Here is a 72,089-nt window from a genome sequence, read left to right on the forward strand (position 1 = left end):
AAAGAATAACACGGTAGCATTGTATGCATTAGTGAACAATGTTTATTCTGTTCTTCTGTGCGAATAAACGATTCCAGATTCTCGCCCAATTATTGATTTTGTCTGACCTGTTTCAAATTGCCTTTACCATTATTGTCGCACATAGCATATTCAACGAGGTAATTTCAATTTTTACTTTGGCCTGATTAATGCATCGTCTCTTATCTTTCCCTTGCGCACTACAGACTTAATCCTTCTTTAATACTGTTAGATGTATCCATGTGTATATATATATATATATATATATATATATATATAGTATATATAAGTAAGAAATTATTTCTAAAGATTCAATGAGATCTAAATAGATTTAATGAGGTGCACATATCAATAACTAATGCTTACTATAAAAAAATTAATTTAACCATAATATATACACGCAATTTACAGTTCATAAGAGTAAGCTACCTGAAGTGAATGTAAAAATTTTATATATTTGCACGTTTGTATTTTAAAAAATCAATTAAATTGTAAAATTTAAAGTTTACATAAAATGTAAATGTGTTCTACAATACAAAACTTCATTAATTCATCATATTTTAAAACGTACCTTTTATCCACGTATAACTTTTACTCACAATAGCCATTCAGAAATTGCTTGTACTCTTCCAATAGAAAGTCTATCATTAATTCTAACTTGGAGAAAATGCATGGACGAGGTGCATCTAGTCTCATGAATATCGAATAATCTCAAATTACCCAGTAAGTACTTAATATCGGTCACGAAGGCAATATCGGACGCACGCGCACGCTATATCGAGATTCCCGAGAAACGAGATCTTGGGCGAAATGGCTGTTGCTGTTCATACGGACTTAGCACACGCGCATATGCGATCAGCCTTCAATTTCCAATTGTTCGAAATAAGTCGTCCATATATGAACGGCAGAAACGGTTCCGCGCTGCAGTCGTGCGCAATTTGCAATAGAGAGCATTAAATTATTATTCCTGAACACATATCGAGCAGACACACATATACATGTATCAGGGAATGGAAAGTTACTTTTTAAAAATAACTAGTTACAGTTACTCGTTACCGAGTAAAAAATGTAACTAGTTACAGTTACAGTTATCGCTTTTTAAAAGTAACTCGTTACAGTTACCGTTACTTGAAAAATAACTTTTCGTTACTTTTCCGTTATTACCGTTACAGTTATCAAAAAAAGAAAGTAACGCAGTTACCAGTAAAGTTACCAAAAAAGTAACTTGTAACTGTAACTTCGTTACAAGTAACGAGTTACTTCCATTCCCTGACATGTATACATGATGGGATGGAAATTACGATATTCACGTAGAATGCTAGAAGCAAAACGAAAGTGGGGACTGGACTCTGGAGAATCTTTTAAAGTCGTAATGCATATCTCCGCGCACAAACGAAGAAACGATTAAGGATAAAAATCTTTTCTACGTTATACCGACCAACCTCGAATACTAAACTTATGACGAATTGTGATCTGGTCACAGGAGAAATGCGAAACGGAAGAGGGTGCTGCAGAAACCTCGACAAAGGAGGAAATAATACGTTCCACCTTCCGGCGAAGTCGATAAGCATCATTCGTGCCGGTGGATGGGAGTAATTGGATTGTCTCCCTTCATACATTTCACTTTTATTGCCGTTGAGTACAGCCAATGGTGCGGCCCGGTTCAGCCTGACACTCGCGATTAGAGCTACGAGGAACTCCAACGAGAGATCCTTTATACGCTCTCAGAGGGATAACGGGAGGTGCATTAACTGCTGCGTATTTGAGGATCGCCGCGATATTCCAAATGATCCGTCTAACTTCATATTCTCTTGCGTTTTCTTATAATTGCATTCTGAACAAAAAGTCATTTATCTAAATTATGTGAAACAATCTTATTGTATTAAATAACTAATAGTAGTTTTTATGACTGGGGTAAATAATCTGTACGTATCAAAAATGTGTTATAATTCGATATCGGATTTTTTATGCATACAAAATTTGAAAATATACACAAAATATGCAAACATGCATAAATATGCAAATATACACAGTATGCACAAATAAATATGCATTTTCAGAATGTTTTTTCAATAAGAAATTTCTATTTTTTGGTCTTACTTCCAAATTTGCTTTCTAAAAAAAAATATGTAATTATACGTAAAAATCCGATATCTATTTGCAACAAATAAACATAGTAACTTCTTACATACTGGTTATTCCGATAAATCGCCAAATGCTTCGAATTAGAAAAGATACCACATCCCGGGTAGTCTGAAGGTTTAATATTCGAGAATTCTGGCTGAGATAAAATATTTTTCGCAATATATTCTTTCCAGTTTAAAATGCTAGTAACATCACCATCAGATCGATGATCGATCTAATTATGATATTATTTCGGTTCTATTTCACCTATAATAAACGATGCGCTTTACTGAAAAGTGTAGTTAGAAATTATACGCATAAATATTATACAGATATCAAGAGCTTTAACCCTTTCGTCACTCTTTCTCTTATTTAAAAATAATAAATATTACATATATATAAATTGATCGTCACCAAAAAACGAATAAATCAAGTTTTTCTATTCGTCGGCATGGGCGAATACAACTATAGTTACTAGGCGAATAGCATAAGGAGTGTGTGGTAATTTTCTTTCAGAGATCATTATGCGAAAATGGTAAAACGATACCAAGTACACGGAAGCACACCAAATTCAGTAAATGAGTCTCATCATTTAAGTGAAACGACGCATAAACTCCAAGCTTCTTTGTTGAACCATCTCGAAAGGTGCGAGTTCCCACAACAGAATTCGAGCACGATAAAAAGCCCGATGAAGTTTGCGCGAACAATCGTCTTTTCATGCTACTTCAAACCGCAAATTGTAAGACGTGCTACGACGAAGTCACGTGCTACATGCTTGTATTCGCGAAGATATGTTCGCAACCCGCGCCGAGCCGCTTTTCTTGTCTCGCGGCCGAAATGGGGAGTCGCGCGAGAGTTCGCAACTGTGTTCGGTTTGGGAACCGCGGCAATAGTTGTCGGGTCTCGCTGGAAATTCGGTATTCTCTCGCTTCTTGCCGCATCTCTCGCGCACGATGGAATTTCGAGCCCCATGTTGGTGCAACTTTAGCCGACGCGAGCGGAAACGGGACTCCGAGGATGCTCCATTTTGCGGGGCTTCCGCCTATCGCGAGGCGTCGCACCGCGATGCTTTATAGAGGGAACCGAGAATGGTGTTATGGGATCACAAGCATGTCGCGATGCTGAAAAGAAAATATTCTACGAGCAAAACATTGTACGTACACGTATATCTTGTGAAAATTTGATTTACTAAATTGAGTATAGTAGATACTGTCTTGTCAATATTGTTTTTGTGTATTGAAAATCACTAAAATATTATTAAAAATACATACCTAAAATATATATGTACAATAATGTTTTCTTATGTTTCTTTTATGTGTATTTATAATATATACGTATATTAATTTACTTTCAATATTTACAAAAAATTTTCAGAATCTACTTGAACTCAATATAATGAAACTCTGTCTCTTATTCTTTTATAATTTGTATGTTTAAAATTTAAAATGATGTCAAAAAATAAATGTCAAAGATATAGTTTAAAATTACAGAAAGAATACCATGTTACGTTATCTTCAGAAATGCAAAAGTCAGGGAAATTATCACGTTAAACTTACCGAGAAACTCTTTGCCGACTACAAAAAGTCGGCTCCGTATTTTTCTACTCATTTGTGTTTTCTACGAAAAAGGTACGTTAAATCAGAAGAAAATAAGTGGAGTTACATGTAAAGGTTTCGCACCCAACTCCTCATTTCGCGTACTTAACTTCGCATTTCATATAAGTTACACAGCGAGTGCATTAATCTTAGCGATGAAGCAAAGAGAAAGAGTAACCATGTTCTTCTCACATTTTTTTTCTACGTTACGCGGAAACTTTTCCGCGTCAAGAAAAGGAGTTTTCATCCTTCTCGCTAAGCAAGTCGCCTGAGATAATCGGCGATCAAGTACATGTGACCAATCTACTTCCACGACGTTGCTTTCGACGGGAACAAACGACATCGTTCAAAATGATAGATGCGGTCGAGCGTCACATGAATTGCGTCTATATATTTCACGTAAAACATTTATGAACATCATTGCACACGTGTACTTCCGTTTGATGTTTTAGCAATCACGTCACGAGAAAAGATTTTCAAATAGTCCTTTTTTAATTGTAGTTCAAAAAGTTCCTTTTACACAGTTTTTCTCACATTAAAAGAATAATAGTACAACCACACATTGCTATCAAATTATTATCACATTATCAAACAAATATATAAATAATTTATTAATTTATTAAATAATTTATATTAAAATTTTTAATAAAAATTTGTATTATTAAATTTAAAATTTATATTATAAATTATCTATTCATTTAACGTATATTAAAAATTTAAAACATTAAATTAATTTATATAAAAATAATGTTTAATAAATTATTAAGTATTTAATAAATTATGAATAGTTTATTCATAAATTATTATTTTTATTAAATGAATAATCGAATTTTAGGAAAAGATTGTTTAGCAACATTATATCATTTTTTTTTAAATTGTAATATTTTAATTGCATCTTTTTTTTATACTATAACATTATATGAAAACTGTCAGAAACAGTCATGCATAGCATATATGTCAATGTAATAATTTATTGTGATCTCATATAACAATACAAATGAATGTATAAAATAAAATATAGCAACTATTACGAATAAATTTAAGTCGTGTGCAACAAATTTTTCTCATTTAGCGAGTCAATATCTTTTTAAAGACGACTCGTAAGCCAACGCACTTACGAACATATAAAAAGCAATCAACCAACTCCTGACGAGTCCGTGATTGCACATGACGAGTACAGACGAAAACGCGTGCTGTGTGTAATTCAATTTGCGTCGGATAAATCTCAGTTTCAAGTCATATCAAGTGAATTAATCCACGAACGCAGCTTCGGTTTCGAAGCTAGTCCATGCTGATGGCTTTGGCCGAGCTGCTAATTAATCGCCTTCGTACTCGCCAGTGGGCAAAAAAATCCGCGATAAATCGAGCCGAGAGCAGTCAGACTTTATTCTTTTTTCTCTTCTTATACGCGCCATACGTCACCATAAGCGTCGAGCATATTTCCAAGCTCACTCGGACCAGAGGTGAGGAAATCCATTTCGTCGGCCAGCAGTCGAATCCGCGATAAGTCAGTCGAGAGAAATTATGCAACGTGTTCCTGCACCTGAACGGGGGGGGGTTTCATTAAAAGTGCAACGTACATACATTACGCTACATTACGCGATTAAAATATTGGAATAACGAGCTCTAGAAATTTCATAAAGATCAGGATAGAATTTGAGAGAGAAAGAAATAATATATGTATATATATAAGTATTTCAAAGAAAAACAGACAAAAATAAAATAAGATATTTATAATTATTAAAATAAAAATTTAATTATCAATTCTATACATATTGTAATTCTTACAGTTATAATCATTTGAATCTAATTATTGCTACATTTATATATTATTTCGCATTTCCCACATGAAAGTTTAGTAATATCTCGCAATTGTATCAAAAGCTGTATCTTTTTTTGTGTAAATAATATAACATTCGAAGTGATTTAAACAGAGGCTTTTGTTTGTATCCATAATAAGTGGATACCAAATTAAATAAGTTGATGGAGTGTCAGACAGAAATTACAACCGCGCAACATATCGCTCGACACCTCCCGCAGCATAATAATTTTGTATACGATGTAAAAACTACAAATTTTCAACTTACTCAAATTAATTATTATATTTAATTAATATTAAAATCATGTTTTTCTTAAAAAAAAAAACAGATTTTTCCAAATTTTATTTTCACCCATTTCTATATTTGTGGGTTTAGTACAGCAATGATTCGCTAAAATATTCGGCATCATATCCAGCTGTAATTTTTGTAAAGAACTGTCACGATGCATGCCGGTATCCAACTCTTCTCGTAGTAGTGAAAGAACATCGCATACTTTATGCGTACAACTCAAGCGTGCAGTCACCGTCGCGATAATGCCATGCGATAAGATCTCTTCTTCACAGTGACATTTTTATACCAGCCGCATATCGCACTCGTAAACTGAAGTGACATTTAATGTCAGTAAATGCTCCTACGAAACATAGGTCTCGATGAGACAAAACAGAAAAAAAGATAAAATCTGAGACAATTACAGTCCTGTTTTATGCTAATGGAAACTTAATTAAAACTTACTCTTCTATTTGTTTACATTATACTCCTGTTTAACATCCGCGCGGACATAAAAAGAAATAATTAACGCTAACAATCGCATTGATAGTTACGGATAATTATTTATGATCTTTACATACATTACAAACTAAAATATAATAAGCAAAAATGAGGTAAAATAACATCATGATTTAGAAACCAGCGTATCGCTGACCTACAATTAGCGAACTGTCGATGCAATTCATCCTATTACTACTACTAACCTACTTGACCGACGAAATGTATTCGCGATTGTCCGGCGCACGTTATATCGCAATTTGGAAAATGGGCCGATTTTAATGATACTCGCGCTGACCACAATTAACCTAATGGATCTTCCTAGGAATTCTGTAGGAGATTGACGCTTTCTACAATACAAGGCATTAGCATCCCAAATTTAGCTCTAAATGCGTCCATATGATGCTTTTGGAGCAAAAACGATTACACTTAACATTAATAGTTAATGTAGACAATGAATAACAAAATTGTAGCCTGCTGCTAAAATTATTTGTTGAATATTAATACCTTAAAATACTTTAAACTTTTTTTTCAGCTTAAAATTTCTGTTTCCTTAACAAATATGTACTAACGTAATATATACTTAGAAATTTTCCTAAATGTTGAATTTTTCCATCACAGGAGAAAAAGAAAAAATGTATCTACTTCGTTGACTAATATTTATAAAAGGAACCTCTCCTTACTATAAAAGAAATATTTATATATTTCAAGAAGGCATTTATTTTAATTTAAAAAATTTCTGTATTTCAGTAATACGTTTTAAAATTATTCATTATTTAAATTATATTTCCATATTTAACAACTCTTAATTTATAAATAAGTATGTTTTTTATAAAATTATGAAATCTCTTTTAAAAGATACAAAAATAAATTGTTGCTTACATGTAAAAAAATCATTTTTTTAATATATAGCGATCTTTTTTATTTCAACCTCATTATGTGCAAAAGCAGTTTTGCTCCATAAAAACTCCGTAAAAACATAATGCGATTGATCAATCGATAAATTAAAAAACTCATCGAATCTTGTTAGACTATATCTCGTCTTCGCTTGCCGATATCTTTGTATTGATCAACCGAGAAATCATTGACAGCATACTTCACTTACTTACAAAGTTCGCTCCTCGAAATGTGAAAGAGCTCCTTAAAGAAGATACTTTAATAATTCTGCCTCGGGTAAAACGAGCGAGAAAGGAGCAATACCTGAAGTTTTGTTATGTCTTTGATGAGGTTTAAAACGCAGTAGAAGGATCGTCATTATCGGTATATAATTCTATATGGAACATCTATAAAAGAGCTCTTCAAAAGACACAAGAATAATTTACTTAATCTTCGTAATCCAAAAGTTCCGTACAAATGCTAATATTTTCTTGATATTGTGGATCTATTTTTTTTAATTGTTAAGAATATTAGCATTATATTAGTCTTAATATTTATTTTGACTAAAGTAATTTTTTTCGTGCACAAAGAAAAGATTTATCGCTACATAAAGTTCAACGATAGTTTTGTAACTTGATTTATAGACTGCAATCCTAAATTCTTTTCGTTCAAGTTTCTCGTCGACATCAAGCCGATGACAGATAAGGGAAATCGCGAGGAAGTAAGGCGCTGCCATTCGTTCGCGATAAATCTGAACAAGTTCACCAAGTGATCAGACCGAGTATTTCTCGTACCCCGAAGTAATCGGCTATTTCGACTTCGCTCGCACAATCCAATTCCTCGTGTGCATGTGAAGGCCTTTCAAAAATTTCATTGGTCAGCGCGAACGCGGGATATCGTGCCTGCTCTAACCCAGTCGCGTTTTCCATCTATTTCGCAGTCAGCAATATCGATAATTGGTCTTTCCGGATCTCTGGCTTCCTTCCGCAGCATTACAAAGCATGTACAAGCTGCATAACTATTATCAATTTATCAAGTGATTTTAATATTGTGGTAATATATAGTGTATCTCAAAACTGACGATAAATATTTTTAAGACAGATCCTTTGTAATATTTATTCAAGACGTAAAACAATACAAAAATGCCAAGACTATAATACGCTTTCAAACGAGAACAATTTAAAAGTTATTGAATGATAGAGCTAGAATGGTATACACTGAATGATAGAGTTAGAATTTTACGTGCTCAGGAATGGTAAGATGATTAATGTGAAGTTGCTGTATTTTGTTACTATCAACAACATAAAGTTCAAGGAAGCACCTTTACACAGATCATCTTGTCATCCTTGAACGCGCAAAATTCTAGCCCTGTCATGCAAAATTTGTAAACTCTTCCCATTTAAAAACTATCTTAGCTCCCACACACATTTTTGTATTAGATTTTTCTTAAAAAATAGTATTTTTTTAATGTTACAAAAAATCTGTCTTTGAAATATTTATCATCAGTTTTGTGATACCCTATATATAAAATTAATTTAAAAAAGATGATTAATTTAAAAAAGATGAATTATACTCGCGCCAAGTAATTTGCCATATTCATTGTATTGTATAACTTCAGACAATGTATATAGAATAAATATTATGTAATGAAAGATTATCATTATTACAAAAGATTATTTCTAAAAAAAACTGTAGAATGAGATATTAAAGTTTATTCATTAAATAATGTATTTAATATGCATTAAAAAGTTAATCGAACGATTTGTGCAAAAAATAAAGCTACTGCGAAAAATATTTTATTCTTTTACGACACAAAAGCCATTCTACGAAAGCACACATCACACATCAAAAGTTGACAGAACAGAAAGGATATTTACGTTGCATATATGCGCGCAAATGCAGTTGAGGCGCGCTTGTTCTATATCTACACTCGCACTCCATATTTTTACCTCTGCGAGAGATAGCAAATATTTAAGACAAGCTTGTTTGTCTTTTCCGATCTGTAGCCTACATTTGTACGTCTCCGCTCGAACTCGTTGAAAGACGCGTACGCATACATTTTCTGTACAATCAAAACTTACTTATTTACTTTCGAGAATTAGTTTATTTTACAATATTTTGTGTGAATATTATATACTAATAATATTAACTGTAGATATTGTTTAGAATTAAATCTTAGATTTCAAAACTGAGAGAGATTTAATTTTTCAATATTTTAAAATAACTTTTTTCTTCGGATTAATTTAAACATGTTAAGTCTGAAAAACGTAATTTGCAGTTTGAACTTGGTAAAGAACATTACATCACCTTTATTATTAAATATTAAGTTGAAGAAATTTAAAATTCATAATTGTCATACAAAAATTAAATTTTGCGAGAGAAAAATCCAAAATATATATTAATTCAAAACTTTTATTTAAAAGAAGAAATAATTTTATTTGATTTTATTCTCTCTCTTTCCTATATAATTTTGAGGAAAATATCGCGGATTTTAAAATACAATGAATATACATAATAGCCACATTAAAGAATATGAAAATCATTACCATGTAAAATGTAAAGAAACGATGAAATTTCCTTTTGAATATTCTTTAATGTGCATTTTCCATTTATATGGATACTATCGTTTCGCGTTTCACGAGCTTATAACTGACGCAATAAAATTGTGCACTTGAAATTATGTTGCAGCTTCCTCGATCTAAATGATCGACTTTACGAGGATATCTAGAGCTTCCTCCCGACTGAAATAATACTTCCTCGTGATATCGAACGATACCGAAACGCGCGCGCTCTCAGGACGAACGTAAAGTAACTTTCAGCAGCCAAAAGGGAAAGAATTGAATTATCCGAACTTATGCATGTGGCACCACGTTTACACGATATATGAAAGTCGCGTGTGCGAGGCTCATACCCGAGCGAGGCAAGCAATCGCGCTAAATCTCCGTGAAAAATCCAACGGATATATATTCACGAACTTGCGTCTTTTCTCGCGTCTTTCTCCTGCAAAAGGCGTTTAATTTTCATAAAGAACCTTAATTTATGGGATATCCTAAATTCTAGTACATGCTCTCAAACTTACAAACGATGTTTTATCTTTTAATTCCTCACATGAGCAAAAGTTATACCCTGCTTTTACGCCAATGATAAATATATTTTCCGCAAACGACTGTAAGCATAATCGTTTCAATGCAGTTATTGCAAAGATTAACTTTTCACTTATAATTAAAATCGCAAAAACGAATAAAAAATTATCTGCTCAAATTAACAATATGAAAGTGGATATTAAATTATGAATACTACACAGATTTTAAGTAAATATATTAATAAGTTGTAAGTTCCTTGTTTATAAGTAAAGTAATGGTATTACAAGATTAACTGCGATATAATGTCGAAGAATTTCTGCTTTAATCATCGGACGAAATAGGTACTTTTTCCAAATAATCCATCAGCTAATACGTTTAAATCTAATTTTTGTTTTCGTCAAAGTCCGGTATCATGGCCGCCTTAAAGCCAGATATGAATATTGAAATTCTCATTATTCGCATAGCCGCGAGCGACCAGTGTAACTGATCCACACTTTGGCCGACATAATTTAAAGTTTCTAAATTAACGAGTTAAATTATGGATACGTGCTCGGTCACTAGACATCCTGGGCTAGCCAGTTTAACAGATAGATTGCAAAAGTCATGTCCCGTAGGACTCGTAGATATCATCTTTATTCTATCTTTAAACTAGGTCGTATTACAAGACTATGACAATTTATTTTTCAAACACCTATCCTCCGCTCATTTGTTGTATACTTTCTTTGACAGGAATTTTAATAGAATTTTCACGGTCTTACGTCGAAAAATTCATAAAAGAAAACCTTTGTCTTAACTCTTTTCAATAACGAATTTTGACAAACTTGAAATGAATCTCTTCCTGGTATTAATTAGATTTTGAGTTATTATAGATTTTGAATTAGTATAATATGATGCTATTTGCTTTAATAACGTTTTTATTAAGTTATAAGCAAAATTTCCAGCAATTTCGTTACATTGAAAAACCTAACTAAAGCTGAGGTTTTCTGCTATGATATGGAAACACAAACTTCAAAAGTTATTTTGTTAGGAAAATATTGATAGAATATGACAGATAATGATAAATGTGAAATACAAAAGTCATTTCGTATTCTCTACTCGCAGCTGTTGAAATTCTCGAATTTATTATAACTCAGATTGCAATATCAATATTGTAACTTTTCTGTGCATTCAATTGAAAAATAAATTGTTCTTAAATTTCGATTATTTAGAAATTCTAGAGAGTTGTTCGGCTTCTGATAAGGTCGTTAGACGTTGGTAACAAATGAGACTAAATGTAGGTCGGGACACCGGGCTGGGTTCTTCATTTTTCAGTGTTGGGAGGCGCTTAATGTCATGAATCTCCCTGGTGTCGGACAAACAAGGACAGACGCGATTCTCCGCAATTAAACAAGCCGAAATGAATATGAAAAAGGTGCTAACTGGAGCAAAGAAAAGTTTTTACGAAATGACCACGTTGGCATGCCGGCCTCGATTCCAGACATTATCCTACTCTTCATAGACACATGAAATTAACTTCCAGTTGAATAAACTGTCTTAATTTTCTTTCACAATTAACAATTCCATGAAAGAATGGATCGGAAGAATATGATTTTGACATAAACTCGACGTAATTCTTATAATATTAATACTTCGAATAACGCTCAAGAAAAGGCTAAATGAATTTTCTCAGTGCGTATTTTTGAAAAATATTTTGCACAGCTTCGAAAAAAATAAATAGAACGATTTATAATTAGAATTAATTATTGTTTTATATAAAACAATTTATCAAAATTTATTTATTAAATTTATTCTTTATCATTCATATAATATATATTATTTCTTCCTGAATTATTTACAAGATAAAAAGTAACAAATTTAATACAAAAAAACATGCGAATACAACTCTATAATAATTGCAAAACTTTATTCCGTTTATCACTAAACTTATATACCGTTTTTCTTGATCCATCTTCTTTTGAAAATACCGCGCGAAAACTAATTTCGCAATGAATATTTTTCGAAGGAAAATTGATTTTTGGAATATATTTTCCCAACATTCATCGCTGGCAAGCATTACTTTCCTAGCAAACATAAACTTCATCTCGTTGTAGTTAACATATGTGCAATGAAAATCGTGGTAGTTGATCCTCTGGTGTTGCTTTAAAGAAAATAACATTCCCTACTCTGCTACAAGAGAAAATACGCACGCTAAGATACACGCATAAATAAGCGAAAGCATGAAACTAGGTCATGCACTGAGAAAAATTTTTGGTTGGAAATGAACGAACTAGAAGATTCTATAATCATATCAATTAGAATTTCAGTTTTCTCAACTAGAATATAATAGATTCAACCAGAAAATCTTAATTCATTCATTTTCAACAAGAATTCCAATTAATACAATCAAACTCTATTGTCAGCATATCATTTTCTAATAATTTCGATAAATAGTGCAAAAGAAAATCTATATTGGATTAATAGTATTGATAGGTTCTGATATATTCTACTTTTCATTTATCTACTATTTATTTTATACAATCAGTTTAAAACTGATTTACGGTTTTTAAAAATGATACACACATAAATAAGCACAATAACGTGAAATTAGGTTGTACTGTAATTATTAATATTTAAAATAATGTAAACAAAAATCTATTGTATTAATATCAATGTTCTCTAATATGTTTAATGTTAAAATTTAATCTTTATAATATGAATTTAAGAATATCATAATTACGTCTGAATAATGGTTTAAAAAAGCTACGTGATAACGTTTCGCTGTTAATATGAATTCAAACATATACTATATTTTGATTAATATTTATAAAGCAAGCGTTCGTATAACAAAGTATTATTATATATAAAATTTTGTTAAGGATCGTATAATTGCTCATTTCATACGTTTACCATTCAAAAACATTAATTCTCTAAAAAGAATCTTTCGTTTTTCATACAATTATTAAAGCAAATACCCTTTCAATATCGAATACTGTTTCAGAATGATAGTCAATGCCACTCCTCCTCCCTTAACAGAGTGCTGTAATTGGTTTGTCGCAGCTTAACTAACTACCGGATAAAGTCACCAGTAACGCTAGCATTTAAGCGGGGCTTACCGCTACGAGGCAAAGCGAGATGTTTACTGCTAATTGCGTGGCTTCGGACTTTCGATTTACCTGGATTTATGTCATGAACGTGTGGAGAAGGAAGAGGGTTAAAAAAATTTCTTCCCAATTGGTTTGCACACGTTTATTTTTTAGAAAGGGAAATTGCTCAAAAATCGAGAATGACGTTTCTTTCAATCTGATGGAGATCTTTGGTAAATATTCAGTCGTTTTCCCTTTAAAAAAAAAAACTTGATTCCGCATTGTCTTGTGTCTGCTTAATTTTCGACATTGAAAAATTACGAACCTTTATATTAGAATTCTATTAAAATAAAATCAATATTCAATTAACTATATTAACATTTTTTTTATATTTCGACTTATACAAATACATCGCTTTTAAAATAACTCACGAAAGTTTAACGATGCCAGCGAATATCCTTTGCAAATTAACTAAAATTTTTTACTCTGTTACGAGCCTCAATATATACTCTCTCGGTTTAAATAAGGAAAGAAATACTAGCTAACAGTAACAGATGAGGGAACAACGAATAGGATATACGATAATGCTGTAATATAAATAGTTGGCATCGTGCCAGATGAGTTAATTGCTAGATCAGCAGTACTTCCGTTTGTTCACCGCGAGCTCTTGGCTGGCTAGCTAAATTTTTCTTGGCAGAAAACACGCGTTTAAATTCACAAGGTATTTCTGTTTAATGTACCTGGTGCGCGCGCGTTCAGATCTCATTTGCGCGATTAAATCTTGCGCACGGCACGCTATGAGAAACGCGAAAAGTTCTTTTTTAAGAAGGACAACGTACACGAGGTATACGAGAAATCAGCGGCGAAAGAAACGGAAAACAATTCACCGCGACTGCATTCGTCGACACGTCGCACGAATCACGCGAGTTTTTCTTTTCACACGCCAGGGAGATCGAAAATTCCATCAAATGTTGAAAGGTTTCAGAGAATTACGTAAATTTGCATGATAGAAATCAGGTCAACGCGATTCAAGAAATCGGGATTAAAGTTCTCACTGTACAGAATAGTTATACAATAACGACAAATACCTAAAAGCTTGAATAATAACGCGTGATATATAAGTTAGTTTACAGATAACATCTTGTTGCTCGAGTAATATTCATGTTTATTTCATTCGTTCGTGTGACTTACATCTTGGGACTTTTACAGTTATATTTTTATACGTCTGCCAGGCTTGCTTTCACTTTTTATCGACATATATTCGTTTCATGACGTATCGACCGCAGACGTCGCCGTCGTCTCCCTCGACCCATCGTGACTCTCGCGGTCCTGAGAGGACTCATCAGAGGGTCGACGGTGAAGCAATTGAGGGTCCACGACGAGTCTGACATTGACGGTGCTCTTCCACCATCTGTACCACGGCGACACCTGGTCCTAAAGAAGGAGAGACAAATGTGAGCGAGTGGAGAGAATCGCTGGGGTCACGGCTGCTCCTTTTCCCGCTGATTTTAAATTATCCGGGCAGTTTCAGTTGTCAGGGGCAAAGGGCAGTCCACTCAATAAATCAAGCTCGAGTGACGCACCTCGAGTGCCCTCCGATGTGAAAAAGAGGCAGGGCAAAAGAGAGAGTGAGGTACAATCGAAACGGGAGAGACGCGATTCGGAAAGTGGCGCGTATTCACGATTATTCTTAATTAAACACGACGTCCGACGATTTCGATTCAACTGCAGCGATTTACAGCGCGACGCGACCGACGGTTTTATTTAAAACTTCGCCATCCTCTATCCTTCGTACGCAGAGTGCACTCAAAGTACGCTTCAAAGTGGTTACTGGATCTTTTTCAGGGATTAACGAGAGCATTCGATAACGCGCGATTCGTTAGACTGCTTTCGGATAACCGAGCGAAATATCGCGCACCAAACAAATCATTTCGTTCGCCCATCCTCATTTAGTACAGTCTCTGGTTTCAATAATACAGCAGAGACGTTAAGCGGCATGAATAATTCTTCTCTGGATCGAAAGCGCACTTTGTTCCAAGCGGAATAATGTATTATAGATTCTAGTGGCTGATAAATCTTTCGATTTATCGACGACATTGATCTGTACCGTATCAGGAATATATATGTACACTACGTGACTAGATTACCGCATATATTCTTTGCTGCACTGGCGTAAGATATAATACTATATGATAAATATGTTTCCATGAATAAACTATAAATATTAAATTATCTAACAATGCAATAAAATTTTTAATTTAAATCACTTCCTTGTACTATAAATTACTATAGAATATTATAGTAATCTATAGTAAGAAATGATTTAAATTAAAAATTCTATTGTATTATTAGATAATTTATTATTTATAGTTCATTCCCCTTTAGATTACTATAGTATTCTATAGTAATCTATAGCACACAAGAGTGATTTTAATTAAAAATTCTATTGTATTGTTACATAATTGATTGTAGTTCACTCCTCTGTACTATGGATGGGGACTATAGAAAATCATTACTGAATTAAATTTCATTTAAGCTAAAAATATTTTCAGTGAATTGATTAGTATTTAAACTGAAAACGAAATCATTAATATTATATTAATAAATAAGTTGGTAACTATTTCCTAAATAAGTTAGTAACTATTTCTGTTTGTTTTTTTTTCTACAAGAATCATTGATTTAACATTTAATTTAATTTTTCGAGTATAATTATTTAAGTTAATTTTTAATTTTTTATATTCATTAACATTTTCAAATAATATATCAGAATATTGATATGATAATCTCATTCAATTTCCCATATTTGCATACGAAAACTTAACGATTTCCATATTCATGTTTGAGATGATGCCAATAATAATTAATTTAGCAACAGCTTTGGGCTAACATAATCAAACGCAACACTTGCTCTGTGATGATTAACTGCATACGGAAAATTAACGAGCATTAGCAACTATTTTAGGATATATAAACAGTTACCGTAAATACTTGCCGTAACAGTCATAAACGGAACTCTAGTATAATTCACACTGACGCTATAAAGATTATAATCTTCATTAAGAAAGATAATTTAAACGAAATTTCACCATTAAATGAATCATATGATGAAGCAATAAAAAAGAATAAATACTTATAAATATAAAAATGTACAAATTATGTCATAATTTTTTAGGTATCCAAAAAAAATACATTAATAAAAATTTCCATTATAAATTGCGCCTTTAAAGTATCATAAAGTAAATAAGATGAAAACATTCAAGGACCCTTAGTATAACAATAATTGATACAAATCAACAAGGGCGATGTAAGAATCAAAAGATAAAAATTCATTTATTAGTTTTATATTTATATTTTATTACTTTTCACAAATTTTGACATTATAGGTATTATTTTAAATGAATTTTTATCTTTTGACTCTTACATCGCCCTTGTTGATTTGTATCGATTATTATCATAAAGTAAATCACAACATTATCCTTGTAAAGGCATAAAACGCATGATATAATTTTTTGTGAGGGATGCATGGTATTTTTAGATGAAGAGAGAGAGACCTACTCTATTAGCTATGCTTCCGCTCAGCGCACACCTCGTACGTATTCTTTTCATATCAGAGCATCATGTGTCTTTCGCGCCCTTCCGGCACAAAATGCGTTCTGACACGTTTGTTCCGGGTCGCTCCCCCATATTAGACCCGCGCATTCGAGCATCGGGATATCGCTCACCTGTTTCACCCTTACGCCGCGCCTTAATGCGTCCGCCTGGGGCAAACGTCGCTATCTGGCCCGGCGAGATCGCGTTACATAAATGTAAACCGCGGCACGACAAAGTCGTGTTGGATGCGACATAAAGTCGATGACCCAGAGGATGTATATACTGATGCAAGTTATCCCGACGTTGCTAGTCAAAATATCACGATTCTATATTCCCTACGTTACAATACGTATACATCTCAGCCAGATATGTATATTCTTTGAAAGATATTTTGCAGTAAATAACTCACGTCTTATGCGTAAGACATTCCTAGCTTACCGTGCAACCTTTCAGCCGAAGGTAATACGGTATAAACTAAGAAAAATGGCTATTGTTTCGAACTTCAAGCGTCAATAGGTATTAAGTTATGGATATTATGATATATATTGATCTCTCTACGTGTCCAAAGTATCTGAAAACTTACACTCGTGATTTCTGAAAAAAGTGTTTGGTAAAAACGTTATTCTTTGGAGTTAACAAAGACTTTGATAAAATAATGTACCTCGATGTGATGAAAATATTCTACTACTATTATTTTAAAACACTTTAACTTCAAATCATATTTGTTATATTAATGTTGCAAAATTAAAATTTACTAAACAATAAACATGACAAGTATAGTTCAAACAAATATAAATATTGCTTGAGTAAACATAATTTTATTTTTACGTATTTATCGTATTAAAAAAGTTATACAATATAATCGATTATATTAAAAGAATGAATTTATTTCATTTGTTATTCGCATTACACGGTTTATGTTCACTGAAATAAACACAAGCAAAGCTTTAGCGTGCTTATTTTTTACTAAAACTAAATTTCATTTACTGATATTTAACTGTAAAGACACATTTGGTTTCCTGAGGAAAGGCACGATGCGTTAATATGCATTTTATTTTAAATATTTTGTTTCGCGAAAATATACAATATTCTACAATATTGATTCCAATTGCTTTATTCCATCGTTGTGTATTACGTAAACCGATGATTCCATACATTTAGCTTTTGAACTAATCCATGTAAATTTAATAAGATATTCATATGAATATAATTGAAACATTTCCAATGCATTCGGCTAAAAAATATCAATGTGGGACATAATACTATATTCATATCTTTATAATGTTACATAGTTAATTAATTAAATACTTAATGAATTATTTTGATATTATGTAAGTTATTTAATGCATCTTTTAAACCAATTAATGCATTCAATTTGCTCGCATATACTGCGTCCTATTTCTATTGAACATCAAACAATAGAAGAGTTACGTATAAAATGAAAGCATTTGTCCCAATTGTAATTTAATTTTAAAAAATCAATAACTTTTAAGCCCTTTTATCGCGATAATTCTTCTTATTAAATGCGATCTTCCTAGTGTGAATTGATAGCTTAAATATTGAATTAATAGCTTAAAAGAATAAATCAAGAACATAATTACCCTGCAAAGCAGGTAAACTGTGGTGATATAGCCTAATATCACGATGGTCAGGAAGAACCATATTGCCCCTCGTGTCCAGGGCTTGGAAATTCCAATCTTATTTCCCTCAATGACAAAGTATCGCACACCTATAAAGTTACAGCAAAAAACAAATATAATATTCAGTTTAATACAATGACAGTTTTACAAAAGTGCACGCTTATCGGATGGAACTGTTGTGAGACTTCGTCAACATATGATCTGAATTCTTTTTCGCATATCATATTATTCAGTAACAATGTTATTTTCTTTAAAAGAAGCTTGAAATGCAAGAAATATGTATCAAGTATACGAACGCTAATAATAATAATAATACGCTAATATAATATTGTATAATATAATTATATTATACAATTTTTATACAATGTCGAGTAATGGTTAAATATTAAAATATATATAATAAGTAATATTCAAAAACACGGAAATATTTACAGCACTAAAAGCTCAATATTTAAATGTGAATTTTATTTATTGTTAAATAATATAAATATATAAATACAAAATAATTACTATTTAATATTGAACGATATAATACACATATAATATATACATATAATGTTAGATCGAATAATAAAACATTGCAACTTTTTTTAAATGCGTTTTGTAAAAAATGGATTTAGTAAATCATAAAATAATAATTATGTTCTATAAAATTTTCCAAACCTTCACCTTATCAAATTTGTTGCAAAATTCAACGGGCAAGTTCAAAAAATATAAACAAAAGATAACAAATATTTGCGTCAAATTCCTTGATAGAATTTATTTACTTGACCATAAACTGGGAGACCAGTTCTATTATCCAAAAAGCGACACTCACCCAAAAGGCACACCGCGACTAATCCCACCGTAACAATGGTGAGTAATGTTAAGATGAGCAGGTCTGATTCTATATTCCTACGATTCCGCGGATGGCTAATCCATATCCTCAGAGATTCTGGCCTGCAGGTATTCATAAAAATGATAACTACACGTAGCCGAGTACGGCCATTAAGATAAAAGCTCAAAAAATTCATCCTTGGAGGATTATGCACTTTATACACAGAACAAAATGCTTGTCGGTAAACACAATGTGATGTTAGAATTGTATAATGCACTGCTTCAAATTATATAAAAAATACAAATAAAAATAAACATAACAATAAAATATACCCACACGAGTAAAACTAATATTATTTTAAGATAAACCTTCTCTTGTAGACAAAACATTAATTTCTTATTCTATAATTCCAACAACCGATTGTAAATTTAAAGTGATGCATCACACGTTATTTTAACGCATAAATCAGAATATAGACGTCGCAGTTTATCGTCGATTTCTAGAGCAGTTTACTCAATACATCATTTTTGATGTTCGAGTAAACTCCAAACTGCAACCTGATCGACTCACAGTGAGGAAACAAATTGTACAGAAGAAGATAGGAAAAAAAAAACAAGAAATATGACCGAGATCAATTCATCGCGAAAAGGAGAATAATGGGTATGGTAGCGGAAAACGAAATAAGGAAACTTGCCGGTGTGCAAGAGATCGAAGTGCATTTCGGATGCTTGAATTACATCCAGCTTGAAAGTGCACCCTCCCCGTGTTAACCCGATAAATGTAATGCTCACCATCGATAACGAGGCGTCTCCACGGCATTGAAGTAGTACCGGCACAATTCGCAGTACGTTCGGCACGACTGATTCAGCCATCGTTCCAAGCAGGACAAGTGCACGTAAGCCAGCGTGCCTTTACATCTGGAAACGATACGCTGCATATATCTTATTGCAATATTGTAATGTATGGCATTAGCCGACTTAAGAAAATGAAACGTAATTTTATCAAAAAATATTGTAATAACCGACGATTATACGTACTTCTTTGTGGAAAAAGAACTTTACACTTGGAACAAAATTTATTAAATTTTAATATTACATATTTCTTTGAATAGTATTAAGTAAACATTTTTAATTACAGTAAATAAATGTTTAATCAATAAAAAGATAATGGTTAAATCAAATTAATGATTTTTTTTTATCAAATAACTATACGTTTACATTTAATAAATATTTACTTAGAACTGTTCAAACAAAATTTATTAAAATTTAGTATTTTTAAATGTATTTATGTCATTTAAATATACAGTCGCAGAAATGAATTAAATTTAAAGAGCAATCCGAGATGGAATTGTAAAGGATATAGAAACTAAGTGACTTTGTTGATGCTTTTGCTGAGTAGTCTGAATACTCGAATATACTCTCTCAACTGTTTTCAAGCAATCGTAAAAGACAGCTCAAACCGACGCTAGACTCGGCTTTTAAAACCAACATTTAGAAAAAAAATAGTGTCTAGTCTCGTTACAAAAACTACATTTAAATTTCAGTATAACCTTTATATTTATGAAATAGTTTAAATATGTAAAATTAATAATTTTTCAATAAAAGTGCAATTACTGAATTATAGCAATTCATTAATGTTTTATATCTAATATTGCATCCGCATTGTAATGTTCTTTCGTACAAATGTATATTTGTAAAAATAAAATTATAAAAAAGCACATTATTGCATTCTGTAAATATCCAGAAGTATTAAATCTATTCATTCGCGTGTTCGCTCGAGAACGAACACGAATCATCGAAATTTATTCCGCCATCGAGAACGCAAGAAAAATAAGTTAGATCCGATTCTCCTCATTAATCTCTGCCGTTTCGGACCGAACGCCTATGGCTTCGAAGTAACATTTGGATTAGAAAGGATATCCGTAAGTTCGAGAATTATGAAGGTAAATACTCGCGCGCGCGGGAAATTTGCAGCCGGTCGCTCTCATTTCGCACGTTTCTACTGCGTTTTCACGTAGTTCTTCAAGCACGAGTTGTGTGTCCTTAATCGCCGGGACACGTTTCTCGAACTATTCACTCATTTATGCCGTCTACGGTAGCGGGCCATAAATGAGAAAGGGAAAGGGCAAAAGAGGAGCTAAAGAGAAGTTCTTCTCTCGTCCCTTCTTAGCACGATTCCCCATCTCACAGCCAACGCGAGAATTATGCGACTACGTGAGGTCGATTTCGGTGCCAAGCCGGAATATACTTCATTCGACGATAGAGTCACGACGTTTCGCTTTGTCAGCCGTGTTAAACGACCGCTGTTCGCCGAGTAATCTCGTTATTATAAACAGCACCGGCAACTATCATGACATTGCTCTTCGCTTCCTACGCATCCTACGTCTACGATGTATGCACTGTATGCAGCAGCGCGCAAATTAGTCCGAACAAGATACGGAAGTCAGTAAACCTGAACTGTACTACTGTTGCACAATATAGTGATTCCAAAGACAAGTTTATGCGTTAAAGTCTCGTTAAAGTGATATCAGACTCGCATATATGAGATCTTCTTGTTAAATAAAGGAAATGATTATACGCGACTGAATATAGAATCTATGTATTTAACGTATGATAGAGTCTCTAATTATTTCATTTGTTTAATACGGTTGCCACATTCTGAAATTTCATAATATTTTCTTGCTTTCCGGACAAAAGTTCAGGTGATTTTCTCTGATGCTTTCAATATTACTTTAAATTTTTTATATTTTTGTCCTGATTTGAAAATCGTATTATAAAATATTTTTATAATTGAAATTTTTAAACGTTCGATTCTTTATCACTTGTTATTGGTACTCGCAAATTTACATCAACACTTTTTTATAACTGCAAAAATAGTTCTAAAAAGAATTCTATAGTGCTGTCACCTGTCTATAAAAAAATTTAAGAATTACCACTGTACTTCCCATGCATAAAAGTCTTTAATATCCTTCGACACTTCGAGACCATAAAGTAACAAAATTACCCACTGTCAGCACCGAACGAAAGAACGTTCTTTTATTATATGATCAAACACCAACATTAATTTTAATACAATATATTTAACTTATTTTTTAATTACATATTTAGCACAGTAATTACCGATTGTGCTAGCAGCTTTAATTTTCATCCTTTTTTTATTGTCGTCAAATATTTTATAATTAAGAGAGTAATTTAACATAGCAATATAAATTATTATAAATGTAACACTATACTTCAACGTTAGTAGGTATGATGTAGGTATATTAAACTTCTTTAAAGCAAGGAATTTTTACTTTCCAGAAAATTTTCCAAAATTTCCTAATTTTTCTCTTATTTTTTACTGATCATTTTCAGTTTCCCTTACATTTTCCTTATTTCTAATTTTGAGGCAACCCTGATTTTAGTTTTAATTTCAGATAAATAAAAATATTAAATAAATGTCTCTAATAAATCTTATTGATAAATATCATATTATTACAGATATTAAAGATATCTTGTATAAGTTCAAAGTAACAAAAAATTTCTCAATAAACTGAAATATTCGTTGCGGTAACAAAAAGCGATACAGAGCACAACAGTGAATGAAACAATTCTCTTTTACGCGATTTGCCCTGTGGCTCATAGGCGTCATAAACTTTTCCCTTTGACAACATGATGTACATGGACGGTGATTAGTCCGCGTATCCGGCGAAACAGTTATCGTCCGATGAAATTTATGCTGCTCTTCTTTCGCGGCGCGATTCGCCGCAGAATATAGCTGCTGCGTTATGACATCAGTTTTGCGATTGTTCCGGCGAACAATGTACGGTATGCAGCAGAATCCGGAATACTCCGTCAGCGTCGAGTGCGATATAAGGAGCGATATTAAACGAGAAATAATTCGCGAGCGACCGCTAGGAAAGTTGCAAGCAGCGCTCCGAAAAATTTTAACCCAACTTCCGATAATAAAACATTTTAAACACTTCACCGCCTATCTACCGCGAATCTACCGGCGTTTTTGAACATTGTAATTTTGTAACTTGTAACATAGCTTCATCTTTTAGTTTAGTTAATAATTATGAATAGAAAAAGTTTTCATGTAACCGTCCCAGAAAGTCAGAGATTCGTCAATGAGTCGGTAAATTAGTCGCCGCTATCATTTTTTCCAGTATAGGTGTTTGACTTACTATGTGTGTATGTGTATTTAAATCGCTCCGGTGAAGTTAGCTTCCAACTTTTGAAAAAATTAATTTTTTATAGAACTCATTCAAGTGCTCATTGTTTACACATGTATGTATATTTCGAGTTTCGTTTGCACACTTCTAGTAAAATGTTATTTAAAAAATAATTTTAGGGAGTATTAATTTCACAAGCTCTCATTGTCAGTAACGAATAAATTAGATTTGTTTAGTCTCAAATCTCATTTAATAGATTTTTATCTGCAAATTCCAAAACAAGCCAATTGTTCGTTTGCACACATTTATTTAAACAATTATGAACAAATTAATGTTGGGGGCCTAACTTCACCCCGCAAAAAGTACGTTTTCGCCTTGAAATCTAAAGAAATAAAACTGAAATAGTTTTAATCGATAGATTTTCATTTGCACATATTGAAACAAATCGATTTTTTATTTACATACCTTTAGTTAAAAAGTTATTTACAGTTAAAGTTTTGAAGACAGTTTGACTCAGATAGATAGGTTCAAATCACAGTTAATATACTCAATATCATTTAAATCTATCTGTCTGAGTCGAATGTTCCTCGAAACTTTAATTGTTAATAACTTTTTAACTAAATGTGTGCAAACAAAAACTCAATTTGAATCTGAATGTGCAAACGAAAATCTGGATCGGTGTTATTTCAAACTTGTTTTTTTTTTTATTCCAGACGATAACGTACCTTTTGCAGAGTGAAATTAATCCTCCAACATTTATTTGTTAATAACTTTTTAACTGAAGGTGTGCAAACGAAAAATCTGAAATGCAAATAGAAATCTGTCTATTAGTGTTATTTCAAACTTATTTTTTTTTAATTCGAGACAATAACATACGTTATACAGCGTAGAATTGACACTCCCCAACATTTATTTATTAATAACTTTACAACTAAAGATGTGTAAACGAAAAATCAGCTTGTTTCAAAATGAGCAAATTTTCATTTTAAAAATCTATCGATTCGTGCCATTAATAGAACTGCGATTTAAATCTATATATATATCTGAGTCGACCATCCTCAAGACATTAATTGTTATAGTAACTTTTTAATTAAAGATGTGCAAACGAAAAATCGACTTGTTTTGGAATTTGCAAACAAAAATTTATATCTTGAGATTAGTTACCTTAAATCTAATTTGTTCGTGATTGGGAGGCTAGTGTGACATAAGGTCTCCTCAAATAGTTTTTAAAATCACTTTTTTACTAGGAATGTACAAACAATGAGCAATAGAATGAGCTATAAAAAAGTTTTCTTTTAATGTATAAATCAAAGGGTAATGTTTCTTTAATTTTTTTTTAATCTATGGAGAGGGGAGCAACACTTCAGACAGGTATCTAAATTATGTAATAACAGTTATTTTCTTTCTCTACTATGATAGCCAATCATATCGTACGCTTTAACCTTTTAATTAATTGGAGCTCTATAATATATTGCAGCGAACTTTCCCTTTACCTACTAAACTACAAAAAAACTTTACGGAAAAAAAGAAGGCATGCGTATGCTTGTCTTCCTAACCTTTTAAATTCTTTGGAGTGGAATCTCACTCTAAATTATGAAAACAAAGCTAGTGAAAAAGAGAATATTCAAAAATGAGATTTTAATTTAAAAGTTTTAAAAAGTACATTCTGGTAAGAAACAATAAGAAACGGTATTAGCCAATCGTTGACTAAGAAAGCAGTACAATCTTTGTCAGAGTGTCATTGTTTAAAATCGAGATCTCCCTACTCCTTGATAGCTCGTTATGGTACCTATCCTACGGAACTCAGTGCTTCTAAACAATCAATCAAACTATATATTTCTATGATAAATCTCTGGTTTTCTAGGACTAATAACACGGAACATAAACAAAATGCCCACATGGATGATAAGAGAAGATGGATGAGATTAATATCCGCATGACAACAGTTTTACCCTCTATTTTCTTCAAAGATGGACAGGGATAAGAAAACGGATTTACTTACTCGAAGGAGGGAAAAGGTAAAATCGAGCATTTGTATTCTCGAATGCGAGGACACGCCTGCATACTTAGCGGCGAAATTCACGAAACTACAGATGTTTCTGTCATTTCACCATAAATAGTCGGTTGCATCAAAATTCGTGATGATTCATGCGCTCAGTCGACCAGATTTCTCGTTAGCGTCGCCGGGCATTTACCACTGCGCGTCTAATGTTGTCGTGGTAACAGAAAAGAAATGGGTCATGAGATATAAACGAAGTAGTTACGTAATAGTCGAGAATTCTCACGGGGTCCTCGTGAATTAAGTCCCTACAAGCAAAGAACCGCGGCTCAGGTCGTTAAGTTGACAGGCAGAGAGTACGGATATCCCTCCATAAAAACGATAAGGATATTACCAAAATGTTAAAAATAAAATAATTGTGAAGACTCTCTCTCTGATAAAAATAGATATGCACACATTTTAAAATCAAGTGATAATCTAATTGGATCATTCTCCTTTTTTCTTTTTAAGAAGCTATAAAAGTGACCATCTGATTGAGAGAAAATAAAATTATGTGTGTTTAGAGTTTAGATTAGTTATCGAAGAATATTCATATTAAAGCCACTTTTTTTACTTTCAAACTTTGTAAAATTACTTAGATATGTGATACTTATAAATTCGAATGACAGACAGTAACAGAGAGTTTCAAAGTAATGAATCAACTTAAGGTATTCCGAATATCATTGGACTTAGTAAATTATACTAACGGTTAATCCCTCGATATTTCATGGTGACTGAATGACGCGAGATGATCATTGCTTAATCGAGCTTTAACGCTAATTAATTAGCGCCTGTCTCCCGTTTCATGCCTACATGAAATTAGCATTTGTCACTTTACGCGACGTACATTGATGGATAGTAAAGAATAGGCTATTGGGAATCGAAGCAATTGAATGCTTTTCTCAGTTTGCCTTGTAGTAACCTAAATACTTTTGTTTTGCAATTAAATTTATTACTAATCGACTTGGCTAAACTTCCAGGTTGAAATACTTAATAATAACTGGTAACAAAGCCTCTTATACATTAAAGTTCATTTAAAGTAAAAGCCATTGAAATTAGCTCGAAATGAAGACTTACTCGATTTATACTCTTTCAGGACTTTAATTCGTTAAGTAAACTCTAAACTAGTGAAATTACTAAACTCTCGACACTGTTGATATTTCGACACCGAAACTGCCGCTCTAATTCTGTGACAATTATAACTGTTTTAATTATTATAGTACCTTCAAGGGTCATTGTAGAATACTGAATAAAATGGAAATCAACTATGCATCATGAAATTAAAGTTGAACCTTACATTTTAACGTACATTACATTAAATCATGTATACAATTATTATTATTATTATTATTATTATTATTATTATGAAATATAACATTTTATGTATATCTACTCTATATTTATCACATATGTCAATTTTCAACAAATTCTTCTTGCTACGTACATCATTTAAACACATCAACAGAAATATCCGGAGCTGAATCCGCAAAATTTAAATATCGCGATGTTCCGCCATTAATACGTAAGCACTTCCCGTTTCGGTGAGCACCACATTTTTCTCGAATCCTATTAAGTATGAAAGATGGGACGTTCGTAAGATGGCGGAATTCTGTCCTAAATCCCGGACATAGCTACGTGGATGATACATGTCGTTTTGCCATGACGATAAAGTTTTCAAAATCGTAAATGTTCAACTATATCTTTTTCTTACGTGTATATTCACAAACGATTATTTCTTGAATTCGAAAATTTAAAATTATGTACTTAAAAATAAAATTATAGTTGCATTTACGTGCGAACAAACATTTTAATGACAATAGAAGAAAAAATTGCGTATGTAGTTTTATGTATGTAGTTTTTATAACATTATAACTAAAAAATGTATTAATGAGTGATTTTTGACCGTGGCAACCGTTTTTTCCACATAAAAATAGTATTTATATAATACAAAATAACTGTAATGTCCTCCCACCTTTATGGATAATTTTGCTATAGAATTGATAGTATAATAATGGAAACACTCTCAGTAACGTTATTAAGCAATTTAATCAATTTAAGCTTATTCTGAAATCCGTCCAATTACGATTCTTAAATTAGCGTTGTATCTTATCTCGAAATACATGTGTAAGCCTCATCGTAATATATTATATATATATATATGTATATATATATATATACATGGATCATAATAATCACAAATATATACTTTAGGATTATTATACATGTATATTACTGTATTTTATATGCAAATAACAAACTCGTATGACATTTTTGCTAATATTCAGAAAAGAATAATGAGATAAATCTTCCTTTTAATTATTTCAATCAATTACTTAAGTTAAAAATACACTGTGGGAAAGAAACAAAACTCAAAATTATCGGAATACTAACTTTTCGTTTGTAAGTCATCGCATTGTGCATGAACTTAACATTTAACGGTACTATCGCGGACAAAACTTTTTTTATTTATTCATTATTCAATCATTGTATATTTGATTTTAGTCTATCGTTTATTCATTCCATTAAAATTCATTTCATTAAAACATCTTAATAGTCCTTCTAAAAATTGAGATTTTGTCCATTTATGATACTGCAGTACTGCATCTAATCAAGCTGTGATAGAATGTATATGTATTTACCTACAAGGGGAAATAAGCGGTTCCTTCGCCGTGTTTGTGTGACATATTCGGCAGACACTGGACCCGACCGAGATCAGACTGCGGGTAAGCCGATGCTGTTGTCCAACGACCCCCGGAGACACTTGCTGCGTGTCGCGACCATTTAAATTGCAGGCCGAGCCCTCGGGAGCCATGGTCGATGGCGGCATCGGCATGCTGCGCTCGTGATCCAAGTTAACTGTGGAACCAGCCAAAGAGAAGGACACACCACGCGGTGCATATGCATGATCCACCACGTACTCGCGCTTATTTACACCCCATTCACCGCACCGTGCCGCCCGGCTTTAAGCGTCTATTTTCTATACGAACCGATCGGAAATCTGATAATAGTTCGCGCCAGTGGTTGCCAACCCGCAAGGTCTCGTGAAGCTTCTATCCAATTATTGTATCCTACATTTCCGAATTTAGCGGAACGGACTCTAGAGATTTTAACCAAACGTGGATTCTCTCTCTCTCCTTCTCTCTCTCTCTCTCTCTCTCTCTCTCACACACACACACACACACACACACACACACACACACACACACACACACACATTTAAGTTAATAAAAAGGATTTAAAAAGAAAAAATGTTTTCAAATGTCCTTGCAAAGGAAAGCCGATAAAAAATGCCCGATTGTGAAAACATAATTAAAATTTTTTTCACAAACAATAAATCTCATCAAAGAAGCTTATTCGATTTATTGAATCATAACTGCATTAAACAAAGCGATATGCAACTATCGCCTGAAAAAAAAAAAAACTATTTTCAACTCTATATCTGTTTAAATGTTTACAATTTTTTAACTTTTTTTATTATTTCATTTTTTTCTTACTTTTCAAAATCTAAAACAAAATTAATACTATTTTATACACATGGTCGATTTGAAGAGAAAGTTGTACATAACAGTGCATATGCATGAGCGATCACGAGAGTTTCTGCATTCATTTAGCCTCTATCCAAATCTAAATCGAATTTATTTGAAGTTTTAACGCGAAATCTGTTGGCAGCTTATTGAATAGTAAAGTTAGTGCTGGTGAACATGTCGATGCTTTGACTTCAAAAGTTCAAACATTGCATTAATGAGATAATCGGATATTTTATTTAACGGATGCTTTATTTTCTCTATTATGAAACTCAGTGATTTATTAAATGATCGAATGATATACACAGCAGAACTCATTAATTACTGAAATTTCACTAATTTTCATTATATCAGAAGTCGTATACACTTGAAAATTTTGTTTCACGTGTTATATGTATATAATTTCACGTACATCACAAATATTAATTAATTACAACTCTCATCATAATATCATCAAAGTGCGATTTTAGCAGATTAAAATTAAATAACACATCAAAGAATTAATCTCTCATAAGTAAATTATAGTATATCAATAACTTTACCCAGTTCTCGCATTCATGTTTTAAATTATCAACATTCATCATATTATCATTTATATAATTTTATTTCTTATAATTAAATGACTTCCACATGTTCGCCGTTCATCTTAAACTATTCAAAAACTAATTGGACCAAATTTTCAAATTTATATTAATTATAAGATTTGATTGGATTTTCGTTCGCGAGATACATTTAATTTCTCGAGGACTCTCAGAGATGTCGAATGAGTGACAATTTATATCATGCCCTGGTGCTCTCTTCTCTAACGAGACGCAATCTCTCGGTCTCTTTGATACGGGGAAGTAGATACTCTCAAGTTTTTCCGTGACAATGAGACCGAACTTTAAACGAAGTCTCGCCGGCTGCGGCAATATTCCAGATGAAGAATGCAAGCCGTAGCAACATCGTGACAGGCAAAACCTACCTACTTGCGTTTCCGACATCGTGAAAGTTTCCGGCACGATACATAACCAACAATTTCCCGTGAAACGAAGTCGTGCGTGTGGTGCTAAGTCCTTCAAAGTCCTTCCAATCTCGTAATTTCCGTGAAGTTTATTTTTTATGTAACGCGACGTCACCAAATGCAAATGTGGAGCCGACCTGGATGGTCGACAGAGGTAGTTTTTAACCTATCCGAGGGTGCTGACACATGGAGGGTGATGACACATGGTGATGATAATTTAGCTCATTTTCACCGTTATTTTTCTGTTTCCTCAGCGAATCGATCGCTATAAATGAAAATAGTGCTAGATCGAAAGGCTATGACTTTTTTTCGTACGAGATTAAAACATGCAATAACTCTGTGTATTAGAACTGTTGAGGAGACCTGCGAATTAATCTACCGGATCTCATTTTCCATGGATCTCAATAAATTAAAATAATCAGATTAGTCGTTGAAAATTCTTGACCTTATTAAATAAAATATTGAGAGTCAATGAATAAAAAAGAACGCAAAAAGGTGGTGATCCTCATCGTGGTGATACACTGAAGTTATTATCTTAAAAATTGGAGCAAGATTGCAAATGAACATTTCCCTTTATAAAGAACAAGTGATTTCAATGATGTCAGATAACATAATGTCAAGAAGGAAAACAATAATCAAGAACAGATGATAACAGGAAGGGGAATGTTGGAATTTCTAAAAAGAAATAACATTGCCTAGAAAACTTTAATGCACATTATCTTAGAAAAATGATACCATTGCTTTATAAATGGATGCTAAAATTATTTCTTTTAAAATTCTATAACAGTTTTTTCATTTTTTCGTTCTTTCAATTTTGCTAGAAAAACATTTTTATATGTGAAAAAGAATTAATTCATATCATGTTCCTATCATGAAAAAATAGACCTTCTATTGGTCCCAAAATATTTGATTAAAACTGAACATATTACCGGTGAATTCGTACGAGATTAAAACATGTAAGAACTCTGTGTATTAGAACATGATACTGTTGAAGAGACCTGCGAATTAATCTACCGGGTCTCATTTTCCATGGATCTCAAAATTAATCCTTGTAAACCTCTGGAACATGATCGACTATATTGATGCAAAATGCATCTATATGTATACTCGTATATCGTAAAAGCGATCGCATGCCGATGAAAAATGAAAAATAATATTACAATGAAACATTAGCTACGAAATTGAAAGCAAACTTCAGTACGTTTGAAATCAAAGCTGGATTCTTGTTGTCGAACGAGTGAAAATGCATTTCAAACTAAAATAAAAAATTTCCGTACGCTGGTACGCACTTCAATTTCGCCTTTCGTACGTAAACACTCGGTCTGTACGGTCTGCTAGCGACTTTTTATTGGATCTCGAAACGAGATTCCTTTGAAGGAAAAAATACAGTTTTGGAATAGACGTCGGAAGCACTGCAGTTAATCAATTTAAAAGCGTGTGCAGTCATATAACTTAATAAAATTACATTCTTTTATGTACAAATTGCTAATATAAAAATTTGTATTCTAAAAGAGAGAAATGTATTAACTGAATAAAAAACGAGATTTATTAATGGCTGTGACAGATTCAAAAAATAAAAATGCATTCTTATAAGACTGAATGGGCTGCGAAAATCTGAGAATGACAATCTGCTAATATTTCATAAAATATACGACATTTTTTCTCAATATTTAAGTGTCATGATGTATGACCAAAGAAATTAGAATACATAAAGATAAAAAAACAAAATTAATTGCAACAAATAATATATATTTATTATTATTTTACTATTATTATTATTATTATTTAAACCTATTATTAAATTTATTACAAAATAATTTATCAAAAAAGATACGTGTGTATATTTTTTATTTTAGAGCTCTCTATTATATATATCTCTATTAAAATTCTATAAGAACTTCAATATAGAATTCATTGTAATATTATTACATTATTTAACCCCCACATATTAATTTAAATTTGACTTTCTGTTACTTCAATCTTTTTGACTCTATTCTCCAATTATAATTATTCCACAGGACAAAATTGAACTCAGATAGTCTCTTTAAAGGAATTGCATATTTTGCCTATTTCAAATTGAGATCTGGCGAAGAATGTCCCGAGATCGTGGCCCCGTCATAAGATTATGAAGATTAATTAACTGCAGAAACTATGCTGTGCGCCAACGTCACTAAATTGAATCTCGGGCGGGTTCCTGATTTATAGCGCCACTGCATCGAAACTTTTTCCCGCGAAACGCCTGGATTTGCATTGCATTAAGATTCACGGTCTATCATTCACGGAGAAAAAGAATCTGCCGTTTGTACTTAACTTCTTCCAACAGGCGCCCTTCGAGGGCAATCTCGACTTTACTTCTTTTTAATTTTGTCTGGTCGGGAATTCGTCTCTTCCGTTAAAAAGAAAAAGAGTTAAATAAAATGTTTAATATTAAATATTATGATTTATTTATGACAGTAAATTTCAGTTATATGAATCTCATAAAAGTAATACATTTTTTATTGAATATCCAGTTCCTTTTTCATACAAAGGAATAGAAAAAAAATGCACAAAATCTGATGCGCGCTTTATGTTACTATTATACTCGTATCAACGTACAAAAGTTTTAATTAGTGATCACGTGAAAGCTCTATCAGCAATAGAACTGCTGAAGCAACGTTAATTAGGATTACGATGCTACGAATCATTCAATTTCATTACAATTTAATCACCGTAATATGGTAATAATGTGATTATTAATTACTTTTCACGTCCGGTATAAACTAATACGATACTCTAGATCGATTTAACAAATGAAACTTCGACGAAATACAAATAGAATAATTTATGGGAGGAAGTATTATGATGATTAATTCATGTACATACATATTAATAGAGAATATACGTATAAAACAGCTCTATAAATTTTGGAAGTTTCACGAGAGAAAATTGTTTACAAAGCAATTCAGACAGTGAATGCTAGAATCAAGTAACTCATCACGAATATTTCAGTTTATAAATTTTGCCTGTAATCATTTAATCTGTAAACAATTCTTGTAATCATTTTTTATTTCGATATTATATCACATAACAGTGCCCACATAATACCCACGTAATAGAGATGCATCCATTAAGCTGTATAGTGACTGTTTCTTCATCGATCCTAAGAAGATGGATGTGACAGTATTAAAGCAAAGACACTTCCATCAAGTGTGCTCTTTTGTTGATCAAAGGTTAATAATAGATAGGCAAAAAACGTAATCCGCGTAGTACTACTGATTGTCAACATTTCTAATTTGCGATCCATTGTCGTTTATTCTTTACATATCATTAAAAATAGATTATTTAAAAATTTAAGGATTCGTCTATTTCACGATCATTTCACGACTGTGAAATAAATAGAATCAGAATATCAAAACGTTTTAACCGACATAATGCCAATATCTATTTTATAAATTCATTCATCTATATCTGACTAACAGCGCATTGTTTTAATTTTATCCATAGATCACGCAAAACCTGAAGCAAAAAATTATGACGTTATTACACAATCGACCTGATAGTTTATTTTAAGAACTTAGGATACCTATACATATATTAAATAGCATACATCACAACGCAGAATAGAAAGATGTGCAAAAATAAAATGCGTCGATAATTCCAATATTTTCGTTATTTAAATTTAGAAAAAAATATCAATATGGAAAGAATTATTTTTAATTGTTTTATACGTCTATTATATAAGCGAGAAGTATGAAGCATTTTTAATATTATCTACACTGTGTTTATAAGTGTTATATCGTTAATTGTGTACTTAACACATATCAATACGTAGGTCGTAGGAGTTAATAAATCATTTTATACACCATACTTTCTTTTGACTACCCGTAAAACATGATACGAATAACAATGCTATGCCATTTTCATTGTTATTACTTGAGGAATTGTCGGCATTTTTCTCTTCACTAACCACGAATCGAAAGAACGCGAACGCTCGTATATCTCTATAAAGATCGAAGATCCGAAAACGAAGATTCCCGCGTTTGTAGCTATTCCCATTGATTCTGTCGCCTTTCTTCCGCCGACACTCAACGACATGCCGTCGTCGTCCCAACTGCATTTACTCGCCAGATATAACAATTCCATCGAAGATCTCGCCGCGGAGAACTTTAAACCCCCTCGCAATCTAGATTTTGTTTTCGGCGCCGGCCGTACAAGACGACACGCTGGGGAACCGCGAAAGTTTTCAGTCCACGAGACGCCATCCGTGAATTTTCTCTCCTGACGCAAATTTACCCCTTACTAGCGGCGTGTATTGACAGAAAAACAAGTACATTTTTCGTTCGCTCGCCTCTGTAACTTAAAGGAAGCTAAAGTGACCAAACTGACATTACAGTCACATAATAAAAATCTCCGAATTGATGTTATAATTTGAACGTAAATCAATCCGTGTAAACGTAGTCAGTGACGAGTGATCATAGGTAGTACTTAAATTATAATTGTAATTATATAATTGCTAATTATTTTATATTATGTAAAGGTTTTTCATTCTTCGAAATTTTTTTAAAAATGTTGAAGAACTTGACACAAATTGCATGTATAATGCAAGCATAAAAATATAAATTTTTAATTTGTTGTTTATATAAAAATTTAATTTAGGAAGATTACATTTACTGTTCATACAAGGAATAAATATGTTGCGAACTAGGAAAAGTGTAACTGACATTTCTCAACTACAGAAAACTACGAAATGCTCTGTATACGCAAGCTCTCAGCCAAACGATTTCTCTTAATTTCACGAGGCGACGCCCGTAAATAGAAAGCAAACAAACGGATAACAGCCTGGTTGCGGCCCGTCGGGCGAATTTAACGATGGGGCGCCACGCGAGTGGATATGTTAACTAGATTTTTCGCTTTTTTTCTCTTGTTTTTTTGCGTCCGGTGCGAACTGCACACCAGTTTAACTAGATTCGTTGCAATTTGCAAAAATAAAGCGGTGCAAAACGTAATCGTAATAGGAGGTAGAAAAAACCAATGTTTTTATCAAAATATTAAAGAAGAAAAAAAACAAGCAAAAATGTAAATATTATATGTTTACAAAAATTTGATTTTCGAAAGAGTAAGAGAGAAAGGAAGGCAAACGCACAAAGGAGGAAGAAATATAAAGTAAAATATTGAAATTTTTCTCAAATCTAAAAAAAAATATTTTTAACATTTTCGTCATACAGTTTAAATAGACAAAAATAAATTTGATATAACAAATTTGATACAAACAAAAATAGAAAGCTGATATACTTAAAGGAAGCTGGAGCCGCTTGTATTACCGATAAAACTAGTATTTTCGTTTCTGTTCAATTTCTTCGTAATATATACAGTATAAAAATTCCTTTTCTACGATTAAAATATACATGCTAATGTACTGAGCGCTGTAATTTTTTATTTTTTCCAGCTTTGGACACAAAATACACCAACGCTCAATACATTAACATGTATATTTTAATCGTAGAAAAGGAATTTTTATTCTGTGAAACAATATTACGAAAAAATTATTGGATAGGAAAGAAAAGAAGTCAATAAAGCTAGTTTTATCGGTAATACAGACGACTCCAGCATCTCCTTAACCTTTCGCAGGTCACGTGGGAGTTTGCTGGACCCCAAATGTAATTGAAGTGCAAATCTTTTCAAAAAACGCAACGCCAGCGCTGTTCTTCCGTATAGCTAAAGTAAAATAAGCATCTCGCCTGCGCATCCCGATTCAATGCGCTCGCAACCGAGCTCGTAGAAGGATGCTTATAAAGTGCGTTCGTGCTTCGCAAATCTCACATAGCACGGCACTTCGTTATATTGTAAATAGTAAATATTTATTTACATTTTTATTGTTTTTTTACATCATATTTTATTTTTATTTATTTTTATTTATTATTTTTTTAGTTAAAACGTGACTGTAGGATACGTCGTATATTTAGCAAAAATGACATAGCAGAGGCATTATGTAATGAAAGTCAAAACGACCAGAGAAGAAACGATTATTCTATTTTTTTAAATGTTAATGAATAAGATCACACTTAAGTATAAATTCGTGTTCAAACTCCGAACAATATATCTATAGTTCTGAAGAAGAGTTCGCGGAATCTCAAAATATTGATTTTTATATAAAAAGAACACAGACAAACAAAAAATAGGCTAAGACTTCATGTAGGTGATATGTACTGATCTCATTGAGTCCAAAAACGATGAAAATTAATTCATTTATTTTCTATTTTTTTTAATTTGTGGTGAACATTTATGAAGTCTTAAGATTTGTTTAATTTTATATAATTTATAAAATATTATCCTATAAGAACTATAATAAATAGGTCCTAGTAAATATATAATAAGTAAGTAATAAGTAAGAAGTTGATCTTTTATTTGAAAAAATTCCAAATTATGTTTTCTTAATAATATTAAATAAATAAATATAATATTTACATCTCTCTTTATGTTTAGGTTTTAACAATCAGCATTATAAGAAAATGATATAATAAAAAGAGAAAAAATAATATTGCACTTAGCTCAATTTGAGAGCTGTTTATTTCACAGTTTCGATTCCACGTGACTGAACTTTTAAATTTTATCCACGTGTCTTGCGAAAGGATAATTCAAAAGGAAAATACACGTACAAGTATATTTACGTTCAGATTGTTTAATGTTACGATGGAGAGGATCCACTACCTAGATTTATGACACTTATCCTTTTTATTACCATGTATACACGTACATACACGATGTATTTGTAGCATCAATACGTAAGGAATAACATTTATTAAAGACATAGAAAGGATAAATATGCTATACAATAGCAATACATTGTGCTCGAATAGGAATGTATGAGAATACGTTTTTTTTTTTACGTTTGTCTAACACTCTGTGTTATTAAAACTATCACACATTCCATGTGTTCCACGAAGCAATACAATCTTTTATAAATAAAAATAAAATTTAATATAATTACGGAGAATTTTTTTTATGTCATCCGAATATTACCATAATCTAGAAATGATATAAATTATGATTAACTTATAAGTCAAAAAATAAAACGACAGTAAAATCCAATAATATGCAATCAATAATTACCTAGATTCTCTCGTGTAGAAAGGAATTTTTATAAATTAAAAATCTTTCTCTTCTTTGCACAAATTTTATCATTTTCGACGAAAAAGATATGAAAAGGTTTGTATATTTTATTTTCAATGAGCGACCAGATAACGTGTATAATGATAATCCCGAGCTGCGTTGGAAATTTATTGGCATCGCGAATTGCAATTGGGTCCCGGGTCCTGTATTCTCTTTTATTTCGAAAAACGTCAGACGATAAAATGGGGAAAAAATTAACGGTCGACCTATATCAACTTTAAATCAGATATCGAACCGTGCGCTAGAAAGCAAGCATAAGAGGAATTTATATTAGTGCCGTGGGAAAAGTCTGGATGAACCGTGGTGCTCAATTGTGATCTAATGTCTCCGTGGCTTTATATTTTTATTAGGAAACAAAATTCACGTAGAAAGATTTTAATTTAATTACAATATATAAATCATATTCTATATTGAAATACTATATCATGTATACATATATCAGAGGGAACGGCTTTATCCTTTAAATTTCAAACTTTAAAGGTGGGAGCATAGAGTCTTACATAACGCATAAGTAACCTAATGCATAAAAATGAACCAATCAAAGTCCTTTATTTCCTTCCTTTCCATGAAATAAAAGACTCTGATTGATTGATTTTCTTATGTTTTATACGTTATGCGTTATGCAAAGATCTATACTTCAGCCTAAAACTTTGAGTCTCGTATGTATCGCAAGTGTCGTGCGACTTTAAAGATGCTTCTACATAATTTGCAAATTGCAAAACATAGTTCGCAAACGCAAACGCAAAATGAAGATCTGCGTTTTGCATATATATCATATAAATTGGATTGAACTATCACGTTAGCTTCTGCGTTGCGGCGACTGCGTCGACTAATAACAGAACGGTAAAAAAAATAGCAAAAAGCGAATTGTGTTGATTTTAATTTTGCAATAAAATATAACGTAACTCTTTCACTCATAAATAGCAGACACATATATTAAGTTTCTCTAACCTGATTTAAATTAAAATATCAGCTGTCACAGTTTGTGTGCAGTCGCAGTCGCAATTCAATTCATCTTGCGTGCGATGATACGTCATTCTGCGTTTTCAAACTGCGTTTTGTGATTTGCGAATTATGTAAAAGCACTATTGCAATTGACGCATCGGATTGGCTGACGCAACAAGTTTACGATCTGTGATGTCTACGATACGATCAATGTATATTAAGGTTTATGGTATAATAAAACAGGGATAATTAGAGACTAGGGTTACCAAATTGCCAAAAAATTAACAAATAAACGTACTAAATTCTTTACTATATTTCATTTCAATATGCAATAGTGGAAGATCCAAATTTTAGGCAACTTTTGCATTACATCATGCTGCAATAGCTACACCTGTGTATCGTGAACGTAGTATTAAAATAGCCCAAAGTAAGTAACCTGAAACTATTTGTACAAGGCTATGTTATATTAGTTTGTTATGCACGTGAAATTTGAATATATCAAACTATTAATCAAAATCATCATTAGCTAAAATTTTCCTGCTAAAATTGCATTTAAAGTCACCTATAATCAGAGAGATAACAAAATAAAAATAAAGTAATAAAAGAAAATAGTATCACTATAATATATAAATGTCTCTCTTTTTAGCTACTATATTTTACGAAAGATAAATCCTTCAAAAAATATCTAATTTAAAAAAGGTATCTATTACTAATCTAAAAAATCGATAAGATTCTATTTTATAAATTTTTCAGTGTCTGAATCCATTTTTATTTCAAGACCGTTTTAAGTAATGCTTTAAGATATTAATATAGCTCCGTTATTGGTTTATAATGTAGGACTACTTAAGACGAGACGTCTTTTTAGCTTCTTGCATCATTTATTTCTACTCCTTTTTTTCTTTAACGTGAAAAAAATAAGAAAAATAAAAACTGTACAGAAAGTTCAGATGAAAGGTATTGATCCGTATTAAATATAAGAGAAATATGAATACCGTCATATAATAAGCTTTACATGAATTATTGCAATGTACTTATTCGTAATATTATCAATTTGTCCACAAACTTCTATAATCAATTGTAAATAAACAGATAAATGAGTGAGAGCTGCAAACGTGAACAGCGGAATATCATGACTACTTTGTTATCTTACAGGACACGCACTAAAACAGAGATTTATTCGCACTAAACTACTTTTAAATGGTCATTTTGCACATCCATTTGCATAGTGCAACGCAGATAATAAAAATTCGCCGGAGAATGGTCCGGCGTTCTCGCTTGACGCAGTTTAATGCTGTGATAAAAAAAAAAAAGTCGAAAGAAATTGTCATTACGCAATTCGCGTGGTGAATGTGCGTAAAATGCCGGCACGAGCGTAAAGAGCAGTCTCGCGGGAGCGCTGAGAGCTACTGACGCGCACACCGCTAGATCATAATTCATCGCGGCTGTACGTGCACAGGACGTATTGTGAATACCTTAGATAGTTCACTTCATTTCACCCCATCGCTTTATCACTAAATATTACCGGACTTGCGCCACGGGAGCTGCTCGCTCAAGCAATCCACAGCGATTTCATTGTTCACGTTCTGCAGTCTTTACACTCATCAACATTATTATACGGATGTGTATGATTTCGTCTGACATTCGCGCACCAAATAGCAAATCCACGGCAAACGAGAAATATGTAACTGTCAAGTATATATGTAGGTATGTGCAACACAAGGCACCTTGAGTCTACCGAAAAGTAGTCTGCGAACCAAAGTATAATAACAATAAGATAAACAGTAGTTATTTCACTGCTGAGAGATATTAATAGTTGTGAAATTATTTGATCTTGATTTACCATTAATCTCATTCTTTGTTTTGCAACTTGGTTAACATTTAAGTAAACAATCTATAACTTAATCTTTAAAAATTAAAACACTTTGTTAATCCTCATTTTCTTGTTAGAGAGTTTTGATTTTATTAATTAAATTTGAGAGAATATATATATACCCCCCAAATTATCTATTATCTAAATATTCTTAAAAAGCAGCCTAGTACGGATAATTACATTATACGATAGGTTACATCTGTTACATGAGAAGTAAAATATACATCTCAACAACATCCTATCATTGGAGAAAACTGAAATTAATTGTACTTTAGTGGGCAACTTTAACACGAGACTCCTACTTGCCAACCCTTTGTCGACTCTATTTGCCAACCCCAATGTTCAATATTAGACACCTCATTAATGAAGTATCGTTAAATATTTACGAAGACTACACTCATGATGTACCAACTGGATGAGAGGTCTCTATTCATTTACCCTTATAAAACCATTATATGTAATGTGAGAATATTATTAAACACATATTAGAAATGTTATTTAATGTATTATAAATATTAATTTCACTGAAATAACGCTCTTCCACAGTGCTTACAAATTGTGTCAATGTTATATTTTTATGTTATTGTTTTTTAATAATATTTACCGTCATTTCCCATAACACATTCATTTTTTATATTAAGTTCAAACTTAAAACACAAAAATTTAAACCGTTAGAAATACGTGAAATGTGTTAAATTTAACACAAATTTCCCGACTGATATCTCCTGGGAGTAACTCGAAATTCTCGAGTAAAACAAAATTCTCACGGCAATCATGTCAATTCGGTATTGTAGCGACGGGAACGGTTCGCTCGTCTCACTTATGTTGACGTTGAAACGTGCACACGTACGAATAAAGAGCGTCTACATCGCGGAGGTACGTATTACGGGAAGCTCGCGCAATTTCACGAACGGATACCAAGGCGGGTTTTCAGGGTGTCGTGTTTAGTGGCGATAAATTTCGGGGTTTGTACCTTAGGACGACCAACTGCACACACATGCACACGCATGCTTATATGTATGTACGATTGCGCACAATGTACTGGTACGACTGCTACAAAGACGTCGCGAGAACAACGCGATACAAATTTTCCGTCGCGGCAGCTTACGAGGACATATTTAAGATGTCCTCCGCGCGTTCTCATAATCTCCCCAATTTCCATTAGTGCCCGCGTATCCTTATCAAGGAACACGTTTTTCATCCTTTTAATCCAATTCCTACTTAAGCTAATTTATTGCGAATCGTGAACTCTTTTATAATGCAGAATATACGAATCTTCATGTCGTGCTATATTAAATATGTATAATACTCTCTAAATTCTTTAGAATGAAATCTCATGCACTCTAGAATGAAATCTTACCTTTAAAAATTGAAAATTAAGCCGCCCTTTTTCAAGAGCCACTGTATTTTCACTCTTTACACAAAGAAAACGATTTATTTGAGGACTCCTATTTATTTCATTGAAATAATTTAATTTTGAATAAAAATTATTTGATTAAATCCCAAAAATTCAGTTTGAATGCAATCAATTACATTTATTAATTTAAAGAATAAATTTGGTTGGTTTACACACAAGTATTATTGCCTACAGATCGATTACCTACAAGTACTATTCTCTACTTTAAAAACATAAGTTCTGTTTTAAAACACAAATTCTCTGCTTTAAAAGCATAAACTTTATTTGTAGGCAATCAATCTATAAGCAAATGAATTGTAGGCAAATGCTGTAAGCAGTGTAAGCAATTAATTTGTAGACAATAGGAACCCCCTCAAAATTCTAATAATCAGCTTGAATGTTCTATATAATTCATATTTTGATGGTCCAATTATTTTCAGATTTGTATCTAAATATATCACGGGAAAAAATGTTTGGTTGAAAATGAACAAATATTTTTTTCGCTAAAATAGATATTTCAGTAATTCTTTCCATTCTTTCTTTCTTTCTCACATTTTTTTATATTAAAATCACTATTGTTACTATAACCCATATAATCATCTTTACTGGTACGATATAATTCCATGTGTTATCTCATTCTCTCATAATCGTATCTTCAGTACATGAATATACCGTACGTCGCGATTTATTATTGTAATTGCAGACGAGTGTACACTCCTAAGAATCTACAAAGCGAGTCCCTAAAGACATCCGCTCGCGAATACGGGATGTAAAGGCATAAGAACACATTGCTCGATTTCGTACACGACAGCACGCGAGGTAACATTCTCCGATGTGAACTGCGAACGAGCAAGATCCTGTACATAACTGGGGATAATTGCATTACGAGTTTAACCGTTCTAACGAGAATAGCGCTAACGATTTCTCGTCGGAGTTTGCACGGTACTCCTCATTACGGGACGAACGCGTTGTGTCCTTTTAACAGCGCGTTGCAGGTGAGTCCCCCCTCTCTCTTCTTTCTCTTTCCTATTCGTAAGATCCGCGTGAAAGCATGCAAAGCTTCTGCAGCACAGGACAAAGCGAAATCAAGAAAGATGTCAGAATAGCGTCCTCGCGCTTTAATCCGCAACGTGCCGCGGGCTCGTTTCCTAGCGAATGTACGGATCAACAAAAGCAGCGTTTCAGGTATTTACGGAGGCGGGTAAGAGAAAGAGAACGTGAAGAACGGCTGTATCTCATAGAGGTTTTGCGGCGTTTCGCGAGATAAACGCGCGTTGAGAATAATATTCGTCACTTTTGCCGCAGCGTCGCGTCGCTTGCGATAGCTTCCGCGGTAAATTCGTGTACATTATTTTTCACTCGAATGTTGTCATGAATATAAAAGAAAGATCGGATGAACAGTTTTCATTAGAGATGCACCGGATCCGATAAAATTACCGGATACCGGTTACTGAATATCCGGTGTCACACTCTTTTTGGATATCCGAAACAATAAGGTTTCCAAAAAAAAATAAGGGAAAAATACCGATAGTACTTAATTTTCCTTATCTTCCCAACGTAAAAAGAAAAGATGAACTGTGCAAGTTCAGCTGAAAAAAATAAAATGCTGCATTAATGACGCAAACTTTCAATGAATGATATCCGGCTATCCGATCGGATAGTAAAAAGTACCGATATATCAGATACTATATATTTATATTTCCCGTATATATCCACTGCATCCCTAGTTTTAATCTTTGAGTTATATACATAAATGGTTTAAAGTTGGTAGGTGAAGTGACATCAGAACATCCCAAAGAAATTTTGTTATAATTTAGTTACATCCTTATACATTAGTTACATTCTTATAAGATAGAGGAATAAAAAATGTAACAAAATAATGAACTTTAAAACTTCCGAGTAACACTTTTTACTTTTTTTTCTGAACAAAGTTTTTAAGAAAAAATTATATGACCTCTATTCTGTAACTTTTAATAATAGTGTTGGTATCGCTATATTGTCGCAACTTTTTAACCATGTATGAAACTTGCAATGATAATGTAACATTGATAGTTAAGAGTTACAGAATTAAGACCAATATGTGCCCGATATGCTGTTACCGCCCTAGATATCCATTTAAGAGTTAATGTGACAAAATATATGGCCTAGTATATATTCATTTTACGTTAAATTAACACAAAAACAACTTTTATTTTTTCGCGATCGTTCATTACTCAATTTCTTAAATCTTTTTTCATAGAAACCGAAAAATATTATAATAATGATGCTACATTTAAGGGAAATTGAAATCAAATAAATGAAATTCTTGTTCGCAATTGTTATAACAGCTTGGAAGAGGGGAAAGGTACAGAAATGACAAATGTTATAATGAAAAATATGATCTAATTAATGTTTTGTGGTACAATATTACTCGCATTTGATCCAATTTAGAATTAATTTCACGAATAAATTATTGAAACATAACTGACAGTAATTTTATAACAATGCGAATAAGGATTTTATTCACTTTATTTCAATGTACTAATTTTTCTTTAAATCTGACGTTATTGTAATTATTATTTTCGGTTTCTATGAAGAAAAATATACGAAAATAAAAAAATGGAAATAAAACGATCCCCGAGCGATCACGACATCCTCGAAAACTTCTATCCTCCTTTTTCATTCCGTTAACATCCATCTGGATAACTTTCTAACAAAATTCTCATGGCAATGTATCTGAATAACATCCTCAAATCATTATGTGCAATTAAAAATATTTACAACTTTTATAAATAATAAAATAAAAATTATATTAGATATGTTAATATAAGTCAAAAGTAAAATTGGAAAATAAAATAATAATGCAGAATGTGTGCAAATGGGATGAAAGCAATGATATTTAATTTTACGTAAAATTCATGAGTAAGAAAGATGTACATGACTTAGTATTCAGTATTGATTTAATTATAATAATACTACAAAAAATTGGCTTAGGAAGAACATGAAAAATTAATTCATACTAAAATGTGTTAACACTAATTTTAAATTGTCTTCTTTCAGAATATATTTTATTATTTTTTAAATATTTTATTAAGGGTATTATATATTCGGATACATGAATTGAAATATCTTATTATAAAATTCTCTTTTTGAAATTCTCTAATTTAAAGATAAAGTAATTTATTATAAATGATTTGCCCTTTTTGAATTAACAATTACTTACTAAAGACATTTTCCTAATAATTCCATGAACAATGTTACTCGCAATTGCATAAATTTCAATTCTGAAATGACTAATTAGAGTTCGTCAATGTAACATACTTATGATAATCCTCTCTCCTAAATTGTCAATGTTTCTGTACAAAGTCATAAAGTCGCCAACACCATTATTCTATTATTTTAAAATAGAAATAATTAATTCTCTCAGTCAGACATTTAAAAGAGATTATATTAATTACTCTCGGGAAAGTGTGTTTGCAAATTCGCGTAAAACGATCGCAAACTTTTCATGAAAATCAAAAAATGATCATGTTATAACTTTTCCTCGTTCATTGGCATATAACGTTCGTTATCAGTACCGACAGACCGAATTTTGGCGTACGTCTAAATTTGCGACAAATTTGCAAAATTTCGACGGTAAATTGAAAGAACGCAGCCGCCTGTGAATAACACGCGAAAAATTGCGCGGAGGGAATCTCTGCGCGAACATGGATTGCATCAGGTAAATTTGGGAACGAGCTCGATCGCACAGGTACAGCATACCAGGGTCATGCGATCCCTCTCAATTTAATATAACTGCTTTATAGGGACATTCGAAACGTATGACTTCATATACCGGGGATACGCGCGAGCAATTACAATCGCAATCGCTGCGCCGGTGCCGCCGCAAATTATTTTCACCGCGGCGCATGAATCACACCGGTAACGTCCCGGCGCGATGTGCGCAATCATGTCAAAATAAAATTTCCCGTTGCTGCCGCGTGATACACTGCGCGGACTAATTAGCGATAACCATAATACACCGATTCGTCGAATTATAACCATGCCTGTTTTTGTTCCGAGTTAACAAAGTTAACGTCGAGGCGTGCAGTCGGACAGGCGCATGAAAAAAAAATACAAACAATAATTATCGACAGTTTGCTGGTTTCAATTTTTCAATAACGATGTTGAATCGCGACGCGAAATGAACGATGAGCAATATGCTTTTAAAAACTGCTGCTGCTATCACGCAAGATTATTAGGACGTAGCCATTAGCAAGCAATTTTTAATTTGAAAAGGGAGAATTATTTATAATAAAGCACTAAAATATAGAAATTGCGAGGGTTTTATGTAATGGAATGTCTCATAATTTATATATGCACCTAACGCTCAGTGAGATTAAAATGTGAAGAAGTTAAAATTTAATTAGAGAGAATGGATCATGTCTCGTGTTTGGATTCGTATTTACGTATTATATATTCTTTATGACATTGTAAATTTGGTTTACATTAATAAATATAATTCCTTTACTGAGATTCATAAATAAACGTGTAATATACTTAAAAAAAACAAAAACTAGATTCTCTCATTAAAAATCCATGTCAAATTATGTTGAATTATACTGAAAAATCCAAATTCGATGGGGAGACTCGCAAGTCGACAGCAAACAAGTCAGCAAACAAAGCACAACAAAAGAACAATAAAATATCGATTTACTTACCAAGACGTTGCGCAATAAATCACACCTGTAAAAAATATACAAATTTTGAAAAAAAATTTCTCCATTACGCGATACAAATTCAAGTAGCTTTAAAATTAATTTAAAATTGCAGCAAGGATTACTTCAAACTGATTTTGTTAATTAACAAAACTAAAAAGATTGTACTTTTTACGTAAATCTGATTCTCGTTATCATTTTCTATTAATTTTATACCGCTCTTTTACTTTAAAAGTGACTAAAAAAATATGATTTTCGAGTTATTAGTTATTACGCTGACTGAATTAAGTATAATATCTCCGTATCGATCTTAGAACTTATTTAACTTTATAAGTTAATTTTATAACTTAACATTATGAAAAGTTGTCAAAATCGTTAAGATTTTAAAAAGTAGTTTTTAAGGTTATTAACGACTTATCAAATTTTTTGGTCTTTATATAGGCTACAAATTTAGACTATAAATTAACTAGATAATAAAAAAAACTAGACCAGAGCCTAATAGCGGTTTTCATTGGCAGAATTTGTGAAAACACTATTTATCGTCTAGGAATTAAGATCTCCTTAATAGTTTCAGTATATTATATAGAGCTAATTTTGAACACCGGATAAAAAAAGGAATATTGTATAATCATCATGGGACTCTGCAACATCACGTAAAATAATAAATATTTTACTAATAAATCGAAGTGATAATTAAAATCGTGCTTTAAAAAAATATTAAAAATAAAGCATAAAATACTCACGAGCCGATGCTATCTTGATACTCCCGATTGACCTGTTCCTTCGCTGCAGACAGGAATCACTCACAACACACACTACCGAAATTGATCCGAAAAACATGACTAATTATCGCGCGCGTTAATTAGTCCTCTCTCGCTACGGCACTCCCAACGCTTTATCCACGGTGCACTTCCAGCGTGTATAAATAATACAAGATACGTGATGCCTTCACGATACCGTCGATTCGCTACTCCAGATTCGACACATTCGTTGTACGTTGCAACGCCAATGTTCATATCGCAGCAGTTATTAAGCAAAATTTATTACTTTGCCACGTTCATCACTTTCAATATCCTCGACACTCTATCACGATGCTTTTTCCATGTCTAATCAATACCGAGAACACGAAACGAATATTCCGAAACGAGCAAAATTTTCATGAATTTCGATCGCGCGAGAAAGCCAATCCGACGACGCAACGCAATAATTATGCAGCGGACATATGCAGATCCGGCAACTATATACCTACTCGCTCAGGAGAAGCAATTCCATGCACGATCTTGAGAAACGTCGAGAAAAGGGCATGAGGAATCACGAGCGCCTTCCGTTTGACGAAACGATGACGTAGATTAATCTTAATGCTGATTTTCAACTTGGATCTTATATGTTGTTAGTTAGGGAATGATTACACGATGGTCAATTAGGAATGTATGAGTAATTGCGAATGTATGAGAAGAATAATAATCAACTATAATTAATCAATTACTTATAATTTAATGATAGTTTAAAGTTCTTTTTTTTCAATCTTAAAAACTTTTGATGCCTCTTATATTCGAGCTTCAGGAATACGTTTTGAAATTGATAAAAATTTTTAATTTTTACATTTGTAAATCATTTGGAATTAAATGTATAATTTGTATGTATAAAATAATTATTCGGATATTTAAATATTATTAAATTTGAAGTAGTATTTAATTTTATGTTTTAGTGAAACACATGCATTTTTTGTAATAAATACATAAGTGTTTAAAAATCAAGACTACAAATCCATGTCACGCTTTTAAAAAAAATATATTGAATAACAATATTTGAATATAAATTAATAACAATAATATAATAATAATAATAATAAAAACGGATGAAAATATTGTTTCGTATTTTTATGTGTGATTATAATATCGAATATACAAATAAAAATGAGATCTACAGTAAAATTTGATGTATGAATAATAAAATGGTTTACGTCATGACACGAAATATTCAATGGTTATTGGATGAGCACATATGGATTTGTTTTACTTTGTTTATTTAAATGTATCGCATTTCTAATTATATTATTTGCATTTATGTTTTATATTTTTATAACGTGGAGATATAAAAAGCATCAATCAAACTACAAGAATTATGAAAAAGAATAATCATGTCAATTCTTTAATTGATAATTTATAAAAGTCTTTTTTCTAATTGATTAGTCAGATTTAAAGCATTGATTGCGTTTAGCAGAGAAAGTAACTTTTCGATTGTTACAAAATTCTTTAATATGAATGGTTTACACATTTAGATCCAGTTCATTTAGATAAGTTAAAGACAAGACTAATCATCTTAAAGAATTTATAACAGTTTCAGATCTGTATTTGATCTATGCTAAACGCAGTCATTTGTAGTGATTTGCATTGCGACGTTAAATTCCTCTCTCAAAATATTTAATAACGGTTTCCAAATTGGAATGAAAACCCAAAAAAATTTTTTAATATTATTGAAAACTTCAATAATCAGTCAGAAAAATTTATAAAGTTTTGTCTGGAAATTAGAAAAAAATTATACGGAATTTTAGGATGAAGAATTTGTGACAATCCTAAAATTGAAATAACAACCTGTTAAGAATGGATTAAAATAGATTAAAATTTTATCTATCTGAATGCATATTTTAAATAACAAAAACTTTTGATTCAATTGGATTCAATTGGATTGAACTAGATTCAATTGGATTGAAACATTTTTTATTCAAAATTTTAAATTAAGAAGTATTCACGAGGAACCGAAAATTGATTATTTTTAGATTGAAGGATATAGAAGTGTACTTTATATCTAATTCGTATAAATGAATAAAAATGCATTCGAGGTGAAAAAAATTTACTTTAACCTTTGCGAATGCGTATTTCTAAAAAAAATTTGACTTTATTTTAATCCAATTAAGTCCATTCTTGTTTATTAGAGGTAAACGTTTTTGTAATGCCCGAACGCTACCTGCAGGATATGAGAAATTAAGCCCGATACGCCCGATCAACAAGACGCAGAATACAAGTTGCAGGTCACAGATTCAAGATTGGTTGACGTAACGACACAGTATAAAGCCGTAATTACATTAATAATTGAGCGATTGTGATTGACGATTGAATATAATTTTTCAACCAATCATAGCAAAGCAGTTTGCACCGATTGCTTTGCTCCGAATGGTTGAAAAGTAATCCTCAATCGTCAACCACAATCGCGCAATCGCTAGTGCGATTACGGCTTAGCGTATAACCAATATAGAGACACTCGCGAAATATGCGAGTTCGCGCAGATATGGCTGCGCAGCTTTTGTTTTAGGCCGGATCCAATAAAATGCAAGACTACCGTTACGTGACTTTCCACACAGAGATCAAAATCAATGGTGCCGACACGAAGTATCCCTACTGGTTATATTATGCAACAAGCTTGCGACTCGCGTCTCGCGTTCTGCAAGCTGTATCACACTACAGGTTGCTGATTACAGTTTCCGGTTGTAATTTCGCCAATCATGTTGCAGCTAACCCGCACTGATCGCTGCATCACGAATGACTAAAATAGAATTGACAACCTATAGAGTGATTACGGCTTTATGTAGTTTGAGCTTTTTCGGCCCGACGGAGTTTGTACTTGGGTTGGAAAATACTTTGGTATTTGTGTATACTTTACACGCTCTACCAATAGGAGAGCACGAAACGTCATTAATTCAACCCAGGTTATTACAAACCCGGTCGGGTTTAAAACGCTATTAGGCAACATCGTTAACTGTCCTATTACGGTCGTGACTCGTGACGTCACCAATTGTATACTTTCTGCTCACAGCCTTGCAGTGCTCCGCGAGAAGGAAAGAATCGGAGTTTTTACGTGATCGCTCCGCTTCTCCGCTTTTATACGTTTCATTGAAGACAGTTTCGAGAATTACAGTAACGAGTGTGATTATTAATTATTCAGAACATTAGTATACACAGTCGCGATTGATAGTATTTCTTATGTCAGGTGAAAATGTAACAACGCTTGAGATCGCTTCACGCCATTATTTTCTTGTAGAAACGATATCCATATTAAGAGTATTGAGACGTATAGTGTCATCCTATAGTATTGCTTGCTGAAAATGCATTGCGATCAAGCGTGGAGAGTGTCGAGTGAATTTACGGGCCGATCAGAGTACGCGATAATATATGCGTATGCGCGTCGGCCATTACATCACGAATCAATGGATAGTATGTACGTAACAGCGTGAAATTGTCGAGTATCGCTCGAAATCTTCCACACGTCCGAGTATCGTATCGCATTCGTTTCACGCATAATTGTAAAAAAATTAACTAACATTGCGCATATAAAAAACAATTTAATAGGATGCCCTGCCGAAAAACAAATCTCTTTGAGTTCGAATAAAACTTTATAAAAAGCTTTATCGAAATCAAAGGGGTTTTCAGAAATTTAATATAATTTAATCCGTTTAATATAATTTAGAGTAAATTACCGATTAGGAAAATTTCTAATAGCAGTTTTATACTGTGGCTTATAAAATTTAGGGCTAATATCCGGTTAATCACAAGTGTTGTCATTTGAATAATTGTACATCCAAAATTGATTTACCTAGGTCTTTTTACATCATAGTTCCATGTTATTACTCGCTGCGAAAATGTCGGAGTCGTGTAAAATAATAGATGATAGTAACATAATCAACTTTCGCCAACATAATTAATGACCATGATTTTTTGATCGACTTACGTCTGCGAGTGTGAATTGAAACTCGAAACAATGAAGTCCTCAATGAGAAATCTATGCTGACGTTCAACGTTTTGATCTGTGAGTATAAATTAATACATCATCACATTCGCGCAATTGATTGTATCTACAATTATATATATATGTATATATATATATATATATGTATACGATCGCATCACGATTGCGAATAAAATGAAATGAATAATTGTGATGTAAATTATAAACGAATATCGAGTTAACCTCAATATTTTATTTTACATCATTTGTGTACAAAGTATACGCTTTAATATTTTATTGTCGCAAAAGAGATTTGTGCATAATGATGGTTATCATTATAGAATATTTCGTACGTATAATATAATCTTTTTAAACGATTTACGAAATAAATTAAATTTTTTAATTTTATTACATGTATGGTATATAGATTTGCATATGTATTTGTAATAAAATTAATAATTTTAATTTATTTCGTATGTTTATTTTACTTGATATTGCGATATCCTATCAGTCGCAATTTGCCGTCGCTAATTAATAACGGAAGAGCTATGTGTTTGCCGTTTGCTGTATCCGCGTAATTGCAACGGCGACTGTTGCTTGTTACAATTTCGACACGATGGTGACGAGCGTTTCTCTCGTTTCCTATCCTTCTATTAAGCAGCCAGACAGGAAGTTCGAATGTGCAAGATACAGTCTGTTTGGAATCTTTTCATTAATTGAATCAAAATCTTTTTGTCGTGTGTGCTTAGAAGTCAATTAGATACAGTCCATCCGCCAGTAAACATTACTGGAAAATAATTATATCTTTGAAATTAATAGCCTTCATCCAACAGTATAAATTACTGACATACGTATTGTTTATTTTTTGGTGTTTTTTTTAATTCTAAAAAAAACCATTTTACGGAAGCGAGAGAGGATACGGTATTCCGATAAATTCTGCTCTCTACTTCTACAGGTTTATTTTCTTCTAACACATGTATTACAATTTTCTGTCCTGTAATTGGAAAAGAATAAAGTGGTATATATAAGTCATGAATAGTCGTGAATAAGTGCCGTGGCTTCAACGTAGCTTTTATAGAAATAAAAACTTGCCTTATAGTTTCACAAAAAAATTACTATTTCTTGATTGGTTAAAAAATATTTATTTAGTTCATTTTTATATATTATTATTTTTTTTTATTAATGACCATTTCTATTAATATATTTTATCTCATTTCAATGTACTCTTCATCTTTTTCTAATTCTAAGGCTCGGTTTCAACGTAAGATGGACTTTAATCTCAGTTTAACTTACTGTTTGTTTTTTATCTAATTTAGTTAAAAATATGAAATTTAGATAAAAATAAAGAGTATTGAATCACACAAAATTAAAATCATTATTATATACTCAAAACACAAGAATTTATTTTCTTTTGAAGAATATTATGAAATTGATCTAAGAAACAACTTTATACAAGCAAATCAAATTTGTTTTAATTTAATAATCTTTATATTTTGAAGTATATTAAACTTCCTAGTTTTCAGAACATATTTTGAATAAATTTAATGCTTGTGATAAGTTTATGATAGATTTGCGGATAGTATAAGAACTTTTGAAATATTTGAAACAAGTAATCGTTACTTGTGTGTAGTTTGTATTCTTGTGTACTTATGTGCTTTTGATAGGTATGTTTTTCGATTTCGGACATCGGACATTGTATAACGCGAATAATAAATTGAATCTCTTGAATTTCTTGAAAATGAGTAGCGATTTTGATTCTCTTTCCGTAACTCGACTCTCTAGGGTAAACGAAAAATTGAAAAATCGCGATCGTGTTAACGAGCAAACGTGTTCCAAAAGGTAAAGATCTCACGTGCCAAATACATTTACCAACCAGTAGCGGTATGAGTTATTTAGTTTCGACGCAGAAGAGAACGCTTCTCGATATTTCATTTCATTAATTAACCAGTTGATTTGATTTCGGACGTAGCGAAGTTTTCGCGAAAAAGTGCACATGTGCGATGGAACTTGACGATCTTTACTTTTTTAACAATTGCTTTCAAATAAAATAGAATTTTCAGGATAGAATGAACCGTCTGTTCAATAGTTGCATTGCATCGTGATATTTGTACAACAAAATTCGTTCCACAAAAATGGTACAATGGAATTTTTGTGGAAGACGAATACAGTAGTATTTCCTGCGATACATATTCCATCTTATGTGTATTGTATTTCTTATTATCATTGAGTACAAAATATAGATTTAATCTACTTTAAAAGAATTTGTTCCTAAATGTGACAGTTGTTCACATATTCGTTGGTCAAATCTAATGTCAGTATTATAATTATTGTACATAATTAAAAGATTAGTTTAATCTTATTAAAATCAATGAGATATTTAATAAAGTAGCTAGAAGAAATTAAAAAAAATAAAAATTTTAATGCATTCATTTATTTTATTTAAATAAATTATGAAGAATTCAAAATTTATTTTATCTTATCTTTGTAAACGTTTTGTAATATGTTATTTTATTTCTTGTATATAATCTAATTTTGGAGGCATACAAAAAAGGAAGAGAAAAAAGATCGTAATAATAAATTGTAAATAGCTTGCAATATAATTTATTAGAAATTGATTGCTTAATAATTAACAAAAACTTACGATTTTTAATTCAGCAGTAATCCTGGATTTTTTACATAAATAATTACCTAAAGTATCTTTATACCGTATAATTAAAATCATTATTATTAACAATAGATTGTACGTTAATAAAGATTTTCGATTTATTAGTATTTGAGAACTTTATGGATTTAAATATTATAACAATTTTTTGAAATTAATAAATAGGAAAAGCAAATATATTAGACGAAATAATCACATTAAATAGCTGTACTTATTATGCCAGTACTTTTAAAAATATAGATTTTAATTAATATAAATTTTTAATTAATTTAATTTTAACTTTATTAATTTAACTACTATATAACATTTAATTAATTTAATATTTATATTATTACAGGTTTTCGATAGAATTGTATATTTTTAAACGTTTATAAAGACTAGTTATTTTAAAATAGAAAAAATATGTTAAATAATATTCGAAAAAGAAAACAGTATTTTATAACAATGCATATTTTTTGCTGCTAGAGTGTAAAAATACTTCAGGTGATTATTCCCAGTTTAATATTCTGTGAAATGGTGTAAATATATTTTCATAGAAAATTCACAAAGAAATTGCGAATGTCATTGCGAATGAATTTACGATCGTGGAGAAAGAGAGGACGTTTGCGAAATAATGCAAGTTTCTTTATTCATGAATTAATATAATCTTGCTTTCGCGTGAAAAAGTAACGTCGGATCCAAATAAATTATCATCGGTATTAAGGTGCACGGAATTTTTTTACGCTAATTGGATTTGTGTTAATTGGAACGTCTTTGCTGTTTCTCACTCTCGCGAAACTCTAGCGTGTACAAGTGAAAATGTGCGTCTCTATGTACGGTGACTGGATAATTACAAAGGTTGGTTGACTACACCGGCTAACGACACGTTTCTTGCTATCTCGCAGAGATGTAGGCGCATCTATTTTCACACTTTAAACGAGAATAATTATCAAGGATAGGATTCGCCTCAGTCTAAAGGCTTAGGACTCTCGCACGGAATGCCAGAGATCCGAGTTCGACTCCCGAAATAATATTTCGCAATATAATTAATAATTTACAGATTTTTAATATGTCATTTATAGATTTTAATATGTGATTCAACATTAATAAGATCCAAGATGCTATGAGCATCAAATTGTTAGATTGTTAGTCAATTTAACTCGTGATAGTACTGCGGTAGTTTATAAGAGTTTGCGTTGTAAGTCTGGAAAAAATTTTGGCGCGCATTTAAGAATCTACATACGTAGATTCTTAAATGCGCGCCAAAATGTAATATAAATTCACACGAAATTATATTAGAAGCATCCAAGATCCTAACTTGACCGTTACGGCATGTTCTCATCGGTATTTAGTTTAAAACTCTCACGGTCCAATAAGATTCGAGATATTGAGAATAATTATGTTTGTACCGGTTTGTATGGCCATATATACATATATTAGTACGTTTCAGGAGATTTTGCTGGTCACGCAACGCGACACTACGTTTTGCGGTATCTCGTGTTTTTAGTCTTGTTGGACAAAATATCAGTTTTTTATGGACAAGTACACTTTCCAGATTGAATCCTGCAGAGGTTCTTGCAAGATGAAATTTTGACGCTGATATGCGAACACAAAAAAAGACCGCATATTGTTTTATTCCGCTTTTCCTAGATAAAGAATTTTATCTTTTTTATTTGTAAAAATATTCGTGTTTTTTTTTTGTAATAAATGAATAACTTTTTGAAATTAATTTTAGAATATTTGAAATATTTAATAAATAGTAATGACAACACACATTACATATTTGGAATAGATTCTGATCAAAATTGTTTCATCATTCCCTAGATTTCTATTGTATTTTCTAGGGAAAACAAAATAATTCCAATTGAAATTTATTTCGAACAGTTCCATATGATACTCAAATAAATAAATGAGGTATGAAAATCATAAGAGTGCGAGTGGGATAAACAGCTGAATCAGACGCGCGTTTTCGATAAGAGGAATATTCGTCGGATTTCACCGTTTCGAATCATAGAAAAAAGAACGCAGGACTGAGAGCAAGTGAAATTTCTCCAGCTTTACAATACCGGACCATTCATAACTGTCAGTACAACGGCGGGATATATCCGGGATATATCACTACGTTCACAAAAGTATTCTCTTTCGATGGGAATTCCGCCGAGATATCGTCTAATGTAAATATGTACGCTTCTTTCTCAATGTAACTCTTTTCTTAAAGTATTATTCTCCGATACTAAATGTTTAAATGAAGACTTTTTTTTACGTCAAAATCAAATATTTTCATCAAAGTATCATTGATTACAAGATCGAACAAAAAACCAGATCGCGTAGAATTAACATTTTATTAAAGTTTAGATTAAATCTTTTCTGACAAATTCATTTCGCATTAATTTAACGGCGAGTCACCACTTTATTCAGCTTATACTTATCCATTATGTATTAGTCTTCCTCCTTTATCCCACACTAAACTATATCTATGTTACAAAATTTAATTATCCTTTGTGCTCAATATCAACTAGATGTATCATAGATTTAAACAAACAGTGTGTATAAAACGAGAAGAACTTTAATATTTTATTTGAGGGAAAAACACATATTTTTTTTCTAAAATTTAAGAGAGAATTTTACTAAATTTGAAATATCGCATCAATTTATACCGCTTCAATCTTCATTTCATTGAAATCCATTTTACTTTCAAGAAATAAACGGCTCATTTAATTCTTTTGTTTAAAAATTATAACTAGACAAAAACTTTTGCAATGCAATTTTATTACTGATGAGTTTGAAATCGTAAAATCGAGATGTATGTTAGGTGATCTTTTTCCACGAGAGGTCCATTGAGATTTACTAATTTGATGTAAATTATGCACCAGCCAATTCGTTTACCGAATATTTCTGTGTCGTAAGGCAATGATATTTACCCATGGGAATAAAACGTAATTAACGTTTAAGATCAAACGAAATATCTATCATGAACAACAAACTTTATGCCATTTAACGACCATTAACTTGTTCATAGTACTAACAATATGTTTATGCCGAGCCTAAGTTGAAAATATTAATTAACAAAATTGCATAATAAATATAAATTATATTATAAATATCTTCGAAATACAGAAAAAAAGAGAAATTTGTAGCCTTTTATGAGTGCTAGTTTTTGCGATTTAATGAATTTTATTTATAATATAATAGACAAACAGATAGAAATAATTAATAAATAAGCTCTTTGTTAATTTGACTTTGTTTGTAAGCAATTTACGAAAGAAATTATTAAATAGTTAATTAATAAAATGTAAATAGCAAAGACGTATTCATTACAACACAATGTTTGTATATTTTTATTTTTTGTAAACTTTTTTTCAACAGTTTATTATAAGGTATAATAAAAATTTTTTCATATTTTTTTGAACTTATATTTAGAAATATTATTATGTTACATCTGGAACAAATAGATTATAAATAGCATTTTTAATATACAAACTTACTACGCAAGGGTAATTTTGAAAATTATATAAGAATACCATATATATATTTTAATGACAAAAAAAAAAAGTTGATAGTATTTGTGTTGGAAAATACATGTAGAGTATAATACGTTTTACGTGAAAACAATTAAAACAACATATTTAATATCATTTTTAAAATTATATTATCTCTGCTTTTTGTTAAATTTTATATTTTTTTAAATTTCAATAGTTTAATATTCAAAATCATTATTCATTATCGTGAATTTTTCTGTTATGCGGTAATACAATTGATCAGGGATTTACGAGTAGCTTTTTCTTGCATGAAACAATGGAGAATTTAATTAGTCGAATACACGAAGTGCGCATAAAACTTGTAACATCCAGTCGAATTTGTTGTTCGTGCAACTTCTAAAGAAATTTGTTAGAATATTTTTTTTTGTATTAATTTTCTTCATTAAACCAAGATGTTACGACGCGAATTAATGCCACTGTCAAATTTATTTATTTATTTACTTATATAAATCACAGAATATTTTGATCTGTTTTAGAGAAAAATGAAAGTATGTTATAACTGTTTTTATATAATTAGGGAAAGCATTGTCATTATTTATCTACAATTACTTTAGCCAATCTTATTAAATATTCTCATATATATTTCATTGTTTGCATTACTTAATATACAATAAAAAAACATCGTATGTTTTAAAAGCATTATATCTATCATTTGCATATAATAATAATTGATGTTAGTTTATTCACTGTCATCAGTTATTACTATGTGTATTATTATTATTATTATAATTATGTATGTAATACTATATTAAATATTACTATGATTTTCACATAGATAATCGCTAACTTATATATACATATAATTACGAATGGTACGTTTACATGCTATAGATATCTATTTTTAAGATAAACACTGTACTTCTATATTACCTGCAACTAGAGGGGGGGAATATGGAAAACAAATGTAATTCACGGTGTTTTAAAATTCCAAACACAGAGAACTATTCCTACTGATACGGCGGTCCTACAAACATCCACCGTTGATGATGCCGTAAAAGTGCATCGCACGTATACGGATGCTTCTATTTGTTTCGCTTCATTTTCCAACCGGCCGAATTAGAGGTTTGCCATTTTGTTCCGCACAAAGGTATACTATCAGCAAAAATTGTTTCCCAATTTTAAGAAAACATGATTTAAGCAGCTAATCGTCAATTGGATTTCTGAATATGGAAGTACTTCCAAATTACATCCAGAATCAAATATTGTAATTTTTTTTACGAAGTAGCATCTCTGTTTTTCTAAATTAAAATGAAAAGAACCTCAATTGTATAATCAGCATTTAAATCTTTAAACTGTTTTGGTAAAGAATATTTTTAAAATAATATAAATCTTGTATGAAAAAAAAATTTTATATTTTATGCATATTTATAAGATATCATAAACAGAAAATAAATTAGTAAAATGAGGAACAAGAAAAAATGGACTATTTTATTGTAGTATATAAGATAGATTTTTTTAATAAAATTAAATTTTAATTAAATTTTCAATTTAATTCTTCGGAATATTTATACGCTTAATTCCGCGCACGCGTCAATACAAGTTCATATACAATATCATATTACACTACCGCATCAATTATGTACCGAGTATAATTTATATTTATGCCTTGTGTCAAATTATTTTACCATGAAATACACATTTTATATTAAATCCTTACGCGTCATTTATTATATATCCGTGATATTGACTATTCTTTGTGTTTATAACTTCAAAATTACGTTGGAACTGAATGTGAAGAGCTAATATACATTTATTTATCACATTATCGTGATTATATTATATTTGTTTATGTTGCCTTTTATTTATTTAAAAATAGTATTGCAAAGGAAAGTGATGTATATATAACAATTCATGAATTGTTTAAAAACTTAAATTGCATTATTTATGACACAAAATTGGAAAAATACATAAAGAATATTCTTTATCTAGTGCAAACACTCACGATCCATGTTTGATCGCAATAGATTTTTGCATGTAATAATTATTGTATATAAAATGTTTTGTAATGGAATTAACAGGTTATATACAATATCTATTATTTTCTTCCTTTAGTCATTCAAAATAAAAGCTTTAATTATAAACTATTGATACAGTAACAATAAAACGCAATTGAATTGTTATCGATGTCTCCTATAAAATTATTCAATTTAAAAATATTATATCGAACTCTCAATACTGCAGAAATCAATATTATTTTCAATGAAGAATTGATATTTTAGTTTTACACATCTTCAAAGAGATTCTTATTTTAAGTACATCAAACTTACGGCTGAGTTAAACTTGATAAAATTGGTTCTTTCACTATTTATAAAAAAAATGAGGTAATTTGGAAAAAAAAACATTTCTCCATAACCGTGTAATGTTTTTTTGTTTGATTGTCTCTATGTTGGACGATAGTGATAAGAGCAAAGGATATCATACAAAACAGAAGTGAGATATGTATTTAGGCCGCGGTTAGCATAGAAACTGCAGACATCCACTGACTGCAAGCTTAATCTATACTAATCTTCCCGTAATTCTACCATAAGCCTTCTATATAACGCGTGTTGTGAAGTTCGTCTATCCGAAATGTTTCATTAAATCGCGTTAACACGAACATTGCCTTACAAATTTATATCACAATATAACTCTGTGTATAATGCTCGAATTTATAATATACTGGTTTTCCCTTTACTTTCGCATCAGCAGCGATTTATTGTAGACTTATCCTGTGTTTAAAGCTTATAGTTTAATTAAAATCAAATAAAGATTATGCATTGTGATTTGGTATAACGTGTAATACATATAATATTATAATTAGATAAATATAAAAGATTGAAAAACATTTTTTATCAATAAATTTTTAAGGAAATTTGTTCAAAAAAATTGTTAATCATAAAAATTGTATTCAAATACGAAAATCTTTTCCTAACATGTTATTGATTACAGTCTCTTCTCGAGATCGAACAAAAAGATGATTGCAACTCATTCTGTATTCTTGGAAAAAATGGTCTTGTGTGTCATCTATTATTTTCTCTTTTGTTTACATATTGTTGAATAAATTTTCATTATTCTTTGATCCTATATTTATGAATAATAAATCTAAGACGATAAACAACAACGATGTCTTTTAACGCTATTCTATCACAGGTCAGAATTTCATTTAACTATATTACTGTATCTCTCATGGGACGAAACATTGTTTCAGCGCAAATTTTTATCGATAGAAAAAAACAATCAGAGAATGTTTCATACCTGCTTTTTATTAACAGTGTTGCGAGACGTACGCGTGAGAAAATTATAGCGCCACCTTCGGAATATATCGATTTGCTTTCGGTTCGTTGGAGCTATTTCAAAATACAATATCATAGGTGTTAAATGATATCGATTGAATTCGCACCGAGCATCTGACTGTTGACATAAAGATTTTATACCGTTTTACGCAAAGTTATAAATCTTCAGGTTTATAAAAGTTTATACATCGCGCGACGTATACACGGATACTGTCGCTATCCATTTATTGTCTGTTATAAAATTATAGAATATTAAACGGATCATTATTAAGTTCTTAGCGGGCTTGTGTTGGATTTTCTCCTGCCACAATTTGACTGACTGAAACATCGAGATATTGCAACAATATTACACCGAATTCTTCGCGCCGAATGTCACTCTTTATAGCTGTGCTAAAAAGACAAATTTGGTTCGTAAAGGGAGATCTTATGGCAACATATTTGTGATCTCGTTCAAAGTGACAGAACATCCGGCTTCCTTTCTCTCTCTCTCTCTCTCTCTCTCTCTCTCTCTCTCTCTCTCTCTCACTCTCTCTTCGTCATCAAAGGGTGTTTTATCAAGATTCCTACGTAATTCTCTCAGAGAAACGAATCTGTAAGAATCCGACGCAATATTTGCATTTTACTCCGTCGTCGTTATCGAAAGAACTGCAAATTCGTTTACAGAGGACGAAGTGCGACAGAGAAAGCGACTCAAGCAATGAGCTGGGACGAGCTTTCTTCGGAGAGAGAAATGAAAATTCAGGCGCAAGTATACGAAGGAAAAGGCTCGTGGCAGATCGTAAAAGCAGGGTAGCGATATTTTCTGCGTAGCTAAATTGGATTGGCAGTTTATTGACGATATTCGTTTGCGAGCGACGTTCCGTTTTCCTGTGTACCATGTGACCGACAAAAATCCACTTCCCACTGCCTCGTCCTACTGCATCGTATCCCTATGTCGCATGTATGTTCCTTTTTATTTCCTGCCATGTCGTCCATCCGCGCGCGCGTGTCTCATTCGAATCGATTACTTCGGACAAGGTACTAGTCACTGTCTCGTTAAAAAAGGTCGACGTATAAAAACACAGTTGAATGAAATATATTAGTACGTTTGGAATACATTGCATAGAAGTAATAAAAATAATAATACAGCAAAATATTTATACTTTTTCTAAAAGTAATTAAATAATCGATGATTATTTTAAACTTTTATATATAGGTCGTACACAAATAAGTTTTGTGAGAAATTAGAAGAAATTTATTTTAAGTTAAACGATTAAGTTAATTTAATTCTTACTATCTCAATTCAATTCCTTTCAATATAAATTATATTTTATGTATTTTTGTAATATGTTTATACGTATGTGTCTCAATTTATTATTATTTTATAGTACATAATTGGAAAATAAATCCGTTTTGCTTTCCATTCATTCTATTACCTCTACTATTCTGACGATTTATCAGGAGACGTCATGAAAGAGTCAATATCGATATTGGGAGAGGGTTCTGGCCTAAGACGTTCTTCTGCTTTCAACAGCAAAACGGACGACAATGAATGTAGGACTTTCCATTTGTAAAATGCTCACGGCAGAATCCTTTATCTTTTAACTTGGAGAATATAACTAATAAATATATATGGAAAATATATAAAATATATATTTCTAGAATTTATTTCTCAATCTATAATTATATGAATAATCTATTAATGGTTATAACTTTAAATACTTTTTGAATAAAATAAATTAATAGAAGGCTCAACAAGTATAAAACAAATAAGTTGAAAATAAGAGAAAAGAGCCAAATAGTTTTCTTAAAAATTATAAATATAATGAAATCAAATCATAATACATTAAAATAAAATTCGCAAAATTCGCAAACATAGTAAAATTAGTAAGTAAAATTCACATACGTTTCGACACCGATCGGGTCATTTTCAATGTTAAATTTAAAATTAAGTGTGTATAATAGAATTAACGAATCAACAATAAATTACATGTGTATAATTATAATAAAATTAACGAGTCAAAAATATAAAATTAAATGTGTAAATTGAATAATTAATTAACGAGTCGTAAATATAAAATTAAATATGTATAATTAAATATGAATCTTCCTTTGTGTTTTGCCTCACAAGAGCTATACAAATCTTAACAAAAATGTAATAAAAAATGTATAATCCAGTATAAAACTCCAGTAGATCCATTATTAAAATTAAATAAATAAATAAAATAGTCTAAATTACAGTTATAAAAATCGACTGTACTGCTTGAAATAAAAATAAGAAAACTTTTTGAATATTTTTTATATAGAGAGCACGTAATTCTGTACTTTTGATGACATTGAATTAACGTATTTTTAAAGTATTAATTGTAGAATTGCTAATTTTGCAAATATTGACATTAATTTAAATTTAATTAATAATTAAATACAATGATATGTCTGTTTTCACCCATACTGACTATTCTAACCCATTTTTTCAGAAGTACGCTTAATTGCATTTAGTGTACAAATTACCTCTTCTCTAAAAAGATATTACTATTCCAAAAAAACAATCAGCTTTGTTCTATCTCTTTCTCTTTATCCTGTAATATACTTCTTCTATTTAAAGCTAAATAGTAGCAGGCGAAAAGAGAAAAAATGAAAGAGGAAGTAAGATTACTTTGTATATCTCGTCTCTTTCTATCTCTCTTGTTGTCTCTAGTTGTTTATCTTGATTTGTATCGACCCTTGCTATATCAACCATGAATTTTATCAATCCATGCAAGTCCAAAAATTCTTTCTTTTCTAATGACCACTAGAAATTTGCTGTCAATGTGTTCTATTACAAATAGCGAGATGAGTCTGTCTGAGCGCGAATAGAATCGTTTATAAAATTCCTGAATTCGGAGAATCCACAAACAATTCCGAAATTAGTATAATAAAAGTAAAGTGAACTAAGAGAAGATATAATTAAGATAAAATACAGTAATTGATAACTAAACTATTTTCGAAAAGTTTTTATCAATTGTATTACAAAGAGAAATGTTGTTTCGTGTGCTGCAATAAAATTTTTCCTTCTGCACATAGGAATCACATATCGATACAGTCTATATACTGCTTTATATCTAAAAAGGCGATAAATTGCCGATACAAACGATCATCTCCCGTTCTTTAGCCAGGCTTTGAATCGAATAAAATTCGTATATACTTGAAACCGAAAGAATTTCATAAAAAGAGAAAACATCGCTTCGGGCGGGTGTATAATTTTTTTTCATTTCGATAGAATGGAAAGGTGTTACACGATCTTAAAAGTGGGATATTTCGAGTAAAATGAACCGACAATAGAATTTCATAGGATAAGGATGTTTTTCTTTTATAGTGCGGTCAACTTGTAATCCTACTAGAACTGTGAATCGTGATGAATAAAATAAAGAGAATTTAGAATTGGTACGTTTTTTTCTTTCTCTTTTTCTACGTAACTGCTCATTGATTCTAGGATTTTATTTGTCGACTAGCGCTGAATATAGATTTTAGAAAATAGACTGATAAAACCATTCAGTCTATTTTCTGTGTGTTTAATTTATTTACGATTGCGTGAAATAAATTTTACTCAAATTTGACATTTTATTATTTATCAATACTCTTTTAAGATAGAAACAAATGACTTTAGTTTGTTACACACATTAAATATTTCATTTTTATTTTAATAAAAAGTGTTAAACTATATAACGTATATTATTTACATTTAAGAATTTTATTCTATACTCTCTTTTTCTCTTTCTTTCTCTCACCGAGAAAAATATTACGTTTTCGGGCTACGTCGATAACACATTTTTAATTATTGTAAAAATAAAAATTAATTTTATTAGCTTTTTTATATATATATATAAAAATAACAGATAAATCTATTTTTCAGTTTCCATTGTTGTACGTATCAAACATATTTGGTTTTTGACGATTCTCGAATGAATCGATAACACATTTATTGAAAAAACGGTAAATAACTCGACGATTATTTAAAAATTGATCTGCCTTGTTTTTTCTGTCCAATTCTTTAATTTTCCGTATGTATTTGCAAAACTTTTTTGGGATATTTTGACTATAAAAAAATATTTTATATTTTTCGCACTTTTTTTTCTGCAAACGGAAATACGAAGGAAACGTGGGAAAGATCATGCAAACTATCTGACGTCCTATGATGAAATATTGCGAAGTGGCAAAAGGATAAGACGTATATATTGTCAATACAAGCGGAAAATTTCTGCACAGGTAGCTTTTATTTCAATAGAAATAAGCAAAAAAGGGAAAAGAGAATTTTCTCACTTTGTTCTGCGACACGATGGTATGTGAATGTTTATGATATCGTTACATCCCTATTACTATTCTCTATGATACGTATATTGGAACAATCAGAAATTATCAATTTGTTGCGAGAGTGAAGTTTCTTCTTACAATATTTTTCGCGCAAGAAAAGCAGTTAATTCACCATCTTCGCTGTTCACACTGATAAAAGCATATCCGGAGTTCAAATAGACACGGAATTTGTATAACTTTCTTCTTTGTTGCAATATTGTTTTTATTTTCTGTGCATAGCTTACGCGCGCGAAACCCCTAGATATTTTATTTTTAAATAATACTACAAAACGAAATTTTTTTCGAGCGACATTTTTGTTTATATATTTTTTTTCAAATTGTGCGTAATGCAACAGGAAAGTTTTTAACGTAAAATAAGAAGGTTCGCTTCTCGAAATTTAATTATTTATTTAATTTTCTGTAAAAGTATTATACCTTTCACCATCTGAAATTGATATTTTGCCGAGTTTTTTTCAATTTTTGGAAAAGTCAGGACGTAGCGTACTGATATCGGTGTCGAGTTCGATCTCCAACGACTACATCCTAGGAAATAGTTCCCCGAGAAATTTCTCTGATCGTGACCATACTTTTATACATTTCGTCGATATGTATTGCGACGGTAGATCCCTGGAACATGTCGCGGCGAAAAATCATCTGTGAACGTAAAATTTCTTTATTCTCTTACGTATCTTCTCGTTTTGCTTCTGTAGTGATGTATAGAAATAAACACGGATGTGATACAAAAGGATCTGTCAACCGAGTTTCAAACAACTTACTATAGATAGCAACGTAAAGTCTCAAAAGGATTTGACTACTATGCTGACACACAATTACAAAAAATGTCGAAAAAGATGGAAAATATATAAACATTAATATCTTTAGTTTGTATCAAAATACATATATTTCACACAACATGAATCTTTTTTTTTTACAAAAGCTAGAATTTAAATCTTGTATAATCAATATACTTATGTTAGAGCTACTTTAATAGTGTATTGAAAATTTCTTAGATGTGCATTAGAGTAATTTGCATAAAAGTATTGAATAAGTAAGAGATATTCTTTGTTACAATATTAAAAAACGCACTGGCCTGTAAAGTCATTTCTTTTGAGAATATGCATTTCTTAAATACTTAACTAACGAAGCAAGAACCTTGCTCTTTTCTCGAACGCTCGCAAAGCCATTCGCAATATGGTTGATGAATCGCATTTCTTATCTATACGGTCTCCGGCAGCGCAAAACTCGTGTCTCAACTAAGGAAAGATTCGCATTGGAGGTACTCTTGGTGCATTTGCAAATTGCGCGCGACGCAGCTGCATCGATGTAAATTTCAGCGGTACATAAAGCGACTTCGTTTCCCCGCGGTTGGGGCATTGCGGTGTCCTAATTCGGAAGCGTCGCATGCCCGAAATGACGCGCATAGATTCTGTTCTCTCTCTCTCTCTCTCTCTCTCTCTCTCTCTCTCTCTCTCTCTCTCTCTCTCTCTCTATCTTCTTCTTCTTCCTCGTCGAGATAAGAAACGAAAGTTTTCGAGCAAACTGCGACCTGCGCTTTGCTACGCTTTGAGAATTGCCGTAAGGCAGGTACGCGCCTCTATTTTTCTATCGGGGCCCCGCAATGTAATTTCCGTTTGTTTATCGCGTTTCGTGCTTCTCTGAGAGGAGGAATGGATTCCGAAACCCGCGCGACGTCCCAGGCACGTCTGCCGCGGAGTGCACGGCGCCGTTACCGCAAATTGGCCCCGTGTGGTCACGTATCGCCACGGCGGCGGCGGCGGCGGCGAGTTGCAAATTATTTTTTGCGCGTTACCTCAAGAAAATACAAGATTTGTCTATTCCTCCCTTGGAGAAAGCATATATTTATTTTTAATTGACGTTTCACTACACTTTAATACGAAAAAAAAATACAAAAATTCGTGTCTTTGAAAAATTGATAATTTAATTTTAAAAGAAGACTGATGTTGAAAACGCGTGGCTGAACTAAAGCTACTGTATTTAAGCAATAATTTTTCAATTTTATTAGATTACATAGAGCTTTGTTAACATTCAATCACGGCAAATGTTATCATCTCATTCATCTCTAATGAAAATAAGTATTGATATGCGAATAATAGCGATATTTAATTAACATATTATATAATACATAAATAATCTTTGCAAGCGCGATTAATTAACGAAATTTACTATGTGGAATATAAAGCTGATTTTCCTGATGCAATTTTTTCTCACGACACTGCGATTGATTGAATGATGTGTCAATTTCGATCACATTCGCACAATCAAATATGTATAACAGATATTGGTTATCGATTAAAATGACGATATATTGTTATATGTTTCGTGGCTTTTAAATTTGTCTCTATAATTGCATAACAAAAAATTGATGAAAGTTTGACATTAATAATGATGATAAATATGATAGCAAAGTACGTCGCGTCTGTACTTCATGCAATTTTCCATCACTGTATTTGAGGCAATTGCAATGTAGAATATGCATTAATTTCTTTGTCGAGAATCAATTCGTTAACTGTACAATTACTGTTGTATCGACATTGTGTAACGTGATTATTGTACATTATTACGCGCACTCGACGATTCTATATTCTGTCAAAATCACTTGTATCTAGTATATTGAATTTAATTATCACGCAAGAAATTCTATATCCATGTGAAATAATTATTTGCAACACATTTACAATTATTTTCACTAATTATTTTAATAATAAAATCAAATGATTTTATTATTATTAAATCTGGAATTTAACATCTGGAATTAAGTAAAATATTTTTTAAAAATAATTTTTACTCATTAGAACATTGAAACAATAAAAATTCCTAAAAATTATCATTTATTATGTGATTAATAGCGCAACATTGCACATATAGTAACATATTATGTACTGCGCAAAAGTTTACCAATATAAAAATATTGTATATAACTTTTAAAAAATCTCGACGCACACGTACCAAAAAAATTTTATAAAATAAATAAATATTATATGTATATATTTTGTATATGTATAACTGAATAATTTATTGTTACTAACTACTTTATACTATTAAATCTATAGTGTCAAATTTGACCTAATGTTTGTCTCACTATTCTCATTCAATTATATTATACTAAAACAATGATTATAATTGACACTATAATAGTCAATTTGACACGATATGGTGTTAAATTTAACTATCGTTTTAATAAAAAATAAGTGTCGGCTTATATAGGCAATTTAACTAATTTGATTTATTTTATTGGAACCTTTATTTTATATAATTATATAATAAAGTTATCAATTTAATAAGTTTAAATTAAAATTATTAATTTAATAATTGCGCTATATACCTAATATGCGTGATATTAAAAAATAAATATGAAAATGAATATGTATTATACGGAAAGAATGGTTTCACTATAAAGTATTAAAAATTTAGCTTTTACAAGTAAATACGCATCTAAAAATAGTTCTGTTAAATAATCAAAATAATTATAACATATATGATGCTTAAAGTGTCAGAAATTTCTACATCACTCATTACACTTGAGTTTCCTACGTAATTATTTTAATGGTCTATTTTAAATCTATTTCTAGCTAAATTTTTGGATACTTCCACAACATCGTTCTTTCCTTCCGTGTATATGTGCTTTGAAATATGATACACCATTGCGCGCGTATACTGGTCAATTCTGCCACTAGATTGAATTCGTGGATCGATATCGCCAATATGTTCACATAGAAAAATCACAGCGCGATTATCTTACAGTCTCCTTAGTTAAGACTCTACGCTTTTAACGAACGCGATTTATCTCGGTCGACTAGTCTGCGAGATATTGTCGATTAATTACAAAAATAAAATTGATTTTGCTTTCAAAGCTTTTTTGTTCTGAAAAATATTTTTACTAAAAATACGAGTTTCTATAATCGACATATTTTTACACGGAAAGATCGCAGCGCGATTATTTTAGTCTCGTATAAAACTAGTCTTCGATGGTTGCAACGAGTACAAGGTCGCTTATTTCGGGTAACAAGAGTTTGAGGGATGTCTACTATAATTGTAGAAATAAAATCAATCACGTCTTTTAAAATAAAAATTATGAAATGTATTTTGATATTTATTTCTTATTATTACTATGTATTAAATATTTTGATTTCAAAATTTAAATTATTAATAATTTGAGTATTGAATGTGATTGTAATAAATTATGAAAATAAAATTGTCTATTATAATTGATATAATATAACAATCACAGAATTTTGTTTAGCTCATCAGCACTCGTGATGTTAATTGTAAATATGTTAAACGCCCTATCTTGTAAGAAAGTGCACCAAAAGAAATCAAACCTTATTGATAAAATAATTTTGAGATATAATATTATTTATTATATTTTTTACATTCTCAATCCAAAAATAATATTTTTAAATTGGTGAATAATTCAAAGCTCAAATGCGAAATATATTCTCAGGTTTTCAATAAAATCATAAAACTTTTTAAATTTTTACTTACGCATTAAAATTGTTATGTTATTCTTCCTATTTGGATATTTTTAGCATCTTATGCATGAAAAAGTATGACTTTACAAACGTTTCATTCAGCACAATAATGTCGTTAGTCTCATGTATCTATGGAAATCGGTACATACCACGGGGCCACGTTTATGAATCATAAATCACATTGTTCCAAATATAAACCCGTAAAACGTAAACAGATATCGAGGTGCGCAATTTTTTTTACGCAACATGTTTCATCCATCCTAGTTCCTATTCCATCCGAAAAAAATATGCAAACAAAGGAAAGCCGAGTGAATACTTTTTCATCTCTGATAGAATAAAGAACCTAATTTTTAAACATAACTAAAAATTTTATACATCTGCATTTTTCTGTGTTATTATATTATTGCTGTTCAAAATTTAAAGCTACTCTTTGAGATGTATTATCCGAGCTAAAAGCAGCGTTACCATTTCTTTATTGACTGCATCGTTGCATGTTCTTATTATTTATTAAAAATGTAACATCTCTAAAAAACAAGTTTATATTATTAATTTCTGTTTCGAATTTTCATCGTCTGCGGGATTCTCGAGGCAATTCGTATAAGTACATATAAAATTTTATGAGATAAAAGTTCCACATATATTTATATTTTTTACTTAGTGTTAAATGTGCATGAGATTCTTAGCCTACGATGACACTGAATGCAATTAGAGGTTCTCTAAATGCGATTAGTATAATAAGATTCAATGTCAAATGGGTTCATTTAGTACTAAATGCAAAATGTGAAAATGAATTTAAGGTTATTATGAACTTATATGCACGTAATAATAAATTCATGCATATATAGTCGAACTATTCATGATAACTGAACCACGTTAACGAAATATCGCGAAAGCGATCGCGCGAAAAATAGAATTATTTCGTTATGAGCAACCGGATGGATTAATAAACGCGCGAGTGCAGCAGGGAAAAATGCCGAGCGTTAAATTGTTAGTCTGTTAAATTAAATCGTCCACGCGCTACAACGGAACGTTATAAATTCTATTCTTGTGGTACGGGAACGTATGTGTCGACTGTAATTAAAATTCATCAACGGCATGCTGCTTGTCACGCACGGTATTTTCTATTTTAATTCAGATGTCATTATTAATCGTGTGCTACGCGTATTGTTTGGTACAATTGCGAAATATTTGAAGTAATTAGTCATTCATTATCGTTTAAATCGACGGTAAACTCACCACCGATGGGACGAATGCATGTAAAGATATCTTACATTGTTAAGGAGCATCATTCTAGTGTTGATTAGATAGATTAATCCTGGAAGGATTACAAGAATACAACATATTAGTATTTAACTTATATTTTAAAATAAATCTCTAATAAAAATATTTTACTACATTTGATTGTTCTAATTTTGTAATTTAATTTTTAATTTTTTGTAATTTTTATGTTTATACATTTTTTTACAATATTCCTAGCTTTGAAACTTTTCGATTCAGCAATTCAAGTAGAAAACTGATGAAATATTAACTACCGCTTTGTAACTCACAATTGACAGTTCACGCACAATGCAAGCACTTATCTCAAAAGGCTGAAAGCTTTTGACGTTTTTCTATCGAGTGGATTCCATCTGCGAACGAAAGAGATTACTTGCGAAAATATGGCCGCCGTATGGCCTGAAAAAAAGCCTTTACGAGACAGGAGTGGACGTATGTTTAACAATAGCGACCAATTTTTGATAAGCTGAAACGAATTATAAAAAAAAGACAAAATCTTTATTCAGAACAATTAGTTAAAATATATTAAAATACGTGGTATTTCATTATAATATTTTTCTTATTAATTGTAACTATTTCAATTTTAATTTGTTTTATTTATTAATTTGTTTTTATTACATTCAGAGAATATTGCAATAAATGACATATACTTTTAACATCATATTTTACAGCAATCTGGTTTTTATATAAATATTGAAAAAGATATCTCATATTTGATGATGAAAATGCTACTATATTTATATATTTTCTATAAAATTTATTTTATATACAGATTTCTAATAAATATACGTTATATCATAAGTGCATATCACACATATTATAGAAATATATGACATATGATATACAGATAAAATCTCTTTACAAATTAATAAATCAGATGAGACTGCCGCTTTTTTCTAATTCCGCGAGCGAGAAAATAAAATAAAATAATCCAAGGTATTATACAAAGTAAACTATCACGAATCGCGAAAGTTCCGTTTGTGCTAAAGTCGATGCAGGTCGAACACGTATCAAATTTGAGATCGGCAAACGGGGCATTAGTTTCCGACGAACAAACTCCTTTCGGTAGAGCATCGTGTTCCATTGTTCACGTGCTAGGTATCTGCAGGAAGCGCCTGTGTCCAAATATCGTTCATTATTCCAACAATTGTCTAAGTAATTCGCGAGAGTTGTCGCAATGGATTTAACACTCACCGTCAGATGATGAAAGCCATTCTAAATCGTAACATCCAATAACTGTATAAAAACGAGTTGTTAGCTTTCTAAAAGCAAACGTCATCAAAAATATTTGTTGATGATTAAAAGATGCAATCTGTTAAACTCTATCTAAAACCAATTGTGTCAACATTATACTTAAGCTGAAATCGAAATAAGTTTTTCTCGCAAAAGGAGTTACAAAATTTAATTGTTGCTGTTTATAACAAACAAATTTGCATATTTAACAAATATTTTGCATTTAGTGCAAATAATTTTTATAGTGAGTACACACACACACGCACAAAAGAACAAATATATTGTCACATCTGCAAATAATTTGCGATCCCTATATGTGTAAATAAATTTTCCGTCATATCACAAGATTAACGTTCATAATAACAAATTTTTTTCTCTTTGTAAGGTGGAATATTCTGGCATTTATTTTTCACTCGTAAATATTTAATTTGAAAATTCACAGATTTGACATAATATGTATATGA

The 72,089-nt window shown here is 31.4% G+C and overlaps 1 protein-coding gene across 1 annotated transcript; it reads right to left on the reverse strand.

Annotated features, from left to right (window-relative positions):
- Positions 1 to 14,495: 14,495 nt before the first annotated feature.
- Positions 14,496 to 30,089, reverse strand: LOC108782892 (E3 ubiquitin-protein ligase MARCH8). Its single transcript, XM_018551285.1, has 6 exons — positions 29,893 to 30,089; positions 28,222 to 28,542; positions 20,183 to 20,308; positions 19,392 to 19,513; positions 18,536 to 18,663; positions 14,496 to 14,777 (listed from the first exon to the last, which is right to left on the reverse strand). Exons 1-6 carry the CDS (start codon positions 30,087 to 30,089, stop codon positions 14,610 to 14,612), a joined length of 1,062 nt encoding a protein of 353 aa, XP_018406787.1. The 3' UTR covers positions 14,496 to 14,609.
- Positions 30,090 to 72,089: the final 42,000 nt, after the last annotated feature.

Source organism: Cyphomyrmex costatus, unplaced genomic scaffold (assembly GCF_001594065.2).
Source record: "Cyphomyrmex costatus isolate MS0001 unplaced genomic scaffold, Ccosl1.0 scaffold137, whole genome shotgun sequence".
NCBI classification, from domain to species: Eukaryota; Metazoa; Arthropoda; class Insecta; order Hymenoptera; family Formicidae; genus Cyphomyrmex; species Cyphomyrmex costatus.

What these genes read in the sequence shown, in the direction of transcription:
- LOC108782892 (XM_018551285.1), bottom strand. Translation starts at nt 30,089, where the DNA reads ATGTCGGAAACGCAAGTAGGTAGGTTTTGCCTGTCACGATGTTGCTAC. An exon ending in TTAGAGAAGAGAGCACCAGG is followed by an intron (nt 28,543 to 29,892) that starts GCATGATATAAA and finishes AGACGCTTAAAG; the next exon opens with CCGGGCGGCACGGTGCGGTG. An exon ending in CAGTTTACCTGCTTTGCAGG is followed by an intron (nt 14,778 to 18,535) that starts GTAATTATGTTC and finishes CTCCTTCTTTAG; the next exon opens with GACCAGGTGTCGCCGTGGTA.